The sequence below is a fragment of the Pimephales promelas genome, chromosome 14 (assembly GCF_988280905.1).
Source record: "Pimephales promelas chromosome 14, fPimPro1.hap1.1, whole genome shotgun sequence".
In the NCBI taxonomy this organism is placed as follows: Eukaryota; Metazoa; Chordata; class Actinopteri; order Cypriniformes; family Leuciscidae; genus Pimephales; species Pimephales promelas.
Window position 1 is genome coordinate 8,260,665 of NC_142782.1, and position 60,948 is coordinate 8,321,612.

Below are 60,948 nucleotides of genomic sequence, written 5' to 3' on the forward strand. Positions count from 1 at the left end.
GTTATTTATTTATTTTGTAGAAGGACTTCACATACTGTGGCTTTTGTCTTTCTGTCACTCATGGTGGGACCCTTGTCTGAAACTATGCGAGCGAGTTTAGAGGCCCTGTGGCTTATTTCAGTGGTTTTCCGCACTGTTTTGGATCCCGAAGCTGAATTGTATGGGATTTTGGATCCACACTAAGGTTGACACTGGGAGGATTTGAGATTTGGATTTGTGGACTTGAGCTTTCATGGACATTACTGTAGTGTGGTTTCAACGTGATTATCCTTGGCATCATCATCATCTTCGTCATTCAGAAGAAAACAGATAAGACTTCCATTAGTATGATGCTGGGTGTTGAGTGAAAAAATAAAGTAAGATCTTTTGTGTGACTAGGAAAGAGTTTTGAAAGATAAATAAAAATGCAACAAATGAGAAAAGTTTGTTGATTGTTTTTCTGCAGATCACAGATTTGTTAAGATTGCTAATAAATACTTCCAATGTACTTTAAACACCATATAGTTAGTGAATCCCACCCAAAATAAGACAAATCAGATTAATAACTAAGTTATTTTGTGAGGTTAAAGAAGGAGTTGTAGTATTGCTCCATAGACCTCCATTCATTCTGCACTCCGCCTGCGAGCGCCCCCGTATGGACAGAGGCGTGTTACTGCAGCCAGTCCAGAAACCGGAAGTAACGAGACAGTGCCAAGACTCGGAACATTTAGCGATAGCGAACATGATCGGGTCAAAAAAGCTTAAATATTTTTGGTTTTGGCCCCAACTTTATTCAACTTTTTTCAGAAGTTCAGGAAAACTTGATTTAAAGTTTGGAGAATTATGAGCATGGTTTGCTAAATTGGGAATGTTTTTTGGAGTTGCAATATTGAAAGGGGCTTATTATTCTGTTACAGTATGTCTTTTTAGTCAAAATGTCATTGCAGTACACATTTAATTGCAACTGGTCTCTGTCTGAAAGGAGTCATTTAACAATTTAAGCACAAACCTAATAAACTAGCATATAATCTTGCTCTGCATAAAGCAATATTGATTTTATATTGTTTCTTGATTTATATTGTTTTTCTTATACAGTTTTCAGCTTTAATTTGTATAATTTCCATTCAAATTGTGATACTAACATATCATTAATATTGTTCAGTTGAATATCAGCAAATGATTTAATTCATAATAATTTTCAATTACAGTTACATTACATTTAGACATTGTCTAAAATAACATTTAGTGTTAATTTAATGAAATTTAGTGATTCAATGTACTTCAATAATAAAAATTGTCTTTATAAATATATTGTTCAATTACATGCTTTTGTAAATTTGTTGTTCAAATAAATAATGTTCAGTGAAGGTCGCCTACATTAACCCTTACATTATTTATGAATATTGATGTTGAGTGATCAGTAAAATGGTTCAAGGTACTTTTCAGAACTAAATTAAACCTTAAACTAAGTTGTGCTGTTTTGATATTCATAAACATGGAAAAAAATGGTTTAACTGTATTTGTATACTTGGCAAATCTGGGAAGAAACCACACTGAGTTTGTGTGTAACAGTTCACACTGAAAACCACTTGTGTATTTCTTTAAAGTGGAGCCTAATTAATTTCATTGAAAAAAAAAACATTACATAACAAACATTCATTATTTATGAACATTATTGTGTGTAAGTTTTGTAAAAATGACAATTCATGTGATATCTCATATGTTTTCATATACCATATACCGTAAGTCAGACGGGATAACGCTGTTTTTTTTTTCCATTGAAATGCATAATTTCACTAAATGGAGTTGAGGAAACAATAATAACATGAAATCAAGTCCTGTTAAACTTTTTCAGACATTTTACATTTTAACTCACATTGCAGTGTTAAAATGTGTGTAAAGAACTTGAACAAGAAATACAAAAAAAATACAAAAAATTTTTTTTTCTGATCTCTAAATATTGTTTACTGCATCACTTTACATATTCATTAGCCTAAGTATTATTGATTTGAAAAGTTTTAATATCATAATATTTAGAAAATGCATTAACGTTATCCTGTAGGCCTTATGACATTTTGACTGGTGTGGTCACATGATTCTCAGTTAAACCACTTAAAATACATAGTTTAAAATTTAGATTTTAGTAACAAGTAAAAAAAAAAACATCCCCATAAAGATAATAACTACTTTGATGTAAAGTTTTAACCAATTTAATTTTTTTTTTTTTTTTTTTTTTATCAGTTGAAAACCTTATTTGTCATTGATGTAAGCTCACGCGCTCTGCTCACGCACGCGGCTTCGGATGCGCGTGCGAGCATATGAGTGATTCGAGTATGAGTTGCTATGGCGACGCGTCTTATGAATTTTGAATGAAAATATCAACACTTTGATCGCTGTTGGTTGGTTGAGAGTCGAGGCGATTTCAGAGACTTTTGCTGAAAATTTTCTTGTGCTGAACTTGAGATTTTGAAGCTGTTCGGAGGATTTCAGAGAGAGAGGAGACTTTTATTCCAGGAGATCGGATAATATATCCTAGCTAACGCTACATCGTTTTATTTATTTTTATTTAATATTATTTCTGAGGACGCTTTAATTTGATTGTTCTTTTCTTGTTTTTGAGGGAGTTTTGGAGTTTTATTTTATTTATTATTGTTTATTTTTATTTTATTTTTATTTTTTAATTTTTTTGGGGGGGGGGGGGGGGTTGGGGTATTTCTGAGTATTTTGGGTGGGGTATTACTGAGGTGGGGTATTTCATTGTATTGTATTGTATTTTGTATTGTATTGCTCTTGTTTGCAGGAGGATGCCAGGCCCGACCGGGACTCAGAGCCATGAGCTTATTCCTGGATATGTAACATCTCTGTCTTGTGAGTTTGTTTCTGTCTCCACAGGTCCGGCTGACAGGAAGAGAGAGTGGCAGAGAGACAGCCAGCAGAGCCCAGATGATGGACGTCCGTCCACTTCTTCTCAAGACTCTCGGAGAGCAAAGGCAAAGGTAGGGTGGCCAACAGTCCTGTTTTCACGTCCTGTCCTGGCCCTCCTGGCTGCTCTTTATAAAGTGATGAAAATGTCCTGGTTTTCAAAAAACTGCTGGGAAAGATCAGCTCTACAGCAAAATATAGATGGGCAACGAAGAAAAACAGGATAAAGAGGAAGAAAACTAAAGATATAAATATATTTTGTTAGTTCTTTTTGGCAAGTTTGTGAGAGATATATATTTGTTCAATTTGTAGGTATTTCTTTCAGTTATTTATTATTTATATATTTACTTTTGTAATACAGAAGAGACATTATTTCATTATTTTTGAAACCTGTCATAATAAAACGTTGAGTAACCTCTGAGAAGCCTATCTGAATTTGTGTCTTGTTAATGTAACAATTTTCTATTTATACAGAGGAGGAATAGCCTACTTTCAATGTATTGAAATTAATAAGGCATCTTTGAGTAAACTTTGAGTATCTGTTTGCTGGGCCGAGTGTCCTGGTTTTTGGTAATCAAAATATGGTCCCCCTAGGCAGAGGAAGAGGAGAAGCTTCATTCCCGTGACTGGAGCGGCATCACCCCAGACCAGAGGACTGTACCGATACCTGAGAGAAGAGCTGAGGGTAAATCAAATGACCATTGGAGAATATTATCACTGGAGTGTCATTAATTACCATATATGACCACACCATATTATATCAAAATACAACTGAAGCCAATAATCAGATTTAGTTTTTATTCCAAGACACATCATAACATATTTAAATAAGGATTGGGTACAAATTTCAAGAATAGCCATAATTTGAGTATCCAATGTTTAATAATTATGATTAGTTTGAAACATGCTTGTGTGTGCTATTCCCTGCTTTAGAGGATCATGGTCACACATGGTACACAACATTATAAGTTATTATTAATATTTGGTTGGTTCTCTTGTTTTTGCATGTGTTTTTAATTCAGCTTTATATAACAGCCTGGACAAAAATGATGTTGCCAAATTGTTTATGTTTTATTGAATTATTATCACAAATTAAACAATCGACTCCCAGCTTAACTGTGCAATATGACTACAAAATCTTACACACATTTATAATAACATTTAAATGCAAGACAAGAGTGCAGATGTCAGATTTCCTGGGCCGGACGTCACTTGTGTTCACTATTGTATATCGCTGTAATTGTAAATGTAAGGGAGGAAAGGAAAGCATGTGTGTGTGTGTGTGTGTGTGTGTAATCAGGCACTAGGATGATTGGGACGAACATATTTAACTGTTTTCATCCCATGTTGTTCTTTCTTCATGATGTCAAGCCTCAGTATTTACGGTTTCTTGTGTTAATGTTTTTACCTTTCTTCAAGGCATCTGTGCTTTCTTACGGAGAATCGGGAAGGCTGTAAAGCTGGACTGCAGTGAGGTCGATATACTTGTGTCCACATATCCCTCCTGCAATCCCACGGATGTCCAGCAGGATTCATCCGAGTTTTACTGGGCAACACCAGTGCATCCGTGTCCATCTGGAGTCCAGCTGCCGGTTAATGCCGATCCGGACGATCCCGAACACTCATGCACATCTGTCCTGGACCCAGAGCCGGCAGTGGCACGAGATCTAGAGCTGATGTCTTTCTCAGGATTGTCCAGTCTCTCTAGTATCGAGCTGACGCCGGACTCTATTCAGGACGATCCTGACGATGCATCGTCTGTCCCGGGTGAGTCTATGGTCATTATTATTACTGTCAGTACTTTCATTATAACCGAGTTGTGTTGTGTTCATCTTGTGTACCTAATTATTAAAGTCCCCCGCTGGTCAATCAATTCATCCCTTTAAACTCATCTTTGATCACCAAATAATTCCATATTTAAATGTTTTTTTCTTTGAAAAAACAATCCGTCACGCCTTAAAATAGTTTGAATGTAACTCGACACCCTTGCCTCATTTAGTATGCTCGGTTCTATGAATATGCAAATGAGCCCCGCCTCCACTCACTCACTCACTCAGCCCAGAGATCCACTGGTTGACGATCACACGTTGATCTGATTGGTTACAAGGTGGTTTGTGACGTCAGAAACACCAGCGATTTCACACCGTGTTTTTGAGACTGTCTTTGGTTCACTGCAGTTTTAAGGAGGAAATACTCTGAAAATACTTGAAAAATGTCCCACTTTTCCAGTTGTCTCACCTCACAATTGAATTCTTTCTTCATTATGTCTTCCCTCAGATTTTGCTGAGAGCCAAACAAAGAAGAAGAAGAAGAAAGATGTGGGTGCGTTTCTCCGTAGGAAATGGAGGGCTATGATAGCGCCGGCTGTTGGTAAGTCTATTATTAGTCTATTGTCATTCTTTTCGTTATAGTTGTAGACTTTTGCTCTAGTCTACGGTTTATGTTATTCTTGTTCCCCTTAAATTATTAGTGTTCAACATTCAGCATCTATTTTATTTTTCACTATAATCTAGCGGTGGGAATCTTTTGGTGCTTCGCGATTCGAAGCGATTCTCGATTTTGAATCAAATTTCGATTTGAAATGAGCATTTTGATTGTAGTTTACTGTTGTGTGTTACTTCTCTTATTTGACTGCGGTACACAGTTTAATAGCTCTAGAGAAAAAAAGAAAATCCGACTGAATTAAATGTGAACCTTGAAATGTATTTAGTTTTTTAGGAATGAGTGCATGAAAATAGTTACACATCCGGTTTTCTTCCATTTGAAAAGGCATTTTTGTGTGTGGGCTGTAGTCATATACGTTTACATAAGGGATTTATTAATATGAAAATGATTTTGTGATTCTCTACTGTAACCCATGACACAGTCACAAGCTGTTATAAGTCCATCACTTTTTTGCCGTTTTATTGCCTTTCCATGATTTGATTTGGTCGTCTTTGTTTTGTCCGAAGTTGGCGTGGCGTAATTGAATTTATTTTTCCATTTTTTCTTTTTTTTAGAAAAACAATCAAGAAGGAGGGTGAAGAAAGGCTCATTCATCCAACGAACATGGAAAACTCTAAAGGTTTCCGCTCTTGGTTGTTACGGGGACGACACAGTGGACCCAGATCCAGCAGATCTACAGCCACAAATATCTGTCCTCTCCAGGGACTTAACCGAGCCAGGTCCATCTCACCGCGAGATCAGTTCTGACCAGTTACCCTTCTCAGGTCCATCTCACCGCGAGATCAGTTTAGACACGTCACCCTTCTCAAGTCCATCTGGTTCCCAGTCAAGTTTCTTTTGCTCCGATTCATCGTCTGCTCCATGTCTGACCGATCTTCTCTCAGAGTTATCAATTTTAATGGGAGATTACGAGCCTGTTTCCAGTTAATCCAGTCTCAAGCTGATCCTGAGCTGAGTTGTAGGGCTGTGCACACGTTTCTTTTCTGTATTGACTAAGCCTGAATTGCGGAAGAATCATCAAACTGAAGCTGAAATTGGGCAACCTGATATACACGGACACTGTTGGTTGAGGACTAAATTGGACTTAGTGTGATTTCAATTTTCCATGTTGCTGTTGTTGTTGTTTTTTCTTGATTGTTTCAAGTCCTTTTGTATTTTATTTTCATTTTTTACATTTTTTATTCTGATTGAATATTGTATTGGTTTCTCTCATCTTTTCCTATTTTGTTTCTAAGGTGACGAGAGTTGAAAGGAGAATTTAAAGGGTAATTGGGTGAAAGAATTGTAGCTAGAATTAGATTCAAACGTAGCTAAAATTAGGTCAGACGCGTCTCAAGCCACTGTCGTTACCCACGTGACACCTGACACCTGGAGGGGCGTGATTGGGAGGAACGGCCCCCCCGACCTGAACCCGAGTGGTGTTCAGTTATTGGACTTCTGTGCTAGTTACAGTTTGTCCATAACGAACACCATGTTCAAGCATAAGGGTGTCCACCAGTGCACGTGGCACCAGGACACCCTAGGCCGTAGGTCGATGATCGACTTTGTGGTCGTTTCATCTGACCTGCGGCCGTATGTCTTGGACACTCGGGTGAAGAGAGGGGCGGAGCTGTCAACTGATCACCACCTGGTGGTGAGTTGGATCCGATGGCGGGGGAGGAGGCTGGACGGACTCGGCAGACCCAAGCGTACTGTAAGGGTTTGCTGGGAACGTTTGGCCGAATCTCCTGTCAGAAAGATCTTCAACTCTCACCTCCGGCAGAGCTACGACCAGATCCCGAAGGAGGCTGGAGATATTGAGTCTGAGTGGACCATGTTCTCCACCTCCATTGTCGAAGCGGCTGCTCGGAGCTGTGGCCGTAAGGTCTCCGGTGCCTGTCGAGGCGGCAATCCTCGAACCCGGTGGTGGACACCGGAAGTAAAGGATGCCGTCAAGCTGAAGAAGGAGTCCTATCGGGCCTGGTTGGCTCGTGGGACTCCGGAGGCAGCTGACAGGTACCGGCAGGCCAAGCGGACTGCAGCCCGGGTGGTCGTGGAGGCAAAAACTCGGGCCTGGGAGGAGTTCGGTGAGGCCATGGAGAAGGACTATCGGCTGGCCTCGAAGAAATTCTGGCAAACTGTCCGGCGCCTCAGGAAGGGGAAACAGTCCCCTACCAATGCTGTTTACAGTAGGGGTGGGCGGCTGTTGACCTCGACTGGGGATGTCGTCGGACGGTGGAAGGAATACTTCGAGGACCTCCTCAATCCCGCCGTCACGTCTTCCATTGAGGAAGCAGAGGCTGAGGGTTCGGAGGTGGACTCGTCCATCACCCTAGCTGAGGTCACCGAGGTAGTCAAGAAACTCCTCGGTGGCAAGGCACCGGGGGTGGATGAGATCCGCCCCGAATACCTTAAGTCTCTGGATGCTGTGGGGCTGTCTTGGTTGACACGCCTCTGCAGCATCGCGTGGCGGTCGGGGACAGTGCCTCTGGGATGGCAGACCGGGGTGGTGGTTCCTCTTTTTAAGAAGGGGGACCGGAGGGTGTGTTCCAACTATAGGGGGATCACACTTCTCAGCCTCCCTGGGAAAGTCTATGCCAGGGTACTGGAGAGGAGAATACGGCCGATAGTGGAACCTCGGATTCAGGAGGAACAGTGCGGTTTTCGTCCTGGCCGTGGAACACTGGACCAGCTCTATACTCTCTACAGGGTGCTGGAGGGTTCATGGGAGTTTGCCCAACCAGTCCACATGTGTTTTGTGGATTTGGAGAAGGCATTCGACTGTGTCCCCCGAGGCGGCCTGTGGAGGGTGCTCCGGGAATATGGGGTCCGGGGTCCTTTGCTAAGGGCTGTCCGATCCCTGTATGACCGAAGCAGGAGCTTGGTTCGCATTGCCAGTAGTAAGTCAGACTTCTTCCCGGTGCATGTTGGACTCCGGCAGGGCTGCCCTTTGTCGCCGGTTCTGTTCATAATTTTTATGGACAGAATTTCTAGGCGCAGCCAGGGGCCGGAGGGTGTCAGATTTGGGGACCACACGATTTCATCTCTGCTCTTCGCGGATGATGTTGTCGTGTTGGCCCCTTCATACCAGGACCTTCAGCATGCACTGGGACGGTTTGCAGCCGAGTGTGAAGCGGCTGGGATGAAAATAAGCACCTCCAAATCCGAGGCCATGGTCCTCAGCCGGAAAAGGGTGGCTTGCCCACTTCAGGTTGGTGGAGAGATCCTTCCTCAAGTGGAGGAGTTTAAGTATCTTGGGGTTTTGTTCACGAGTGAGGGAGGGATGGAACGGGAGATTGACAGACGGATCGGTGCAGCTTCAGCAGTAATGCGGTCGATGTACCGATCTGTTGTGGTGAAGAAGGAGCTGAGCCGTAAGGCAAAGCTCTCGATTTACCAGTCAATCTACGTTCCTACTCTCACCTATGGTCATGAGCTTTGGGTCATGACCGAAAGGACAAGATCCCGGATACAGGCGGCTGAAATGAGCTTTCTCCGCAGGGTGGCTGGGCGATCCCTTAGAGATAGGGTGAGAAGCTCGGTCACTCGGGAGGAGCTCAGAGTAGAGCCGCTGCTCCTCCACATCGAGAGGGGTCAGCTGAGGTGGCTCGGGCATCTGTTCCGGATGCCTCCTGGACGCCTTCCTGGGGAGGTGTTCCGGGCACGTCCCACTGGGCGGAGGCCCCGGGGAAGACCTAGGACACGCTGGAGAGACTATGTCTCCCGGCTGGCCTGGGAACGCCTCGGTATCCCCCCAGAAGAGCTGGAGGAAGTGTCTGGGGAGAGGGAAGTCTGGGCATCTCTGCTTAGACTGCTGCCCCCGCGACCCGGCCCCGGATGAGCGGAAGAAGATGTGTGATGTGTGTGTGCGTCTCAAGCCATTATATGGCTGGAACTGCAAATACGGCTGGAGCGTTTGGTTGTTGGTTGTAGAGCGAGACACTGCTTCACTGCTGCTCGCCCTGCGATCGATTGCCAAACTCACTTTCTTTACACTCACTTACAATCGAACATTTTCCTATACGTGACTCGTGCGTCTACACTACACCCGTACCACTAAAAAGACGGATTATACCCAAGTCTTGAGTCATAAATTAGTATAAATACTAATAGCATCACCTTTTTGTATTTTATTTATTTTTATTTATTTTCATTCCTAGAATATCCAGATCCACCATTTTCACATTTATTTCCATTTTCACATTTATCTCCCAGTTTAAAGCTAGACTAAAGATGCATTTATTTAGCCAGGCGTTCATATAAAATGTTTATCTTACAGTTACTGTAAATTTGGCCTCTAGTTCATAAACGCCAGAGGAGAACTGGCCCCCGACTGAGCCTGGGTTTCTTCCAAGGTTTTTTTTTTTTTCTCCATCGGGTCACTTGATGGAGTTTTTCGGTTCCTTGCCACTGTTGCCTTTGGCTCGCTCAGTTGGGGATATTCAAATTAAATGACCCATCATACCATTGATCAGCTCCACCAAACTTGGATGTCTTTTTTTTCCAGCAATAAACAAACACTGTTATGTTCTTTTGATTGATACTGTGAAGCAGATTTGATACAATCTGTAATGTAAAAAGTGCTTTTTAAATATATTTGACTTGACTATTCTACACACTTTGTATTCATGTATAATGTATGCTTGTATAATGTATTCTTGTATAATGGCTGTTATTGTTCATTAACTTTTATTGTTCAGTAAATAATATTTTGTAATAATAATAAATTGGCGTACCTGATTTTGAGAGATGTTGTGTGTGTTCGACCGCTTAACACTGTGATTGCTATCAGGATATGAGGAGAATTTCAACCCGCATAATAAAAAAATTAATTGTAGACAGTCACCTATTGCACCTCAGCATTTTCCACACACTTTTATCTTTATATGGAAAAAAATGATATTCTTCAGGAGGGCAGGTCCTCTATCCACCTTCTTTTTAATGTAATACCAAGGTATCAAAAATACAAGTACATATCAAAAATGTAAAACTTACATACAATTAAATGATAATAAAATCCATAATTTATGCATGGGCCTATACATAGAGATTTCATATAGCCTATATATACATGTAAAAACAAGAAAAACAGAACAGAAAACTTTAATGAAATGAGTTAAAAAGTTGAAACAAGGTTACTGAGCTTTAAGATTCTCAGATGATGAAATATTTGGATGTACTGTTGGACCTCTCTCCTAAAAACGGTGAATTTGAAAAGAGAATTTAATTGCAATAATAGAATAATAATAAAGTATTCATTCGTTTGAGCTTTCTGTATATTAAAAAAAATGCCAAACATTACATCCTTAAAAAAAGAGAGAGAAACCCGGAAGAACATGCAGTTAATGAAGCATCTCGTCTGACTGTTTACTGATAAACCTGCTCCCTTTCAGGTACATGAACCGTACATTTGCACTCATGTGAATATTAGTGACTAAATCTAATTTTGCTAGGTTAGGTATTGTGTTGTATTGTTGAGTGATACGGGGCGAATCCAATGTAAAATGCGAGAGTTTTCAGCTGGAGAGCACGCGGTTCGCGCGCAAATCGTTTATGTGTTTATCAGTAGAGTGATTTAATGAGTTGAAGGTCGATATATGATCTGTGTTTTCACGTGTGTGTGTGTGTGTGTGTGTGTGTGTGTGTGTGTGTGTTTTATGTCAGATTGAGGCTTGTGAATATAGACAGTGTCGCTGTTTTAGGATGCGCACTACTTTAAGTGCACTCATTTATTCACAGTGAACTTGGGATGCGTTGATTTAAAGGAGAAGTACATACTCATGCACTTGTGTATAACATTATAGAAATAATAGAGCTCATGCATTGTTGTGTAATAATTATTCATTTATTGCCAAGATTGATTCTAAGTAAAAACTCTGTTAATGAAGCATCTCGTCTGACTGTTTACTGATAAGCTGCTCCCTTTCAGGAGTGCTACATTAGCAGGGTTAAATTTGTGTAAAAATTTTAGTGAAATGTCTTTCAAACTCAAAGTCCATACTGGCAAAGTCAATATGGTCAATAAAGTTCATCCAATATGACGCCACATATGGAGTTGTTACAAGCTCCTTTTAAAAGAGATCTAATTCTAGAATTACGGGATGAAGGATGCGACAAACCGTTTTCCTACTGGGAGTTCACATGGGGTTTTGTTTTATCTGTGTGGCTGTTGTAATGATATAGAATCTGAATGTGATTTTATGATTATTTTGCTCTGTCCCTACAGCACTGTGGTCAACTGTGGTTGTATTAGTGTGTGTGTGTGTGTGTGTGTGTGTGTGTGTGTGTGTGTGTGTGTGTACTCTATAGTGTAGGCTTCTGTATTAACTGATCAGGTTGAATGGGCACACTGGCATTATATAGTTATCGTCTAAGTTCGTAAGGAGGATTTGAGACAGCAATTTCACTACAACTTGTGAAATGAAAAAAAGAAAATGCACTGAATTGGTACCAGTTCAAAGTTGATAAATCTACAATCAGTAGAGTGCCGAAGTGATGACGTCACTTTGTAGGACAACTCGGAAGCTAGCGGCGCATGGGTTCCCTCTGTCGAAAAGCTATGCATTTTCCCCCATAGACTTTTGGAAAATCGCAAAAAATAAGATCTGTGTTTAACAAACAGTTGTGAGTGTGACCCTTACACGTTTTGTCTATCAAGATAATCTTTACAAGTTATTAAGGCTAAATCGCCTTATTTCAGGCGATTTAGCAAAAACCCATTCAAAAATCCCATAGGCTTTAGAGCGAGGGAACCGTAGTGCTAAAATGCTAACTCACTTCCGCGTTTTGGCCTACAGAGTGACGTCGTAACTTCGGCACTCAAGAACTAAAACAAATACAAGCAAGCCTGCTTCATATGACAGAACAGAAGCAGAAGTAAACATGTGACAGAAGAAAGATTTACTAGCCAGGTAGTTTTAAACTCAGTTTCAGTGGAAGTAGGCTTTCTGAAGTGTACGGTGTGTATTGTAACTGGCAAGCAGCTTCCACCCTGCATTCAATGGCTGTCCTGCAGATCCTCCAAGCCGATCTCCTCCTCCGTGGGACGAGAAAGGCCGGGACCCAGCTGCCGATACGGACCTGAGGACCTTGAGGTTGTAATAATTGATGATCAGTTGAAATTCACAGACCACATTGCTAGAACTGCCCGGTCCTGCAGATTTGCCTTGCACAACATTAGGAGGATCAGGCCCTTCCTTACAGAGCATGCTACACAACTCCTTGTCCAAGCACTTGTTTTTATCCAGACTGGACTATTGTAATGCTCTCCTGGCTGGTCTTCCAGCTTGCTCTGTCAAACCTCTACACTGTGAAAAAAATATTGATGGTTTAACTTAAAAATGTAAGTAACCTGGTTGCCTTAAAATTTTAAGTTGATTGAACTGGAAAAAGTGAGTTAATACAATGAAGGAGATTAATATTGACATCCTCATCTGCTCTCCTGCCTGTGTTGAAGTAAAACAGAGCTGCTGAATCGAGTATTTCCCCCTGCTGTCATCCAGTCGTGTGAGTACAACACACAGAGTTAATATTGACATCCTCATCTGCTCTCCTGCCTGTGTTGAAGTAAAACAGAGCTGCTGAATCGAGTATTTCCCCCTGCTGTCATCCAGTCGTGTGAGTACAACACACAGAGTTAATACTGACATCAGGGCCTGAAATTAACTTTTTCGCCCACCGGCCACTGTGGCAGGTGGATTTAAAAATTCACCTGCCACTGAGACTTTTTACCAGCCACCTTTTTTTTTTTGCCTCATATTTTGCCTCAAAAATGGCTGGTAAAAAGAACAATATTGTGAAATTTCTGGGGGTTTTTTTCCTTCACCTTTATAGAAAGGTGAAAAAACCCCATGAATTTCACAATATTGTTCTTTCACTTTCACAAGAATACACATTTAAGTTCTCTCAAGTAATAATAATAACTCTAAGAACATACATTTTTTTAAATCTTTTTATTCATTGATTTTGACACTCACTCAACATATATAGTATAGGCTATATAGTATTCAACAGATAGACCTACCGCAGCTCGTATGTAAACAAATCACACGCGGCTGTGTTGATGGCTGATTTAGTCACGTAGACAGATCCTGACAGCTTTTAGTTACAGCGTTCAGGAACCGTTAACTATTAACTAAATTAATATTGTTATTACTGGTAAAGTTACCGGGTACCGGGTATTTTCTCACTGGTTCCCAACTCCCAACACACATCTGTGCAACTCTCATTGTACTGTCGGCTACATCAGCGTTACATTATCTCATCCCATCTCACCAACAGTTTAATACTCGCACATCCAAACATAGTCAGAAAAGGGCCTCGTCTTCTTCTGATCGCATGAACGTTACGAAAAAGTCGCTGTCATAAATCAGCCGCTCACGAACCTTGCCATTGCCGCCAATTGTCCACTTTGTATTCATCTTTTTGTTGGTTGTTTGTTTCAGCTGGCCTCTTTACCCCAGTAATGTGCCGCCACATTTTAGCTAAAGTCAAACGCAATGGCAGACTTAGTTGAAATGTAAAAATCCTTATGAATCACTCAATTCTCATTGGCTACCTGCCAATGTGGCAGGTAGATTGACAGTGTTACCCGCCAATAGAAAAATTCACCCGCATTTGGCAGGTGGTCGGGTGTTAATTTCAGGCCCTGACTGACATCCTCATCTGTCCTCCTGCCTGTGTTGAAGTGAAACAGAGCTGCTGAATCGAGTATTTCCCCCTGCTGTCATCCAGTCGTGTGAGTACAACACACAGAGTTAATATCGACATCCTCATCTGCTCTCCTGCCTGTGTTAAAGTAAAACAGAGCTGCTGAATCGAGTATTTCCACCTGCTGTCATCCAGTCGTGTGAGTACAACACACAGAGTTAATTTAACCATCAGAAACTCAAAATAATAAGTTATCTCAACTAAATAAATTATTATAAAGTTGATTTGACAAAAGAAAATATGTTGTGATAACAAATCTTGAAAATATTTTTTACAGTGTACAATTGATCCAGAATGCTGCAGCCAGAGTAGTCTTTAATGAGCCAAAGAGAGCACTCGTCGTCACTCCTCTCCTCTCAAAATTGCACTGATTGCCAGTTGCCGCTCGCATTAAATTTAAGGCACTGACGTTTGCCTACAGAACAACCACTGGCATTGCTCCCTCTTACCTAAACTCATTACTTCAGACTTATGTGCCATCCAGAAACTTGCACTCTGCTAGCGAATGTCGTCTTGTGGTACCATCTCAAAGAGGCACAAAATCTGTTTCTTGGACCTTTACCCATGACTGTTCCCTGCTGGTGGAATGATCTGCCTAACTCAACCAGAGCTTCTGAGTCAGTAGCCACTTTCAAGAAACTGCTGAAGACGTACAGTATCTTTTTCGGCAGATTCAGTAGTACTAACACTTTCTCTTCTCTTCTTTAAAACTGCACTAAAATTAAACTGAGAGGGGTTATAGCACTTGCGTATTGTTGTCCTACTGTTAGTTTAACTGCCTCTTTTGTTCTCATTTGTAAGTCGCTTGGATAAAAGCCTCTGCTAAATGAATAAATGTAAATAGTTTAGTCAATAAAATAAACAACACTGAGTGTTACATGTTTTCTTTTTTTTTTTTTTTGAGCTGTAGTAATTATACTACACACCTTGCGGGGGCATCAAGGAGTAATACTCTCAGGTATAAAACAGGTGTAGAGAGTACATGTAATGGAGGAGTAAGCTAAGCATGCATTAGAAATCCAAGAAATCAATGGTCCTGATTGGGAAACTGAAAGTTTGATGCTCAATCGAAAGTAAGCATTGTTTATTTTCTTATGTTGACTGGTTGATGTATGAGTATGTATTTTTTCTAATGTTATTTATTTATTTTGTAGAAGGACTTCACATACTGTGGCTTTTGTCTTTCTGTCACTCATGGTGGGACCCTTGTCTGAAACTATGCGAGCGAGTTTAGAGGCCCTGTGGCTTATTTCAGTGGTTTTCCGCACTGTTTTGGATCCCGAAGCTGAATTGTATGGGATTTTGGATCCACACTAAGGTTGACACTGGGAGGATTTGAGATTTGGATTTGTGGACTTGAGCTTTCATGGACATTACTGTAGTGTGGTTTCAACGTGATTATCCTTGGCATCATCATCATCTTCGTCATTCAGAAGAAAACAGATAAGACTTCCATTAGTATGATGCTGGGTGTTGAGTGAAAAAATAAAGTAAGATCTTTTGTGTGACTAGGAAAGAGTTTTGAAAGATAAATAAAAATGCAACAAATGAGAAAAGTTTGTTGATTGTTTTTCTGCAGATCACAGATTTGTTAAGATTGCTAATAAATACTTCCAATGTACTTTAAACACCATATAGTTAGTGAATCCCACCCAAAATAAGACAAATCAGATTAATAACTAAGTTATTTTGTGAGGTTAAAGAAGGAGTTGTAGTATTGCTCCATAGACCTCCATTCATTCTGCACTCCGCCTGCGAGCGCCCCCGTATGGACAGAGGCGTGTTACTGCAGCCAGTCCAGAAACCGGAAGTAACGAGACAGTGCCAAGACTCGGAACATTTAGCGATAGCGAACATGATCGGGTCAAAAAAGCTTAAATATTTTTGGTTTTGGCCCCAACTTTATTCAACTTTTTTCAGAAGTTCAGGAAAACTTGATTTAAAGTTTGGAGAATTATGAGCATGGTTTGCTAAATTGGGAATGTTTTTTGGAGTTGCAATATTGAAAGGGGCTTATTATTCTGTTACAGTATGTCTTTTTAGTCAAAATGTCATTGCAGTACACATTTAATTGCAACTGGTCTCTGTCTGAAAGGAGTCATTTAACAATTCAAGCACAAACCTAATAAACTAGCATATAATCTTGCTCTGCATAAAGCAATATTGATTTTATATTGTTTCTTGATTTATATTGTTTTTCTTATACAGTTTTCAGCTTTAATTTGTATAATTTCCATTCAAATTGTGATACTAACATATCATTAATATTGTTCAGTTGAATATCAGCAAATGATTTAATTCATAATAATTTTCAATTACAGTTACATTACATTTACTATAGACATTGTCTAAAATAACATTTAGTGTTAATTTAATGAAATTTAGTGATTCAATGTACTTCAATAATAAAAATTGTCTTTATAAATATATTGTTCAATTACATGCTTTTGTAAATTTGTTGTTCAAATAAATAATGTTCAGTGAAGGTCGCCTACATTAACCCTTACATTATTTATGAATATTGATGTTGAGTGATCAGTAAAATGGTTCAAGGTACTTTTCAGAACTAAATTAAACCTTAAACTAAGTTGTGCTGTTTTGATATTCATAAACATGGAAAAAAATGGTTTAACTGTATTTGTATACTTGGCAAATCTGGGAAGAAACCACACTGAGTTTGTGTGTAACAGTTCACACTGAAAACCACTTGTGTATTTCTTTAAAGTGGAGCCTAATTAATTTCATTGAAAAAAAAAACATTACATAACAAACATTCATTATTTATGAACATTATTGTGTGTAAGTTTTGTAAAAATGACAATTCATGTGATATCTCATATGTTTTCATATACCATATACCGTAAGTCAGACGGGATAACGCTGTTTTTTTTTTCCATTGAAATGCATAATTTCACTAAATGGAGTTGAGGAAACAATAATAACATGAAATCAAGTCCTGTTAAACTTTTTCAGACATTTTACATTTTAACTCACATTGCAGTGTTAAAATGTGTGTAAAGAACTTGAACAAGAAATACAAAAAAAATACAAAAAAAATTTTTTTCTGATCTCTAAATATTGTTTACTGCATCACTTTACATATTCATTAGCCTAAGTATTATTGATTTGAAAAGTTTTAATATCATAATATTTAGAAAATGCATTAACGTTATCCTGTAGGCCTTATGACATTTTGACTGGTGTGGTCACATGATTCTCAGTTAAACCACTTAAAATACATAGTTTAAAATTTAGATTTTAGTAACAAGTAAAAAAAAAAACATCCCCATAAAGATAATAACTACTTTGATGTAAAGTTTTAACCAATTTAATTTTTTTTTTTTTTTTTTTTTTTATCAGTTGAAAACCTTATTTGTCATTGATGTAAGCTCACGCGCTCTGCTCACGCACGCGGCTTCGGATGCGCGTGCGAGCATATGAGTGATTCGAGTATGAGTTGCTATGGCGACGCGTCTTATGAATTTTGAATGAAAATATCAACACTTTGATCGCTGTTGGTTGGTTGAGAGTCGAGGCGATTTCAGAGACTTTTGCTGAAAATTTTCTTGTGCTGAACTTGAGATTTTGAAGCTGTTCGGAGGATTTCAGAGAGAGAGGAGACTTTTATTCCAGGAGATCGGATAATATATCCTAGCTAACGCTACATCGTTTTATTTATTTTTATTTAATATTATTTCTGAGGACGCTTTAATTTGATTGTTCTTTTCTTGTTTTTGAGGGAGTTTTGGAGTTTTATTTTATTTATTATTGTTTATTTTTATTTTATTTTTATTTTTTAATTTTTTGGGGGGGGGGGGGGGGTTGGGGTATTTCTGAGTATTTTGGGTGGGGTATTACTGAGGTGGGGTATTTCATTGTATTGTATTGTATTTTGTATTGTATTGCTCTTGTTTGCAGGAGGATGCCAGGCCCGACCGGGACTCAGAGCCATGAGCTTATTCCTGGATATGTAACATCTCTGTCTTGTGAGTTTGTTTCTGTCTCCACAGGTCCGGCTGACAGGAAGAGAGAGTGGCAGAGAGACAGCCAGCAGAGCCCAGATGATGGACGTCCGTCCACTTCTTCTCAAGACTCTCGGAGAGCAAAGGCAAAGGTAGGGTGGCCAACAGTCCTGTTTTCACGTCCTGTCCTGGCCCTCCTGGCTGCTCTTTATAAAGTGATGAAAATGTCCTGGTTTTCAAAAAACTGCTGGGAAAGATCAGCTCTACAGCAAAATATAGATGGGCAACGAAGAAAAACAGGATAAAGAGGAAGAAAACTAAAGATATAAATATATTTTGTTAGTTCTTTTTGGCAAGTTTGTGAGAGATATATATTTGTTCAATTTGTAGGTATTTCTTTCAGTTATTTATTATTTATATATTTACTTTTGTAATACAGAAGAGACATTATTTCATTATTTTTGAAACCTGTCATAATAAAACGTTGAGTAACCTCTGAGAAGCCTATCTGAATTTGTGTCTTGTTAATGTAACAATTTTCTATTTATACAGAGGAGGAATAGCCTACTTTCAATGTATTGAAATTAATAAGGCATCTTTGAGTAAACTTTGAGTATCTGTTTGCTGGGCCGAGTGTCCTGGTTTTTGGTAATCAAAATATGGTCCCCCTAGGCAGAGGAAGAGGAGAAGCTTCATTCCCGTGACTGGAGCGGCATCACCCCAGACCAGAGGACTGTACCGATACCTGAGAGAAGAGCTGAGGGTAAATCAAATGACCATTGGAGAATATTATCACTGGAGTGTCATTAATTACCATATATGACCACACCATATTATATCAAAATACAACTGAAGCCAATAATCAGATTTAGTTTTTATTCCAAGACACATCATAACATATTTAAATAAGGATTGGGTACAAATTTCAAGAATAGCCATAATTTGAGTATCCGATGTTTAATAATTATGATTAGTTTGAAACATGCTTGTGTGTGCTATTCCCTGCTTTAGAGGATCATGGTCACACATGGTACACAACATTATAAGTTATTATTAATATTTGGTTGGTTCTCTTGTTTTTGCATGTGTTTTTAATTCAGCTTTATATAACAGCCTGGACAAAAATGATGTTGCCAAATTGTTTATGTTTTATTGAATTATTATCACAAATTAAACAATCGACTCCCAGCTTAACTGTGCAATATGACTACAAAATCTTACACACATTTATAATAACATTTAAATGCAAGACAAGAGTGCAGATGTCAGATTTCCTGGGCCGGACGTCACTTGTGTTCACTATTGTATATCGCTGTAATTGTAAATGTAAGGGAGGAAAGGAAAGCATGTGTGTGTGTGTGTGTGTGTGTGTGTGTGTGTGTGTGTAATCAGGCACTAGGATGATTGGGACGAACATATTTAACTGTTGTAATCCCATGTTGTTCTTTCTTCATGATGTCAAGCCTCAGTATTTACGGTTTCTTGTGTTAATGTTTTTACCTTTCTTCAAGGCATCTGTGCTTTCTTACGGAGAATCGGGAAGGCTGTAAAGCTGGACTGCAGTGAGGTCGATATACTTGTGTCCACATATCCCTCCTGCAATCCCACGGATGTCCAGCAGGATTCATCCGAGTTTTACTGGGCAACACCAGTGCATCCGTGTCCATCTGGAGTCCAGCTGCCGGTTAATGCCGATCCGGACGATCCCGAACACTCATGCACATCTGTCCTGGACCCAGAGCCGGCAGTGGCACGAGATCTAGAGCTGATGTCTTTCTCAGGATTGTCCAGTCTCTCTAGTATCGAGCTGACGCCGGACTCTATTCAGGACGATCCTGACGATGCATCGTCTGTCCCGGGTGAGTCTATGGTCATTATTATTACTGTCAGTACTTTCATTATAACCGAGTTGTGTTGTGTTCATCTTGTGTACCTAATTATTAAAGTCCCCCGCTGGTCAATCAATTCATCCCTTTAAACTCATCTTTGATCACCAAATAATTCCATATTTAAATGTTTTTTTCTTTGAAAAAACAATCCGTCACGCCTTAAAATAGTTTGAATGTAACTCGACACCCTTGCCTCATTTAGTATGCTCGGTTCTATGAATATGCAAATGAGCCCCGCCTCCACTCACTCACTCAGCCCAGAGATCCACTGGTTGACGATCACACGTTGATCTGATTGGTTACAAGGTGGTTTGTGACGTCAGAAACACCAGCGATTTCACACCGTGTTTTTGAGACTGTCTTTGGTTCACTGCAGTTTTAAGGAGGAAATACTCTGAAAATACTTGAAAAATGTCCCACTTTTCCAGTTGTCTCACCTCACAATTGAATTCTTTCTTCATTATGTCTTCCCTCAGATTTTGCTGAGAGCCAAACAAAGAAGAAGAAGAAGAAAGATGTGGGTGCGTTTCTCCGTAGGAAATGGAGGGCTATGATAGCGCCGGCTGTTGGTAAGTCTATTATTAGTCTATTGTCATTCTTTTCGTTATAGTTGTAGACTTTTGCTCTAGTCTACGGTTTATGTTATTCTTGTTCCCCTTAAATTATTAGTGTTCAACATTCAGCATCTATTTTATTTTTCACTATAATCTAGCGGTGGGAATCTTTTGGTGCTTCGCGATTCGAAGCGATTCTCGATTTTGAATCAAATTTCGATTTGAAATGAGCATTTTGATTGTAGTTTACTGTTGTGTGTTACTTCTCTTATTTGACTGCGGTACACAGTTTAATAGCTCTAGAGAAAAAAAGAAAATCCGACTGAATTAAATGTGAACCTTGAAATGTATTTAGTTTTTTAGGAATGAGTGCATGAAAATAGTTACACATCCGGTTTTCTTCCATTTGAAAAGGCATTTTTGTGTGTGGGCTGTAGTCATATACGTTTACATAAGGGATTTATTAATATGAAAATGATTTTGTGATTCTCTACTGTAACCCATGACACAGTCACAAGCTGTTATAAGTCCATCACTTTTTTGCCGTTTTATTGCCTTTCCATGATTTGATTTGGTCGTCTTTGTTTTGTCCGAAGTTGGCGTGGCGTAATTGAATTTATTTTTCCATTTTTTCTTTTTTTTAGAAAAACAATCAAGAAGGAGGGTGAAGAAAGGCTCATTCATCCAACGAACATGGAAAACTCTAAAGGTTTCCGCTCTTGGTTGTTACGGGGACGACACAGTGGACCCAGATCCAGCAGATCTACAGCCACAAATATCTGTCCTCTCCAGGGACTTAACCGAGCCAGGTCCATCTCACCGCGAGATCAGTTCTGACCAGTTACCCTTCTCAGGTCCATCTCACCGCGAGATCAGTTTAGACACGTCACCCTTCTCAAGTCCATCTGGTTCCCAGTCAAGTTTCTTTTGCTCCGATTCATCGTCTGCTCCATGTCTGACCGATCTTCTCTCAGAGTTATCAATTTTAATGGGAGATTACGAGCCTGTTTCCAGTTAATCCAGTCTCAAGCTGATCCTGAGCTGAGTTGTAGGGCTGTGCACACGTTTCTTTTCTGTATTGACTAAGCCTGAATTGCGGAAGAATCATCAAACTGAAGCTGAAATTGGGCAACCTGATATACACGGACACTGTTGGTTGAGGACTAAATTGGACTTAGTGTGATTTCAATTTTCCATGTTGCTGTTGTTGTTGTTTTTTCTTGATTGTTTCAAGTCCTTTTGTATTTTATTTTCATTTTTTACATTTTTTATTCTGATTGAATATTGTATTGGTTTCTCTCATCTTTTCCTATTTTGTTTCTAAGGTGACGAGAGTTGAAAGGAGAATTTAAAGGGTAATTGGGTGAAAGAATTGTAGCTAGAATTAGATTCAAACGTAGCTAAAATTAGGTCAGACGCGTCTCAAGCCACTGTCGTTACCCACGTGACACCTGACACCTGGAGGGGCGTGATTGGGAGGAACGGCCCCCCCGACCTGAACCCGAGTGGTGTTCAGTTATTGGACTTCTGTGCTAGTTACAGTTTGTCCATAACGAACACCATGTTCAAGCATAAGGGTGTCCACCAGTGCACGTGGCACCAGGACACCCTAGGCCGTAGGTCGATGATCGACTTTGTGGTCGTTTCATCTGACCTGCGGCCGTATGTCTTGGACACTCGGGTGAAGAGAGGGGCGGAGCTGTCAACTGATCACCACCTGGTGGTGAGTTGGATCCGATGGCGGGGGAGGAGGCTGGACGGACTCGGCAGACCCAAGCGTACTGTAAGGGTTTGCTGGGAACGTTTGGCCGAATCTCCTGTCAGAAAGATCTTCAACTCTCACCTCCGGCAGAGCTACGACCAGATCCCGAAGGAGGCTGGAGATATTGAGTCTGAGTGGACCATGTTCTCCACCTCCATTGTCGAAGCGGCTGCTCGGAGCTGTGGCCGTAAGGTCTCCGGTGCCTGTCGAGGCGGCAATCCTCGAACCCGGTGGTGGACACCGGAAGTAAAGGATGCCGTCAAGCTGAAGAAGGAGTCCTATCGGGCCTGGTTGGCTCGTGGGACTCCGGAGGCAGCTGACAGGTACCGGCAGGCCAAGCGGACTGCGGCCCGGGTGGTCGTGGAGGCAAAAACTCGGGCCTGGGAGGAGTTCGGTGAGGCCATGGAGAAGGACTATCGGCTGGCCTCGAAGAAATTCTGGCAAACTGTCCGGCGCCTCAGGAAGGGGAAACAGTCCCCTACCAATGCTGTTTACAGTAGGGGTGGGCGGCTGTTGACCTCGACTGGGGATGTCGTCGGACGGTGGAAGGAATACTTCGAGGACCTCCTCAATCCCGCCGTCACGTCTTCCATTGAGGAAGCAGAGGCTGAGGGTTCGGAGGTGGACTCGTCCATCACCCTAGCTGAGGTCACCGAGGTAGTCAAGAAACTCCTCGGTGGCAAGGCACCGGGGGTGGATGAGATCCGCCCCGAATACCTTAAGTCTCTGGATGCTGTGGGGCTGTCTTGGTTGACACGCCTCTGCAGCATCGCGTGGCGGTCGGGGACAGTGCCTCTGGGATGGCAGACCGGGGTGGTGGTTCCTCTTTTTAAGAAGGGGGACCGGAGGGTGTGTTCCAACTATAGGGGGATCACACTTCTCAGCCTCCCTGGGAAAGTCTATGCCAGGGTACTGGAGAGGAGAATACGGCCGATAGTGGAACCTCGGATTCAGGAGGAACAGTGCGGTTTTCGTCCTGGCCGTGGAACACTGGACCAGCTCTATACTCTCTACAGGGTGCTGGAGGGTTCATGGGAGTTTGCCCAACCAGTCCACATGTGTTTTGTGGATTTGGAGAAGGCATTCGACTGTGTCCCCCGAGGCGGCCTGTGGAGGGTGCTCCGGGAATATGGGGTCCGGGGTCCTTTGCTAAGGGCTGTCCGATCCCTGTATGACCGAAGCAGGAGCTTGGTTCGCATTGCCAGTAGTAAGTCAGACTTCTTCCCGGTGCATGTTGGACTCCGGCAGGGCTGCCCTTTGTCGCCGGTTCTGTTCATAATTTTTATGGACAGAATTTCTAGGCGCAGCCAGGGGCCGGAGGGTGTCAGATTTGGGGACCACACGATTTCATCTCTGCTCTTCGCGGATGATGTTGTCGTGTTGGCCCCTTCATACCAGGACCTTCAGCATGCACTGGGACGGTTTGCAGCCGAGTGTGAAGCGGCTGGGATGAAAATAAGCACCTCCAAATCCGAGGCCATGGTCCTCAGCCGGAAAAGGGTGGCTTGCCCACTTCAGGTTGGTGGAGAGATCCTTCCTCAAGTGGAGGAGTTTAAGTATCTTGGGGTTTTGTTCACGAGTGAGGGAGGGATGGAACGGGAGATTGACAGACGGATCGGTGCAGCTTCAGCAGTAATGCGGTCGATGTACCGATCTGTTGTGGTGAAGAAGGAGCTGAGCCGTAAGGCAAAGCTCTCGATTTACCAGTCAATCTACGTTCCTACTCTCACCTATGGTCATGAGCTTTGGGTCATGACCGAAAGGACAAGATCCCGGATACAGGCGGCTGAAATGAGCTTTCTCCGCAGGGTGGCTGGGCGATCCCTTAGAGATAGGGTGAGAAGCTCGGTCACTCGGGAGGAGCTCAGAGTAGAGCCGCTGCTCCTCCACATCGAGAGGGGTCAGCTGAGGTGGCTCGGGCATCTGTTCCGGATGCCTCCTGGACGCCTTCCTGGGGAGGTGTTCCGGGCACGTCCCACTGGGCGGAGGCCCCGGGGAAGACCTAGGACACGCTGGAGAGACTATGTCTCCCGGCTGGCCTGGGAACGCCTCGGTATCCCCCCAGAAGAGCTGGAGGAAGTGTCTGGGGAGAGGGAAGTCTGGGCATCTCTGCTTAGACTGCTGCCCCCGCGACCCGGCCCCGGATGAGCGGAAGAAGATGTGTGATGTGTGTGTGCGTCTCAAGCCATTATATGGCTGGAACTGCAAATACGGCTGGAGCGTTTGGTTGTTGGTTGTAGAGCGAGACACTGCTTCACTGCTGCTCGCCCTGCGATCGATTGCCAAACTCACTTTCTTTACACTCACTTACAATCGAACATTTTCCTATACGTGACTCGTGCGTCTACACTACACCCGTACCACTAAAAAGACGGATTATACCCAAGTCTTGAGTCATAAATTAGTATAAATACTAATAGCATCACCTTTTTGTATTTTATTTATTTTTATTTATTTTCATTCCTAGAATATCCAGATCCACCATTTTCACATTTATTTCCATTTTCACATTTATCTCCCAGTTTAAAGCTAGACTAAAGATGCATTTATTTAGCCAGGCGTTCATATAAAATGTTTATCTTACAGTTACTGTAAATTTGGCCTCTAGTTCATAAACGCCAGAGGAGAACTGGCCCCCGACTGAGCCTGGGTTTCTTCCAAGGTTTTTTTTTTTTTCTCCATCGGGTCACTTGATGGAGTTTTTCGGTTCCTTGCCACTGTTGCCTTTGGCTCGCTCAGTTGGGGATATTCAAATTAAATGACCCATCATACCATTGATCAGCTCCACCAAACTTGGATGTCTTTTTTTTCCAGCAATAAACAAACACTGTTATGTTCTTTTGATTGATACTGTGAAGCAGATTTGATACAATCTGTAATGTAAAAAGTGCTTTTTAAATATATTTGACTTGACTATTCTACACACTTTGTATTCATGTATAATGTATGCTTGTATAATGTATTCTTGTATAATGGCTGTTATTGTTCATTAACTTTTATTGTTCAGTAAATAATATTTTGTAATAATAATAAATTGGCGTACCTGATTTTGAGAGATGTTGTGTGTGTTCGACCGCTTAACACTGTGATTGCTATCAGGATATGAGGAGAATTTCAACCCGCATAATAAAAAAATTAATTGTAGACAGTCACCTATTGCACCTCAGCATTTTCCACACACTTTTATCTTTATATGGAAAAAAATGATATTCTTCAGGAGGGCAGGTCCTCTATCCACCTTCTTTTTAATGTAATACCAAGGTATCAAAAATACAAGTACATATCAAAAATGTAAAACTTACATACAATTAAATGATAATAAAATCCATAATTTATGCATGGGCCTATACATAGAGATTTCATATAGCCTATATATACATGTAAAAACAAGAAAAACAGAACAGAAAACTTTAATGAAATGAGTTAAAAAGTTGAAACAAGGTTACTGAGCTTTAAGATTCTCAGATGATGAAATATTTGGATGTACTGTTGGACCTCTCTCCTAAAAACGGTGAATTTGAAAAGAGAATTTAATTGCAATAATAGAATAATAATAAAGTATTCATTCGTTTGAGCTTTCTGTATATTAAAAAAAATGCCAAACATTACATCCTTAAAAAAAGAGAGAGAAACCCGGAAGAACATGCAGTTAATGAAGCATCTCGTCTGACTGTTTACTGATAAACCTGCTCCCTTTCAGGTACATGAACCGTACATTTGCACTCATGTGAATATTAGTGACTAAATCTAATTTTGCTAGGTTAGGTATTGTGTTGTATTGTTGAGTGATACGGGGCGAATCCAATGTAAAATGCGAGAGTTTTCAGCTGGAGAGCACGCGGTTCGCGCGCAAATCGTTTATGTGTTTATCAGTAGAGTGATTTAATGAGTTGAAGGTCGATATATGATCTGTGTTTTCACGTGTGTGTGTGTGTGTGTGTGTGTGTGTGTGTGTGTTTTATGTCAGATTGAGGCTTGTGAATATAGACAGTGTCGCTGTTTTAGGATGCGCACTACTTTAAGTGCACTCATTTATTCACAGTGAACTTGGGATGCGTTGATTTAAAGGAGAAGTACATACTCATGCACTTGTGTATAACATTATAGAAATAATAGAGCTCATGCATTGTTGTGTAATAATTATTCATTTATTGCCAAGATTGATTCTAAGTAAAAACTCTGTTAATGAAGCATCTCGTCTGACTGTTTACTGATAAGCTGCTCCCTTTCAGGAGTGCTACATTAGCAGGGTTAAATTTGTGTAAAAATTTTAGTGAAATGTCTTTCAAACTCAAAGTCCATACTGGCAAAGTCAATATGGTCAATAAAGTTCATCCAATATGACGCCACATATGGAGTTGTTACAAGCTCCTTTTAAAAGAGATCTAATTCTAGAATTACGGGATGAAGGATGCGACAAACCGTTTTCCTACTGGGAGTTCACATGGGGTTTTGTTTTATCTGTGTGGCTGTTGTAATGATATAGAATCTGAATGTGATTTTATGATTATTTTGCTCTGTCCCTACAGCACTGTGGTCAACTGTGGTTGTATTAGTGTGTGTGTGTGTGTGTGTGTGTGTGTGTGTGTGTGTGTGTGTGTGTGTACTCTATAGTGTAGGCTTCTGTATTAACTGATCAGGTTGAATGGGCACACTGGCATTATATAGTTATCGTCTAAGTTCGTAAGGAGGATTTGAGACAGCAATTTCACTACAACTTGTGAAATGAAAAAAAGAAAATGCACTGAATTGGTACCAGTTCAAAGTTGATAAATCTACAATCAGTAGAGTGCCGAAGTGATGACGTCACTTTGTAGGACAACTCGGAAGCTAGCGGCGCATGGGTTCCCTCTGTCGAAAAGCTATGCATTTTCCCCCATAGACTTTTGGAAAATCGCAAAAAATAAGATCTGTGTTTAACAAACAGTTGTGAGTGTGACCCTTACACGTTTTGTCTATCAAGATAATCTTTACAAGTTATTAAGGCTAAATCGCCTTATTTCAGGCGATTTAGCAAAAACCCATTCAAAAATCCCATAGGCTTTAGAGCGAGGGAACCGTAGTGCTAAAATGCTAACTCACTTCCGCGTTTTGGCCTACAGAGTGACGTCGTAACTTCGGCACTCAAGAACTAAAACAAATACAAGCAAGCCTGCTTCATATGACAGAACAGAAGCAGAAGTAAACATGTGACAGAAGAAAGATTTACTAGCCAGGTAGTTTTAAACTCAGTTTCAGTGGAAGTAGGCTTTCTGAAGTGTACGGTGTGTATTGTAACTGGCAAGCAGCTTCCACCCTGCATTCAATGGCTGTCCTGCAGATCCTCCAAGCCGATCTCCTCCTCCGTGGGACGAGAAAGGCCGGGACCCAGCTGCCGATACGGACCTGAGGACCTTGAGGTTGTAATAATTGATGATCAGTTGAAATTCACAGACCACATTGCTAGAACTGCCCGGTCCTGCAGATTTGCCTTGCACAACATTAGGAGGATCAGGCCCTTCCTTACAGAGCATGCTACACAACTCCTTGTCCAAGCACTTGTTTTTATCCAGACTGGACTATTGTAATGCTCTCCTGGCTGGTCTTCCAGCTTGCTCTGTCAAACCTCTACACTGTGAAAAAAATATTGATGGTTTAACTTAAAAATGTAAGTAACCTGGTTGCCTTAAAATTTTAAGTTGATTGAACTGGAAAAAGTGAGTTAATACAATGAAGGAGATTAATATTGACATCCTCATCTGCTCTCCTGCCTGTGTTGAAGTAAAACAGAGCTGCTGAATCGAGTATTTCCCCCTGCTGTCATCCAGTCGTGTGAGTACAACACACAGAGTTAATATTGACATCCTCATCTGCTCTCCTGCCTGTGTTGAAGTAAAACAGAGCTGCTGAATCGAGTATTTCCCCCTGCTGTCATCCAGTCGTGTGAGTACAACACACAGAGTTAATACTGACATCAGGGCCTGAAATTAACTTTTTCGCCCACCGGCCACTGTGGCAGGTGGATTTAAAAATTCACCTGCCACTGAGACTTTTTACCAGCCACCTTTTTTTTTTTGCCTCATATTTTGCCTCAAAAATGGCTGGTAAAAAGAACAATATTGTGAAATTTCTGGGGGTTTTTTTCCTTCACCTTTATAGAAAGGTGAAAAAACCCCATGAATTTCACAATATTGTTCTTTCACTTTCACAAGAATACACATTTAAGTTCTCTCAAGTAATAATAATAACTCTAAGAACATACATTTTTTTAAATCTTTTTATTCATTGATTTTGACACTCACTCAACATATATAGTATAGGCTATATAGTATTCAACAGATAGACCTACCGCAGCTCGTATGTAAACAAATCACACGCGGCTGTGTTGATGGCTGATTTAGTCACGTAGACAGATCCTGACAGCTTTTAGTTACAGCGTTCAGGAACCGTTAACTATTAACTAAATTAATATTGTTATTACTGGTAAAGTTACCGGGTACCGGGTATTTTCTCACTGGTTCCCAACTCCCAACACACATCTGTGCAACTCTCATTGTACTGTCGGCTACATCAGCGTTACATTATCTCATCCCATCTCACCAACAGTTTAATACTCGCACATCCAAACATAGTCAGAAAAGGGCCTCGTCTTCTTCTGATCGCATGAACGTTACGAAAAAGTCGCTGTCATAAATCAGCCGCTCACGAACCTTGCCATTGCCGCCAATTGTCCACTTTGTATTCATCTTTTTGTTGGTTGTTTGTTTCAGCTGGCCTCTTTACCCCAGTAATGTGCCGCCACATTTTAGCTAAAGTCAAACGCAATGGCAGACTTAGTTGAAATGTAAAAATCCTTATGAATCACTCAATTCTCATTGGCTACCTGCCAATGTGGCAGGTAGATTGACAGTGTTACCCGCCAATAGAAAAATTCACCCGCATTTGGCAGGTGGTCGGGTGTTAATTTCAGGCCCTGACTGACATCCTCATCTGTCCTCCTGCCTGTGTTGAAGTGAAACAGAGCTGCTGAATCGAGTATTTCCCCCTGCTGTCATCCAGTCGTGTGAGTACAACACACAGAGTTAATATCGACATCCTCATCTGCTCTCCTGCCTGTGTTAAAGTAAAACAGAGCTGCTGAATCGAGTATTTCCACCTGCTGTCATCCAGTCGTGTGAGTACAACACACAGAGTTAATTTAACCATCAGAAACTCAAAATAATAAGTTATCTCAACTAAATAAATTATTATAAAGTTGATTTGACAAAAGAAAATATGTTGTGATAACAAATCTTGAAAATATTTTTTACAGTGTACAATTGATCCAGAATGCTGCAGCCAGAGTAGTCTTTAATGAGCCAAAGAGAGCACTCGTCGTCACTCCTCTCCTCTCAAAATTGCACTGATTGCCAGTTGCCGCTCGCATTAAATTTAAGGCACTGACGTTTGCCTACAGAACAACCACTGGCATTGCTCCCTCTTACCTAAACTCATTACTTCAGACTTATGTGCCATCCAGAAACTTGCACTCTGCTAGCGAATGTCGTCTTGTGGTACCATCTCAAAGAGGCACAAAATCTGTTTCTTGGACCTTTACCCATGACTGTTCCCTGCTGGTGGAATGATCTGCCTAACTCAACCAGAGCTTCTGAGTCAGTAGCCACTTTCAAGAAACTGCTGAAGACGTACAGTATCTTTTTCGGCAGATTCAGTAGTACTAACACTTTCTCTTCTCTTCTTTAAAACTGCACTAAAATTAAACTGAGAGGGGTTATAGCACTTGCGTATTGTTGTCCTACTGTTAGTTTAACTGCCTCTTTTGTTCTCATTTGTAAGTCGCTTGGATAAAAGCCTCTGCTAAATGAATAAATGTAAATAGTTTAGTCAATAAAATAAACAACACTGAGTGTTACATGTTTTCTTTTTTTTTTTTTTTGAGCTGTAGTAATTATACTACACACCTTGCGGGGGCATCAAGGAGTAATACTCTCAGGTATAAAACAGGTGTAGAGAGTACATGTAATGGAGGAGTAAGCTAAGCATGCATTAGAAATCCAAGAAATCAATGGTCCTGATTGGGAAACTGAAAGTTTGATGCTCAATCGAAAGTAAGCATTGTTTATTTTCTTATGTTGACTGGTTGATGTATGAGTATGTATTTTTTCTAATGTTATTTATTTATTTTGTAGAAGGACTTCACATACTGTGGCTTTTGTCTTTCTGTCACTCATGGTGGGACCCTTGTCTGAAACTATGCGAGCGAGTTTAGAGGCCCTGTGGCTTATTTCAGTGGTTTTCCGCACTGTTTTGGATCCCGAAGCTGAATTGTATGGGATTTTGGATCCACACTAAGGTTGACACTGGGAGGATTTGAGATTTGGATTTGTGGACTTGAGCTTTCATGGACATTACTGTAGTGTGGTTTCAACGTGATTATCCTTGGCATCATCATCATCTTCGTCATTCAGAAGAAAACAGATAAGACTTCCATTAGTATGATGCTGGGTGTTGAGTGAAAAAATAAAGTAAGATCTTTTGTGTGACTAGGAAAGAGTTTTGAAAGATAAATAAAAATGCAACAAATGAGAAAAGTTTGTTGATTGTTTTTCTGCAGATCACAGATTTGTTAAGATTGCTAATAAATACTTCCAATGTACTTTAAACACCATATAGTTAGTGAATCCCACCCAAAATAAGACAAATCAGATTAATAACTAAGTTATTTTGTGAGGTTAAAGAAGGAGTTGTAGTATTGCTCCATAGACCTCCATTCATTCTGCACTCCGCCTGCGAGCGCCCCCGTATGGACAGAGGCGTGTTACTGCAGCCAGTCCAGAAACCGGAAGTAACGAGACAGTGCCAAGACTCGGAACATTTAGCGATAGCGAACATGATCGGGTCAAAAAAGCTTAAATATTTTTGGTTTTGGCCCCAACTTTATTCAACTTTTTTCAGAAGTTCAGGAAAACTTGATTTAAAGTTTGGAGAATTATGAGCATGGTTTGCTAAATTGGGAATGTTTTTTGGAGTTGCAATATTGAAAGGGGCTTATTATTCTGTTACAGTATGTCTTTTTAGTCAAAATGTCATTGCAGTACACATTTAATTGCAACTGGTCTCTGTCTGAAAGGAGTCATTTAACAATTCAAGCACAAACCTAATAAACTAGCATATAATCTTGCTCTGCATAAAGCAATATTGATTTTATATTGTTTCTTGATTTATATTGTTTTTCTTATACAGTTTTCAGCTTTAATTTGTATAATTTCCATTCAAATTGTGATACTAACATATCATTAATATTGTTCAGTTGAATATCAGCAAATGATTTAATTCATAATAATTTTCAATTACAGTTACATTACATTTACTATAGACATTGTCTAAAATAACATTTAGTGTTAATTTAATGAAATTTAGTGATTCAATGTACTTCAATAATAAAAATTGTCTTTATAAATATATTGTTCAATTACATGCTTTTGTAAATTTGTTGTTCAAATAAATAATGTTCAGTGAAGGTCGCCTACATTAACCCTTACATTATTTATGAATATTGATGTTGAGTGATCAGTAAAATGGTTCAAGGTACTTTTCAGAACTAAATTAAACCTTAAACTAAGTTGTGCTGTTTTGATATTCATAAACATGGAAAAAAATGGTTTAACTGTATTTGTATACTTGGCAAATCTGGGAAGAAACCACACTGAGTTTGTGTGTAACAGTTCACACTGAAAACCACTTGTGTATTTCTTTAAAGTGGAGCCTAATTAATTTCATTGAAAAAAAAAACATTACATAACAAACATTCATTATTTATGAACATTATTGTGTGTAAGTTTTGTAAAAATGACAATTCATGTGATATCTCATATGTTTTCATATACCATATACCGTAAGTCAGACGGGATAACGCTGTTTTTTTTTTCCATTGAAATGCATAATTTCACTAAATGGAGTTGAGGAAACAATAATAACATGAAATCAAGTCCTGTTAAACTTTTTCAGACATTTTACATTTTAACTCACATTGCAGTGTTAAAATGTGTGTAAAGAACTTGAACAAGAAATACAAAAAAAATACAAAAAAAATTTTTTTCTGATCTCTAAATATTGTTTACTGCATCACTTTACATATTCATTAGCCTAAGTATTATTGATTTGAAAAGTTTTAATATCATAATATTTAGAAAATGCATTAACGTTATCCTGTAGGCCTTATGACATTTTGACTGGTGTGGTCACATGATTCTCAGTTAAACCACTTAAAATACATAGTTTAAAATTTAGATTTTAGTAACAAGTAAAAAAAAAAACATCCCCATAAAGATAATAACTACTTTGATGTAAAGTTTTAACCAATTTAATTTTTTTTTTTTTTTTTTTTTTTATCAGTTGAAAACCTTATTTGTCATTGATGTAAGCTCACGCGCTCTGCTCACGCACGCGGCTTCGGATGCGCGTGCGAGCATATGAGTGATTCGAGTATGAGTTGCTATGGCGACGCGTCTTATGAATTTTGAATGAAAATATCAACACTTTGATCGCTGTTGGTTGGTTGAGAGTCGAGGCGATTTCAGAGACTTTTGCTGAAAATTTTCTTGTGCTGAACTTGAGATTTTGAAGCTGTTCGGAGGATTTCAGAGAGAGAGGAGACTTTTATTCCAGGAGATCGGATAATATATCCTAGCTAACGCTACATCGTTTTATTTATTTTTATTTAATATTATTTCTGAGGACGCTTTAATTTGATTGTTCTTTTCTTGTTTTTGAGGGAGTTTTGGAGTTTTATTTTATTTATTATTGTTTATTTTTATTTTATTTTTATTTTTTAATTTTTTTTGGGGGGGGGGGGGTTGGGGTATTTCTGAGTATTTTGGGTGGGGTATTACTGAGGTGGGGTATTTCATTGTATTGTATTGTATTTTGTATTGTATTGCTCTTGTTTGCAGGAGGATGCCAGGCCCGACCGGGACTCAGAGCCATGAGCTTATTCCTGGATATGTAACATCTCTGTCTTGTGAGTTTGTTTCTGTCTCCACAGGTCCGGCTGACAGGAAGAGAGAGTGGCAGAGAGACAGCCAGCAGAGCCCAGATGATGGACGTCCGTCCACTTCTTCTCAAGACTCTCGGAGAGCAAAGGCAAAGGTAGGGTGGCCAACAGTCCTGTTTTCACGTCCTGTCCTGGCCCTCCTGGCTGCTCTTTATAAAGTGATGAAAATGTCCTGGTTTTCAAAAAACTGCTGGGAAAGATCAGCTCTACAGCAAAATATAGATGGGCAACGAAGAAAAACAGGATAAAGAGGAAGAAAACTAAAGATATAAATATATTTTGTTAGTTCTTTTTGGCAAGTTTGTGAGAGATATATATTTGTTCAATTTGTAGGTATTTCTTTCAGTTATTTATTATTTATATATTTACTTTTGTAATACAGAAGAGACATTATTTCATTATTTTTGAAACCTGTCATAATAAAACGTTGAGTAACCTCTGAGAAGCCTATCTGAATTTGTGTCTTGTTAATGTAACAATTTTCTATTTATACAGAGGAGGAATAGCCTACTTTCAATGTATTGAAATTAATAAGGCATCTTTGAGTAAACTTTGAGTATCTGTTTGCTGGGCCGAGTGTCCTGGTTTTTGGTAATCAAAATATGGTCCCCCTAGGCAGAGGAAGAGGAGAAGCTTCATTCCCGTGACTGGAGCGGCATCACCCCAGACCAGAGGACTGTACCGATACCTGAGAGAAGAGCTGAGGGTAAATCAAATGACCATTGGAGAATATTATCACTGGAGTGTCATTAATTACCATATATGACCACACCATATTATATCAAAATACAACTGAAGCCAATAATCAGATTTAGTTTTTATTCCAAGACACATCATAACATATTTAAATAAGGATTGGGTACAAATTTCAAGAATAGCCATAATTTGAGTATCCGATGTTTAATAATTATGATTAGTTTGAAACATGCTTGTGTGTGCTATTCCCTGCTTTAGAGGATCATGGTCACACATGGTACACAACATTATAAGTTATTATTAATATTTGGTTGGTTCTCTTGTTTTTGCATGTGTTTTTAATTCAGCTTTATATAACAGCCTGGACAAAAATGATGTTGCCAAATTGTTTATGTTTTATTGAATTATTATCACAAATTAAACAATCGACTCCCAGCTTAACTGTGCAATATGACTACAAAATCTTACACACATTTATAATAACATTTAAATGCAAGACAAGAGTGCAGATGTCAGATTTCCTGGGCCGGACGTCACTTGTGTTCACTATTGTATATCGCTGTAATTGTAAATGTAAGGGAGGAAAGGAAAGCATGTGTGTGTGTGTGTGTGTGTGTGTGTGTGTGTGTGTGTAATCAGGCACTAGGATGATTGGGACGAACATATTTAACTGTTGTAATCCCATGTTGTTCTTTCTTCATGATGTCAAGCCTCAGTATTTACGGTTTCTTGTGTTAATGTTTTTACCTTTCTTCAAGGCATCTGTGCTTTCTTACGGAGAATCGGGAAGGCTGTAAAGCTGGACTGCAGTGAGGTCGATATACTTGTGTCCACATATCCCTCCTGCAATCCCACGGATGTCCAGCAGGATTCATCCGAGTTTTACTGGGCAACACCAGTGCATCCGTGTCCATCTGGAGTCCAGCTGCCGGTTAATGCCGATCCGGACGATCCCGAACACTCATGCACATCTGTCCTGGACCCAGAGCCGGCAGTGGCACGAGATCTAGAGCTGATGTCTTTCTCAGGATTGTCCAGTCTCTCTAGTATCGAGCTGACGCCGGACTCTATTCAGGACGATCCTGACGATGCATCGTCTGTCCCGGGTGAGTCTATGGTCATTATTATTACTGTCAGTACTTTCATTATAACCGAGTTGTGTTGTGTTCATCTTGTGTACCTAATTATTAAAGTCCCCCGCTGGTCAATCAATTCATCCCTTTAAACTCATCTTTGATCACCAAATAATTCCATATTTAAATGTTTTTTTCTTTGAAAAAACAATCCGTCACGCCTTAAAATAGTTTGAATGTAACTCGACACCCTTGCCTCATTTAGTATGCTCGGTTCTATGAATATGCAAATGAGCCCCGCCTCCACTCACTCACTCAGCCCAGAGATCCACTGGTTGACGATCACACGTTGATCTGATTGGTTACAAGGTGGTTTGTGACGTCAGAAACACCAGCGATTTCACACCGTGTTTTTGAGACTGTCTTTGGTTCACTGCAGTTTTAAGGAGGAAATACTCTGAAAATACTTGAAAAATTTCCCACTTTTCCAGTTGTCTCACCTCACAATTGAATTCTTTCTTCATTATGTCTTCCCTCAGATTTTGCTGAGAGCCAAACAAAGAAGAAGAAGAAGAAAGATGTGGGTGCGTTTCTCCGTAGGAAATGGAGGGCTATGATAGCGCCGGCTGTTGGTAAGTCTATTATTAGTCTATTGTCATTCTTTTCGTTATAGTTGTAGACTTTTGCTCTAGTCTACGGTTTATGTTATTCTTGTTCCCCTTAAATTATTAGTGTTCAACATTCAGCATCTATTTTATTTTTCACTATAATCTAGCGGTGGGAATCTTTTGGTGCTTCGCGATTCGAAGCGATTCTCGATTTTGAATCAAATTTCGATTTGAAATGAGCATTTTGATTGTAGTTTACTGTTGTGTGTTACTTCTCTTATTTGACTGCGGTACACAGTTTAATAGCTCTAGAGAAAAAAAGAAAATCCGACTGAATTAAATTTGAACCTTGAAATGTATTTAGTTTTTTAGGAATGAGTGCATGAAAATAGTTACACATCCGGTTTTCTTCCATTTGAAAAGACATTTTTGTGTGTGGGCTGTAGTCATATACGTTTACATAAGGGATTTATTAATATGAAAATGATTTTGTGATTCTCTACTGTAACCCATGACACAGTCACAAGCTGTTATAAGTCCATCACTTTTTTGCCGTTTTATTGCCTTTCCATGATTTGATTTGGTCGTCTTTGTTTTGTCCGAAGTTGGCGTGGCGTAATTGAATTTATTTTTCCATTTTTTCTTTTTTTTAGAAAAACAATCAAGAAGGAGGGTGAAGAAAGGCTCATTCATCCAACGAACATGGAAAACTCTAAAGGTTTCCGCTCTTGGTTGTTACGGGGACGACACAGTGGACCCAGATCCAGCAGATCTACAGCCACAAATATCTGTCCTCTCCAGGGACTTAACCGAGCCAGGTCCATCTCACCGCGAGATCAGTTCTGACCAGTTACCCTTCTCAGGTCCATCTCACCGCGAGATCAGTTTAGACACGTCACCCTTCTCAAGTCCATCTGGTTCCCAGTCAAGTTTCTTTTGCTCCGATTCATCGTCTGCTCCATGTCTGACCGATCTTCTCTCAGAGTTATCAATTTTAATGGGAGATTACGAGCCTGTTTCCAGTTAATCCAGTCTCAAGCTGATCCTGAGCTGAGTTGTAGGGCTGTGCACACGTTTCTTTTCTGTATTGACTAAGCCTGAATTGCGGAAGAATCATCAAACTGAAGCTGAAATTGGGCAACCTGATATACACGGACACTGTTGGTTGAGGACTAAATTGGACTTAGTGTGATTTCAATTTTCCATGTTGCTGTTGTTGTTGTTTTTTCTTGATTGTTTCAAGTCCTTTTGTATTTTATTTTCATTTTTTACATTTTTTATTCTGATTGAATATTGTATTGGTTTCTCTCATCTTTTCCTATTTTGTTTCTAAGGTGACGAGAGTTGAAAGGAGAATTTAAAGGGTAATTGGGTGAAAGAATTGTAGCTAGAATTAGATTCAAACGTAGCTAAAATTAGGTCAGACGCGTCTCAAGCCACTGTCGTTACCCACGTGACACCTGACACCTGGAGGGGCGTGATTGGGAGGAACGGCCCCCCCGACCTGAACCCGAGTGGTGTTCAGTTATTGGACTTCTGTGCTAGTTACAGTTTGTCCATAACGAACACCATGTTCAAGCATAAGGGTGTCCACCAGTGCACGTGGCACCAGGACACCCTAGGCCGTAGGTCGATGATCGACTTTGTGGTCGTTTCATCTGACCTGCGGCCGTATGTCTTGGACACTCGGGTGAAGAGAGGGGCGGAGCTGTCAACTGATCACCACCTGGTGGTGAGTTGGATCCGATGGCGGGGGAGGAGGCTGGACGGACTCGGCAGACCCAAGCGTACTGTAAGGGTTTGCTGGGAACGTTTGGCCGAATCTCCTGTCAGAAAGATCTTCAACTCTCACCTCCGGCAGAGCTACGACCAGATCCCGAAGGAGGCTGGAGATATTGAGTCTGAGTGGACCATGTTCTCCACCTCCATTGTCGAAGCGGCTGCTCGGAGCTGTGGCCGTAAGGTCTCCGGTGCCTGTCGAGGCGGCAATCCTCGAACCCGGTGGTGGACACCGGAAGTAAAGGATGCCGTCAAGCTGAAGAAGGAGTCCTATCGGGCCTGGTTGGCTCGTGGGACTCCGGAGGCAGCTGACAGGTACCGGCAGGCCAAGCGGACTGCGGCCCGGGTGGTCGTGGAGGCAAAAACTCGGGCCTGGGAGGAGTTCGGTGAGGCCATGGAGAAGGACTATCGGCTGGCCTCGAAGAAATTCTGGCAAACTGTCCGGCGCCTCAGGAAGGGGAAACAGTCCCCTACCAATGCTGTTTACAGTAGGGGTGGGCGGCTGTTGACCTCGACTGGGGATGTCGTCGGACGGTGGAAGGAATACTTCGAGGACCTCCTCAATCCCGCCGTCACGTCTTCCATTGAGGAAGCAGAGGCTGAGGGTTCGGAGGTGGACTCGTCCATCACCCTAGCTGAGGTCACCGAGGTAGTCAAGAAACTCCTCGGTGGCAAGGCACCGGGGGTGGATGAGATCCGCCCCGAATACCTTAAGTCTCTGGATGCTGTGGGGCTGTCTTGGTTGACACGCCTCTGCAGCATCGCGTGGCGGTCGGGGACAGTGCCTCTGGGATGGCAGACCGGGGTGGTGGTTCCTCTTTTTAAGAAGGGGGACCGGAGGGTGTGTTCCAACTATAGGGGGATCACACTTCTCAGCCTCCCTGGGAAAGTCTATGCCAGGGTACTGGAGAGGAGAATACGGCCGATAGTGGAACCTCGGATTCAGGAGGAACAGTGCGGTTTTCGTCCTGGCCGTGGAACACTGGACCAGCTCTATACTCTCTACAGGGTGCTGGAGGGTTCATGGGAGTTTGCCCAACCAGTCCACATGTGTTTTGTGGATTTGGAGAAGGCATTCGACTGTGTCCCCCGAGGCGGCCTGTGGAGGGTGCTCCGGGAATATGGGGTCCGGGGTCCTTTGCTAAGGGCTGTCCGATCCCTGTATGACCGAAGCAGGAGCTTGGTTCGCATTGCCAGTAGTAAGTCAGACTTCTTCCCGGTGCATGTTGGACTCCGGCAGGGCTGCCCTTTGTCGCCGGTTCTGTTCATAATTTTTATGGACAGAATTTCTAGGCGCAGCCAGGGGCCGGAGGGTGTCAGATTTGGGGACCACACGATTTCATCTCTGCTCTTCGCGGATGATGTTGTCGTGTTGGCCCCTTCATACCAGGACCTTCAGCATGCACTGGGACGGTTTGCAGCCGAGTGTGAAGCGGCTGGGATGAAAATAAGCACCTCCAAATCCGAGGCCATGGTCCTCAGCCGGAAAAGGGTGGCTTGCCCACTTCAGGTTGGTGGAGAGATCCTTCCTCAAGTGGAGGAGTTTAAGTATCTTGGGGTTTTGTTCACGAGTGAGGGAGGGATGGAACGGGAGATTGACAGACGGATCGGTGCAGCTTCAGCAGTAATGCGGTCGATGTACCGATCTGTTGTGGTGAAGAAGGAGCTGAGCCGTAAGGCAAAGCTCTCGATTTACCAGTCAATCTACGTTCCTACTCTCACCTATGGTCATGAGCTTTGGGTCATGACCGAAAGGACAAGATCCCGGATACAGGCGGCTGAAATGAGCTTTCTCCGCAGGGTGGCTGGGCGATCCCTTAGAGATAGGGTGAGAAGCTCGGTCACTCGGGAGGAGCTCAGAGTAGAGCCGCTGCTCCTCCACATCGAGAGGGGTCAGCTGAGGTGGCTCGGGCATCTGTTCCGGATGCCTCCTGGACGCCTTCCTGGGGAGGTGTTCCGGGCACGTCCCACTGGGCGGAGGCCCCGGGGAAGACCTAGGACACGCTGGAGAGACTATGTCTCCCGGCTGGCCTGGGAACGCCTCGGTATCCCCCCAGAAGAGCTGGAGGAAGTGTCTGGGGAGAGGGAAGTCTGGGCATCTCTGCTTAGACTGCTGCCCCCGCGACCCGGCCCCGGATGAGCGGAAGAAGATGTGTGATGTGTGTGTGCGTCTCAAGCCATTATATGGCTGGAACTGCAAATACGGCTGGAGCGTTTGGTTGTTGGTTGTAGAGCGAGACACTGCTTCACTGCTGCTCGCCCTGCGATCGATTGCCAAACTCACTTTCTTTACACTCACTTACAATCGAACATTTTCCTATACGTGACTCGTGCGTCTACACTACACCCGTACCACTAAAAAGACGGATTATACCCAAGTCTTGAGTCATAAATTAGTATAAATACTAATAGCATCACCTTTTTGTATTTTATTTATTTTTATTTATTTTCATTCCTAGAATATCCAGATCCACCATTTTCACATTTATTTCCATTTTCACATTTATCTCCCAGTTTAAAGCTAGACTAAAGATGCATTTATTTAGCCAGGCGTTCATATAAAATGTTTATCTTACAGTTACTGTAAATTTGGCCTCTAGTTCATAAACGCCAGAGGAGAACTGGCCCCCGACTGAGCCTGGGTTTCTTCCAAGGTTTTTTTTTTTTTCTCCATCGGGTCACTTGATGGAGTTTTTCGGTTCCTTGCCACTGTTGCCTTTGGCTCGCTCAGTTGGGGATATTCAAATTAAATGACCCATCATACCATTGATCAGCTCCACCAAACTTGGATGTCTTTTTTTTCCAGCAATAAACAAACACTGTTATGTTCTTTTGATTGATACTGTGAAGCAGATTTGATACAATCTGTAATGTAAAAAGTGCTTTTTAAATATATTTGACTTGACTATTCTACACACTTTGTATTCATGTATAATGTATGCTTGTATAATGTATTCTTGTATAATGGCTGTTATTGTTCATTAACTTTTATTGTTCAGTAAATAATATTTTGTAATAATAATAAATTGGCGTACCTGATTTTGAGAGATGTTGTGTGTGTTCGACCGCTTAACACTGTGATTGCTATCAGGATATGAGGAGAATTTCAACCCGCATAATAAAAAAATTAATTGTAGACAGTCACCTATTGCACCTCAGCATTTTCCACACACTTTTATCTTTATATGGAAAAAAATGATATTCTTCAGGAGGGCAGGTCCTCTATCCACCTTCTTTTTAATGTAATACCAAGGTATCAAAAATACAAGTACATATCAAAAATGTAAAACTTACATACAATTAAATGATAATAAAATCCATAATTTATGCATGGTAGAGATTTCATATAGCCTATATATACATGTAAAAACAAGAAAAACAGAACAGAAAACTTTAATGAAATGAGTTAAAAAGTTGAAACAAGGTTACTGAGCTTTAAGATTCTCAGATGATGAAATATTTGGATGTACTGTTGGACCTCTCTCCTAAAAACGGTGAATTTGAAAAGAGAATTTAATTGCAATAATAGAATAATAATAAAGTATTCATTCGTTTGAGCTTTCTGTATATTAAAAAAAATGCCAAACATTACATCCTTAAAAAAAGAGAGAGAAACCCGGAAGAACATTGCAGTTAATGAAGCATCTCGTCTGACTGTTTACTGATAAACCTGCTCCCTTTCAGGTACATGAACCGTACATTTGCACTCATGTGAATATTAGTGACTAAATCTAATTTTGCTAGGTTAGGTGTTGTATTGTTGAGTGATACGGGGCGAATCCAATGTAAAATGCGAGAGTTTTCAGCTGGAGAGCACGCGGTTCGCGCGCAAATCGTTTATGTGTTTATCAGTAGAGTGATTTAATGAGTTGAAGGTCGATATATGATCTGTGTTTTCACGTGTGTGTGTGTGTGTGTGTGTGTGTGTGTGTGTGTGTGTGTGTGTGTGTGTGTGTGTGTGTGTGTGTGTGTGTGTGTGTGTGTGTTTTATGTCAGATTGAGGCTTGTGAATATAGACAGTGTCGCTGTTTTAGGATGCACACTACTTTAAGTGCACTCATTTATTCACAGTGAACTTGGGATGCGTTGATTTAAAGGAGAAGTACATACTCATGCACTTGTGTATAACATTATAGAAATAATAGAGCTCATGCATTGTTGTGTAATAATTATTCATTTATTGCCAAGATTGATTCTAAGTAAAAACTCTGTTAATGAAGCATCTCGTCTGACTGTTTACTGATAAGCTGCTCCCTTTCAGGAGTGCTACATTAGCAGGGTTAAATTTGTGTAAAAATTTTAGTGTCTTTCAAACTCAAAGTCCATACTGGCAAAGTCAATATGGTCAATAAAGTTCATCCAATATGACGCCACATATGGAGTTGTTACAAGCTCCTTTTAAAAGAGATCTAATTCTAGAATTACGGGATGAAGGATGCGACAAACCGTTTTCCTACTGGGAGTTCACATGGGGTTTTGTTTTATCTGTGTGGCTGTTGTAATGATATAGAATCTGAATGTGATTTTATGATTATTTTGCTCTGTCCCTACAGCACTGTGGTCAACTGTGGTTGTATTAGTGTGTGTGTGTGTGTGTGTGTGTGTGTGTGTGTGTGTGTGTGTGTGTGTGTGTGTGTGTGTGTGTGTGTGTGTGTGTGTGTGTGTGTACTCTATAGTGTAGGCTTCTGTATTAACTGATCAGGTTGAATGGGCACACTGGCATTATATAGTTATCGTCTAAGTTCGTAAGGAGGATTTGAGACAGCAATTTCACTACAACTTGTGAAATGAAAAAAAGAAAATGCACTGAATTGGTACCAGTTCAAAGTTGATAAATCTACAATCAGTAGAGTGCCGAAGTGATGACGTCACTTTGTAGGACAACTCGGAAGCTAGCGGCGCATGGGTTCCCTCTGTCGAAAAGCTATGCATTTTCCCCCATAGACTTTTGGAAAATCGCAAAAAATAAGATCTGTGTTTAACAAACAGTTGTGAGTGTGACCCTTACACGTTTTGTCTATCAAGATAATCTTTACAAGTTATTAAGGCTAAATCGCCTTATTTCAGGCGATTTAGCAAAAACCCATTCAAAAATCCCATAGGCTTTAGAGCGAGGGAACCGTAGTGCTAAAATGCTAACTCACTTCCGCGTTTTGGCCTACAGAGTGACGTCGTAACTTCGGCACTCTAGAACTAAAACAAATACAAGCAAGCCTGCTTCATATGACAGAACAGAAGCAGAAGTAAACATGTGACAGAAGAAAGATTTACTAGCCAGGTAGTTTTAAACTCAGTTTCAGTGGAAGTAGGCTTTCTGAAGTGTACGGTGTGTATTGTAACTGGCAAGCAGCTTCCACCCTGCATTCAATGGCTGTCCTGCAGATCCTCCAAGCCGATCTCCTCCTCCGTGGGACGAGAAAGGCCGGGACCCAGCTGCCGATACGGACCTGAGGACCTTGAGGTTGTAATAATTGATGATCAGTTGAAATTCACAGACCACATTGCTAGAACTGCCCGGTCCTGCAGATTTGCCTTGCACAACATTAGGAGGATCAGGCCCTTCCTTACAGAGCATGCTACACAACTCCTTGTCCAAGCACTTGTTTTTATCCAGACTGGACTATTGTAATGCTCTCCTGGCTGGTCTTCCAGCTTGCTCTGTCAAACCTCTACACTGTGAAAAAAATATTGATGGTTTAACTTAAAAATGTAAGTAACCTGGTTGCCTTAAAATTTTAAGTTGATTGAACTAGAAAAAGTGAGTTAATACAATGAAGGAGATTAATATTGACATCCTCATCTGCTCTCCTGCCTGTGTTGAAGTAAAACAGAGCTGCTGAATCGAGTATTTCCCCCTGCTGTCATCCAGTCGTGTGAGTACAACACACAGAGTTAATATTGACATCCTCATCTGCTCTCCTGCCTGTGTTGAAGTAAAACAGAGCTGCTGAATCGAGTATTTCCCCCTGCTGTCATCCAGTCGTGTGAGTACAACACAGAGTTAATACTGACATCAGGGCCTGAAATTAACTTTTTCGCCCACCGGCCACTGTGGCAGGTGGATTTAAAAATTCACCTGCCACTGAGACTTTTTACCAGCCACCTTTTTTTTTGCCTCATATTTTGCCTCAAAAATGGCTGGTAAAAAGAACAATATTGTGAAATTTCTGGGGTTTTTTTTCCTTCACCTTTATAGAAAGGTGAAAAAACCCCATGAATTTCACAATATTGTTCTTTCACTTTCACAAGAATACACATTTAAGTTCTCTCAAGTAATAATAATAACTCTAAGAACATACATTTTTTTTAAATCTTTTTATTCATTGATTTTGACACTCACTCAACATATATAGTATAGGCTATATAGTATATACTCAACAGATAGACCTACCGCAGCTCGTATGTAAACAAATCACACGCGGCTGTGTTGATTGCTGATTTAGTCACGTAGACAGATCCTGACAGCTTTTAGTTACAGCGTTCAGGAACCGTTAACTATTAACTAAATTAATATTGTTATTACTGGTAAAGTTACCGGGTACCGGGTATTTTCTCACTGGTTCCCAACTCCCAACACACATCTGTGCAACTCTCATTGTACTGTCGGCTACATCAGCGTTACATTATCTCATCCCATCTCACCAACAGTTTAATACTCGCACATCCAAACATAGTCAGAAAAGGGCCTCGTCTTCTTCTGATCGCATGAACGTTACGAAAAAGTCGCTGTCATAAATCAGCCGCTCACGAACCTTGCCATTGCCGCCAATTGTCCACTTTGTATTCATCTTTTTGTTGGTTGTTTGTTTCAGCTGGCCTCTTTACCCCAGTAATGTGCCGCCACATTTTAGCTAAAGTCAAACGCAATGGCAGACTTAGTTGAAATGTAAAAATCCTTATGAATCACTCAATTCTCATTGGCTACCTGCCAATGTGGCAGGTAGATTGACAGTGTTACCCGCCAATAGAAAAATTCACCCGCATTTGGCAGGTGGTCGGGTGTTAATTTCAGGCATCCTCATCTGTCCTCCTGCCTGTGTTGAAGTGAAACAGAGCTGCTGAATCGAGTATTTCCCCCTGCTGTCATCCAGTCGTGTGAGTACAACACAGAGTTAATATCGACATCCTCATCTGCTCTCCTGCCTGTGTTAAAGTAAAACAGAGCTGCTGAATCGAGTATTTCCACCTGCTGTCATCCAGTCGTGTGAGTACAACACACAGAGTTAATTTAACCATCAGAAACTCAAAATAATAAGTTATCTCAACTAAATAAATTATTATAAAGTTGATTTGACAAAAGAAAATATGTTGTGATAACAAATCTTGAAAATATTTTTTACAGTGTACAATTGATCCAGAATGCTGCAGCCAGAGTAGTCTTTAATGAGCCAAAGAGAGCACTCGTCGTCACTCCTCTCCTCTCAAAATTGCACTGATTGCCAGTTGCCGCTCGCATTAAATTTAAGGCACTGACGTTTGCCTACAGAATAACCACTGGCATTGCTCCCTCTTACCTAAACTCATTACTTCAGACTTATGTGCCATCCAGAAACTTGCACTCTGCTAGCGAATGTCGTCTTGTGGTACCATCTCAAAGAGGCACAAAATCTGTTTCTTGGACCTTTACCCATGACTGTTCCCTGCTGGTGGAATGATCTGCCTAACTCAACCAGAGCTTCTGAGTCAGTAGCCACTTTCAAGAAACTGCTGAAGACGTACAGTATCTTTTTCGGCAGATTCAGTAGTACTAACACTTTCTCTTCTCTTCTCTTCTTTAAAACTGCACTAAAATTAAACTGAGAGGGGTTATAGCACTTGCGTATTGTTGTCCTACTGTTAGTTTAACTGCCTCTTTTGTTCTCATTTGTAAGTCGCTTGGATAAAAGCCTCTGCTAAATGAATAAATGTAAATAGTTTAGTCAATAAAATAAACAACACTGAGTGTTACATGTTTTCTTTTTTTTTTTTTTTGAGCTGTAGTAATTATACTACACACCTTGCGGGGGCATCAAGGAGTAATACTCTCAGGTATAAAACAGGTGTAGAGAGTACATGTAATGGAGGAGTAAGCTAAGCATGCATTAGAAATCCAAGAAATCAATGGTCCTGATTGGGAAACTGAAAGTTTGATGCTCAATCGAAAGTAAGCATTGTTTATTTTCTTATGTTGACTTTGACTGGTTGATGTATGAGTATGTATTTTTTCTAATGTTATTTATTTATTTTGTAGAAGGACTTCACATACTGTGGCTTTTGTCTTTCTGTCACTCATGGTGGGACCCTTGTCTGAAACTATGCGAGCGAGTTTAGAGGCCCTGTGGCTTATTTCAGTGGTTTTCCGCACTGTTTTGGATCCCGAAGCTGAATTGTATGGGATTTTGGATCCACACTAAGGTTGACACTGGGAGGATTTGAGATTTGGATTTGTGGACTTGAGCTTTCATGGACATTACTGTAGTGTGGTTTCAACGTGATTACCCTTGGCATCATCATCATCTTCGTCATTCAGAAGAAAACAGATAAGACTTCCATTAGTATGATGCTGGGTGTTGAGTGAAAAAATAAAGTAAGATCTTTTGTGTGACTAGGAAAGAGTTTTGAAAGATAAATAAAAATGCAACAAATGAGAAAAGTTTGTTGATTGTTTTTCTGCAGATCACAGATTTGTTAAGATTGCTAATAAATACTTCCAATGTACTTTAAACACCATATAGTTAGTGAATCCCACCCAAAATAAGACAAATCAGATTAATAACTAAGTTATTTTGTGAGGTTAAAGAAGGAGTTGTAGTATTGCTCCATAGACCTCCATTCATTCTGCACTCCGCCTGCGAGCGCCCCCGTATGGACAGAGGCGTGTTACTGCAGCCAGTCCAGAAACCGGAAGTAACGAGACAGTGCCAAGACTCGGAACATTTAGCGATAGCGAACATGATCGGGTCAAAAAAGCTTAAATATTTTTGGTTTTGGCCCCAACTTTATTCAACTTTTTTCAGAAGTTCAGGAAAACTTGATTTAAAGTTTGGAGAATTATGAGCATGGTTTGCTAAATTGGGAATGTTTTTTGGAGTTGCAATATTGAAAGGGGCTTATTATTCTGTTACAGTATGTCTTTTTAGTCAAAATGTCATTGCAGTACACATTTAATTGCAACTGGTCTCTGTCTGAAAGGAGTCATTTAACAATTCAAGCACAAACCTAATAAACTAGCATATAATCTTGCTCTGCATAAAGCAATATTGATTTTATATTGTTTCTTGATTTATATTGTTTTTCTTATACAGTTTTCAGCTTTAATTTGTATAATTTCCATTCAAATTGTGATACTAACATATCATTAATATTGTTCAGTTGAATATCAGCAAATGATTTAATTCATAATAATTTTCAATTACAGTTACATTACATTTACTATAGACATTGTCTAAAATAACATTTAGTGTTAATTTAATGAAATTTAGTGATTCAATGTACTTCAATAATAAAAATTGTCTTTATAAATATATTGTTCAATTACATGCTTTTGTAAATTTGTTGTTCAAATAAATAATGTTCAGTGAAATCAGTGAAGGTCGCCTACATTAACCCTTACATTATTTATGAATATTGATGTTGAGTGATCAGTAAAATGGTTCAAGGTACTTTTCAGAACTAAATTAAACCTTAAACTAAGTTGTGCTGTTTTGATATTCATAAACATGGAAAAAAATGGTTTAACTGTATTTGTATACTTGGCAAATCTGGGAAGAAACCACACTGAGTTTGTGTGTAACAGTTCACACTGAAAACCACTTGTGTATTTCTTTAAAGTGGAGCCTAATTAATTTCATTGGAAAAAAAAACATTACATAACAAACATTCATTATTTATGAACATTATTGTGTGTAAGTTTTGTAAAAATGACAATTCATGTGATATCTCATATGTTTTCATATACCATATACCGTAAGTCAGACGGGATAACGCTGTTTTTTTTTTTCCATTGAAATGCATAATTTCACTAAATGGAGTTGAGGAAACAATAATAACATGAAATCAAGTCCTGTTAAACTTTTTCAGACATTTTACATTTTAACTCACATTGCAGTGTTAAAATGTGTGTAAAGAACTTGAACAAGAAATACAAAAAAAATACAAAAAAATTTTTTTTCTGATCTCTAAATATTGTTTACTGCATCACTTTACATATTCATTAGCCTAAGTATTATTGATTTGAAAAGTTTTAATATCATAATATTTAGAAAATGCATTAACGTTATCCTGTAGGCCTTATGACATTTTGACTGGTGTGGTCACATGATTCTCAGTTAAACCACTTAAAATACATAGTTTAAAATTTAGATTTTAGTAACAAGTAAAAAAAAAAACATCCCCATAAAGATAATAACTACTTTGATGTAAAGTTTTAACCAATTTAATTTTTTTTTTTTTTTTTTTTTTTATCAGTTGAAAACCTTATTTGTCATTGATGTAAGCTCACGCGCTCTGCTCACGCACGCGGCTTCGGATGCGCGTGCGAGCATATGAGTGATTCGAGTATGAGTTGCTATGGCGACGCGTCTTATGAATTTTGAATGAAAATATCAACACTTTGATCGCTGTTGGTTGGTTGAGAGTCGAGGCGATTTCAGAGACTTTTGCTGAAAATTTTCTTGTGCTGAACTTGAGATTTTGAAGCTGTTCGGAGGATTTCAGAGAGAGAGAGGAGACTTTTATTCCAGAAGGAGATCGGATAATATATCCTAGCTAACGCTACATCGTTTTATTTATTTTTATTTAATATTATTTCTGAGGACGCTTTAATTTGATTGTTCTTTTCTTGTTTTTGAGGGAGTTTTGGAGTTTTATTTTATTTATTATTGTTTATTTTTATTTTATTTTTATTTTTTAATTTTTTTGGGGGGGGGTTGGGGTATTTCTGAGTATTTTGGGTGGGGTATTACTGAGGTGGGGTATTTCATTGTATTGTATTGTATTTTGTATTGTATTGCTCTTGTTTGCAGGAGGATGCCAGGCCCGACCGGGACTCAGAGCCATGAGCTTATTCCTGGATATGTAACATCTCTGTCTTGTGAGTTTGTTTCTGTCTCCACAGGTCCGGCTGACAGGAAGAGAGAGTGGCAGAGAGACAGCCAGCAGAGCCCAGATGATGGACGTCCGTCCACTTCTTCTCAAGACTCTCGGAGAGCAAAGGCAAAGGTAGGGTGGCCAACAGTCCTGTTTTCACGTCCTGTCCTGGCCCTCCTGGCTGCTCTTTATAAAGTGATGAAAATGTCCTGGTTTTCAAAAAACTGCTGGGAAAGATCAGCTCTACAGCAAAATATAGATGGGCAAGGAAGAAAAACAGGATAAAGAGGAAGAAAACTAAAGATATAAATATATTTTGTTAGTTCTTTTTGGCAAGTTTGTGAGAGATATATATTTGTTCAATTTGTAGGTATTTCTTTCAGTTATTTATTATTTATATATTTACTTTTGTAATACAGAAGAGACATTATTTCATTATTTTTGAAACCTGTCATAATAAAACGTTGAGTAACCTCTGAGAAGCCTATCTGAATTTGTGTCTTGTTAATGTAACAATTTTCTATTTATACAGAGGAGGAATAGCCTACTTTCAATGTATTGAAATTAATAAGGCATCTTTGAGTAAACTTTGAGTATCTGTTTGCTGGGCCGAGTGTCCTGGTTTTTGGTAATCAAAATATGGTCCCCCTAGGCAGAGGAAGAGGAGAAGCTTCATTCCCGTGACTGGAGCGGCATCACCCCAGACCAGAGGACTGTACCGATACCTGAGAGAAGAGCTGAGGGTAAATCAAATGACCATTGGAGAATATTATCACTGGAGTGTCATTAATTACCATATATGACCACACCATATTATATCAAAATACAACTGAAGCCAATAATCAGATTTAGTTTTTATTCCAAGACACATCATAACATATTTAAATAAGGATTGGGTACAAATTTCAAGAATAGCCATAATTTGAGTATCCAATGTTTAATAATTATGATTAGTTTGAAACATGCTTGTGTGTGCTATTCCCTGCTTTAGAGGATCATGGTCACACATGGTACACAACATTATAAGTTATTATTAATATTTGGTTGGTTCTCTTGTTTTTGCATGTGTTTTTAATTCAGCTTTATATAACAGCCTGGACAAAAATGATGTTGCCAAATTGTTTATGTTTTATTGAATTATTATCACAAATTAAACAATCGACTCCCAGCTTAACTGTGCAATATGACTACAAAATCTTACACACATTTATAATAACATTTAAATGCAAGACAAGAGTGCAGATGTCAGATTTCCTGGGCCGGACGTCACTTGTGTTCACTATTGTATATCGCTGTAATTGTAAATGTAAGGGAGGAAAGGAAAGCATGTGTGTGTGTGTGTGTGTGTGTGTGTGTGTGTGTGTGTGTGTGTGTGTGTGTGTAATCAGGCACTAGGATGATTGGGACGAACATATTTAACTGTTGTAATCCCATGTTGTTCTTTCTTCATGATGTCAAGCCTCAGTATTTACGGTTTCTTGTGTTAATGTTTTTACCTTTCTTCAAGGCATCTGTGCTTTCTTACGGAGAATCGGGAAGGCTGTAAAGCTGGACTGCAGTGAGGTCGATATACTTGTGTCCACATATCCCTCCTGCAATCCCACGGATGTCCAGCAGGATTCATCCGAGTTTTACTGGGCAACACCAGTGCATCCGTGTCCATCTGGAGTCCAGCTGCCGGTTAATGCCGATCCGGACGATCCCGAACACTCATGCACATCTGTCCTGGACCCAGAGCCGGCAGTGGCACGAGATCTAGAGCTGATGTCTTTCTCAGGATTGTCCAGTCTCTCTAGTATCGAGCTGACGCCGGACTCTATTCAGGACGATCCTGACGATGCATCGTCTGTCCCGGGTGAGTCTATGGTCATTATTATTACTGTCAGTACTTTCATTATAACCGAGTTGTGTTGTGTTCATCTTGTGTACCTAATTATTAAAGTCCCCCGCTGGTCAATCAATTCATCCCTTTAAACTCATCTTTGATCACCAAATAATTCCATATTTAAATGTTTTTTTCTTTGAAAAAACAATCCGTCACGCCTTAAAATAGTTTGAATGTAACTCGACACCCTTGCCTCATTTAGTATGCTCGGTTCTATGAATATGCAAATGAGCCCCGCCTCCACTCACTCACTCAGCCCAGAGATCCACTGGTTGACGATCACACGTTGATCTGATTGGTTACAAGGTGGTTTGTGACGTCAGAAACACCAGCGATTTCACACCGTGTTTTTGAGACTGTCTTTGGTTCACTGCAGTTTTAAGGAGGAAATACTCTGAAAATACTTGAAAAATGTCCCACTTTTCCAGTTGTCTCACCTCACAATTGAATTCTTTCTTCATTATGTCTTCCCTCAGATTTTGCTGAGAGCCAAACAAAGAAGAAGAAGAAGAAAGATGTGGGTGCGTTTCTCCGTAGGAAATGGAGGGCTATGATAGCGCCGGCTGTTGGTAAGTCTATTATTAGTCTATTGTCATTCTTTTCGTTATAGTTGTAGACTTTTGCTCTAGTCTACGGTTTATGTTATTCTTGTTCCCCTTAAATTATTAGTGTTCAACATTCAGCATCTATTTTATTTTTCACTATAATCTAGCGGTGGGAATCTTTTGGTGCTTCGCGATTCGAAGCGATTCTCGATTTTGAATCAAATTTCGATTTGAAATGAGCATTTTGATTGTAGTTTACTGTTGTGTGTTACTTCTCTTATTTGACTGCGGTACACAGTTTAATAGCTCTAGAGAAAAAAAGAAAATCCGACTGAATTAAATGTGAACCTTGAAATGTATTTAGTTTTTTAGGAATGAGTGCATGAAAATAGTTACACATCCGGTTTTCTTCCATTTGAAAAGGCATTTTTGTGTGTGGGCTGTAGTCATATACGTTTACATAAGGGATTTATTAATATGAAAATGATTTTGTGATTCTCTACTGTAACCCATGACACAGTCACAAGCTGTTATAAGTCCATCACTTTTTTGCCGTTTTATTGCCTTTCCATGATTTGATTTGGTCGTCTTTGTTTTGTCCGAAGTTGGCGTGGCGTAATTGAATTTATTTTTCCATTTTTTCTTTTTTTTAGAAAAACAATCAAGAAGGAGGGTGAAGAAAGGCTCATTCATCCAACGAACATGGAAAACTCTAAAGGTTTCCGCTCTTGGTTGTTACGGGGACGACACAGTGGACCCAGATCCAGCAGATCTACAGCCACAAATATCTGTCCTCTCCAGGGACTTAACCGAGCCAGGTCCATCTCACCGCGAGATCAGTTCTGACCAGTTACCCTTCTCAGGTCCATCTCACCGCGAGATCAGTTTAGACACGTCACCCTTCTCAAGTCCATCTGGTTCCCAGTCAAGTTTCTTTTGCTCCGATTCATCGTCTGCTCCATGTCTGACCGATCTTCTCTCAGAGTTATCAATTTTAATGGGAGATTACGAGCCTGTTTCCAGTTAATCCAGTCTCAAGCTGATCCTGAGCTGAGTTGTAGGGCTGTGCACACGTTTCTTTTCTGTATTGACTAAGCCTGAATTGCGGAAGAATCATCAAACTGAAGCTGAAATTGGGCAACCTGATATACACGGACACTGTTGGTTGAGGACTAAATTGGACTTAGTGTGATTTCAATTTTCCATGTTGCTGTTGTTGTTGTTTTTTCTTGATTGTTTCAAGTCCTTTTGTATTTTATTTTCATTTTTTACATTTTTTATTCTGATTGAATATTGTATTGGTTTCTCTCATCTTTTCCTATTTTGTTTCTAAGGTGACGAGAGTTGAAAGGAGAATTTAAAGGGTAATTGGGTGAAAGAATTGTAGCTAGAATTAGATTCAAACGTAGCTAAAATTAGGTCAGACGCGTCTCAAGCCACTGTCGTTACCCACGTGACACCTGACACCTGGAGGGGCGTGATTGGGAGGAACGGCCCCCCCGACCTGAACCCGAGTGGTGTTCAGTTATTGGACTTCTGTGCTAGTTACAGTTTGTCCATAACGAACACCATGTTCAAGCATAAGGGTGTCCACCAGTGCACGTGGCACCAGGACACCCTAGGCCGTAGGTCGATGATCGACTTTGTGGTCGTTTCATCTGACCTGCGGCCGTATGTCTTGGACACTCGGGTGAAGAGAGGGGCGGAGCTGTCAACTGATCACCACCTGGTGGTGAGTTGGATCCGATGGCGGGGGAGGAGGCTGGACGGACTCGGCAGACCCAAGCGTACTGTAAGGGTTTGCTGGGAACGTTTGGCCGAATCTCCTGTCAGAAAGATCTTCAACTCTCACCTCCGGCAGAGCTACGACCAGATCCCGAAGGAGGCTGGAGATATTGAGTCTGAGTGGACCATGTTCTCCACCTCCATTGTCGAAGCGGCTGCTCGGAGCTGTGGCCGTAAGGTCTCCGGTGCCTGTCGAGGCGGCAATCCTCGAACCCGGTGGTGGACACCGGAAGTAAAGGATGCCGTCAAGCTGAAGAAGGAGTCCTATCGGGCCTGGTTGGCTCGTGGGACTCCGGAGGCAGCTGACAGGTACCGGCAGGCCAAGCGGACTGCGGCCCGGGTGGTCGTGGAGGCAAAAACTCGGGCCTGGGAGGAGTTCGGTGAGGCCATGGAGAAGGACTATCGGCTGGCCTCGAAGAAATTCTGGCAAACTGTCCGGCGCCTCAGGAAGGGGAAACAGTCCCCTACCAATGCTGTTTACAGTAGGGGTGGGCGGCTGTTGACCTCGACTGGGGATGTCGTCGGACGGTGGAAGGAATACTTCGAGGACCTCCTCAATCCCGCCGTCACGTCTTCCATTGAGGAAGCAGAGGCTGAGGGTTCGGAGGTGGACTCGTCCATCACCCTAGCTGAGGTCACCGAGGTAGTCAAGAAACTCCTCGGTGGCAAGGCACCGGGGGTGGATGAGATCCGCCCCGAATACCTTAAGTCTCTGGATGCTGTGGGGCTGTCTTGGTTGACACGCCTCTGCAGCATCGCGTGGCGGTCGGGGACAGTGCCTCTGGGATGGCAGACCGGGGTGGTGGTTCCTCTTTTTAAGAAGGGGGACCGGAGGGTGTGTTCCAACTATAGGGGGATCACACTTCTCAGCCTCCCTGGGAAAGTCTATGCCAGGGTACTGGAGAGGAGAATACGGCCGATAGTGGAACCTCGGATTCAGGAGGAACAGTGCGGTTTTCGTCCTGGCCGTGGAACACTGGACCAGCTCTATACTCTCTACAGGGTGCTGGAGGGTTCATGGGAGTTTGCCCAACCAGTCCACATGTGTTTTGTGGATTTGGAGAAGGCATTCGACTGTGTCCCCCGAGGCGGCCTGTGGAGGGTGCTCCGGGAATATGGGGTCCGGGGTCCTTTGCTAAGGGCTGTCCGATCCCTGTATGACCGAAGCAGGAGCTTGGTTCGCATTGCCAGTAGTAAGTCAGACTTCTTCCCGGTGCATGTTGGACTCCGGCAGGGCTGCCCTTTGTCGCCGGTTCTGTTCATAATTTTTATGGACAGAATTTCTAGGCGCAGCCAGGGGCCGGAGGGTGTCAGATTTGGGGACCACACGATTTCATCTCTGCTCTTCGCGGATGATGTTGTCGTGTTGGCCCCTTCATACCAGGACCTTCAGCATGCACTGGGACGGTTTGCAGCCGAGTGTGAAGCGGCTGGGATGAAAATAAGCACCTCCAAATCCGAGGCCATGGTCCTCAGCCGGAAAAGGGTGGCTTGCCCACTTCAGGTTGGTGGAGAGATCCTTCCTCAAGTGGAGGAGTTTAAGTATCTTGGGGTTTTGTTCACGAGTGAGGGAGGGATGGAACGGGAGATTGACAGACGGATCGGTGCAGCTTCAGCAGTAATGCGGTCGATGTACCGATCTGTTGTGGTGAAGAAGGAGCTGAGCCGTAAGGCAAAGCTCTCGATTTACCAGTCAATCTACGTTCCTACTCTCACCTATGGTCATGAGCTTTGGGTCATGACCGAAAGGACAAGATCCCGGATACAGGCGGCTGAAATGAGCTTTCTCCGCAGGGTGGCTGGGCGATCCCTTAGAGATAGGGTGAGAAGCTCGGTCACTCGGGAGGAGCTCAGAGTAGAGCCGCTGCTCCTCCACATCGAGAGGGGTCAGCTGAGGTGGCTCGGGCATCTGTTCCGGATGCCTCCTGGACGCCTTCCTGGGGAGGTGTTCCGGGCACGTCCCACTGGGCGGAGGCCCCGGGGAAGACCTAGGACACGCTGGAGAGACTATGTCTCCCGGCTGGCCTGGGAACGCCTCGGTATCCCCCCAGAAGAGCTGGAGGAAGTGTCTGGGGAGAGGGAAGTCTGGGCATCTCTGCTTAGACTGCTGCCCCCGCGACCCGGCCCCGGATGAGCGGAAGAAGATGTGTGATGTGTGTGTGCGTCTCAAGCCATTATATGGCTGGAACTGCAAATACGGCTGGAGCGTTTGGTTGTTGGTTGTAGAGCGAGACACTGCTTCACTGCTGCTCGCCCTGCGATCGATTGCCAAACTCACTTTCTTTACACTCACTTACAATCGAACATTTTCCTATACGTGACTCGTGCGTCTACACTACACCCGTACCACTAAAAAGACGGATTATACCCAAGTCTTGAGTCATAAATTAGTATAAATACTAATAGCATCACCTTTTTGTATTTTATTTATTTTTATTTATTTTCATTCCTAGAATATCCAGATCCACCATTTTCACATTTATTTCCATTTTCACATTTATCTCCCAGTTTAAAGCTAGACTAAAGATGCATTTATTTAGCCAGGCGTTCATATAAAATGTTTATCTTACAGTTACTGTAAATTTGGCCTCTAGTTCATAAACGCCAGAGGAGAACTGGCCCCCGACTGAGCCTGGGTTTCTTCCAAGGTTTTTTTTTTTTTCTCCATCGGGTCACTTGATGGAGTTTTTCGGTTCCTTGCCACTGTTGCCTTTGGCTCGCTCAGTTGGGGATATTCAAATTAAATGACCCATCATACCATTGATCAGCTCCACCAAACTTGGATGTCTTTTTTTTCCAGCAATAAACAAACACTGTTATGTTCTTTTGATTGATACTGTGAAGCAGATTTGATACAATCTGTAATGTAAAAAGTGCTTTTTAAATATATTTGACTTGACTATTCTACACACTTTGTATTCATGTATAATGTATGCTTGTATAATGTATTCTTGTATAATGGCTGTTATTGTTCATTAACTTTTATTGTTCAGTAAATAATATTTTGTAATAATAATAAATTGGCGTACCTGATTTTGAGAGATGTTGTGTGTGTTCGACCGCTTAACACTGTGATTGCTATCAGGATATGAGGAGAATTTCAACCCGCATAATAAAAAAATTAATTGTAGACAGTCACCTATTGCACCTCAGCATTTTCCACACACTTTTATCTTTATATGGAAAAAAATGATATTCTTCAGGAGGGCAGGTCCTCTATCCACCTTCTTTTTAATGTAATACCAAGGTATCAAAAATACAAGTACATATCAAAAATGTAAAACTTACATACAATTAAATGATAATAAAATCCATAATTTATGCATGGGCCTATACATAGAGATTTCATATAGCCTATATATACATGTAAAAACAAGAAAAACAGAACAGAAAACTTTAATGAAATGAGTTAAAAAGTTGAAACAAGGTTACTGAGCTTTAAGATTCTCAGATGATGAAATATTTGGATGTACTGTTGGACCTCTCTCCTAAAAACGGTGAATTTGAAAAGAGAATTTAATTGCAATAATAGAATAATAATAAAGTATTCATTCGTTTGAGCTTTCTGTATATTAAAAAAAATGCCAAACATTACATCCTTAAAAAAAGAGAGAGAAACCCGGAAGAACATGCAGTTAATGAAGCATCTCGTCTGACTGTTTACTGATAAACCTGCTCCCTTTCAGGTACATGAACCGTACATTTGCACTCATGTGAATATTAGTGACTAAATCTAATTTTGCTAGGTTAGGTATTGTGTTGTATTGTTGAGTGATACGGGGCGAATCCAATGTAAAATGCGAGAGTTTTCAGCTGGAGAGCACGCGGTTCGCGCGCAAATCGTTTATGTGTTTATCAGTAGAGTGATTTAATGAGTTGAAGGTCGATATATGATCTGTGTTTTCACGTGTGTGTGTGTGTGTGTGTGTGTGTGTGTGTGTGTGTGTTTTATGTCAGATTGAGGCTTGTGAATATAGACAGTGTCGCTGTTTTAGGATGCGCACTACTTTAAGTGCACTCATTTATTCACAGTGAACTTGGGATGCGTTGATTTAAAGGAGAAGTACATACTCATGCACTTGTGTATAACATTATAGAAATAATAGAGCTCATGCATTGTTGTGTAATAATTATTCATTTATTGCCAAGATTGATTCTAAGTAAAAACTCTGTTAATGAAGCATCTCGTCTGACTGTTTACTGATAAGCTGCTCCCTTTCAGGAGTGCTACATTAGCAGGGTTAAATTTGTGTAAAAATTTTAGTGAAATGTCTTTCAAACTCAAAGTCCATACTGGCAAAGTCAATATGGTCAATAAAGTTCATCCAATATGACGCCACATATGGAGTTGTTACAAGCTCCTTTTAAAAGAGATCTAATTCTAGAATTACGGGATGAAGGATGCGACAAACCGTTTTCCTACTGGGAGTTCACATGGGGTTTTGTTTTATCTGTGTGGCTGTTGTAATGATATAGAATCTGAATGTGATTTTATGATTATTTTGCTCTGTCCCTACAGCACTGTGGTCAACTGTGGTTGTATTAGTGTGTGTGTGTGTGTGTGTGTGTGTGTGTGTGTGTGTGTGTGTGTGTGTACTCTATAGTGTAGGCTTCTGTATTAACTGATCAGGTTGAATGGGCACACTGGCATTATATAGTTATCGTCTAAGTTCGTAAGGAGGATTTGAGACAGCAATTTCACTACAACTTGTGAAATGAAAAAAAGAAAATGCACTGAATTGGTACCAGTTCAAAGTTGATAAATCTACAATCAGTAGAGTGCCGAAGTGATGACGTCACTTTGTAGGACAACTCGGAAGCTAGCGGCGCATGGGTTCCCTCTGTCGAAAAGCTATGCATTTTCCCCCATAGACTTTTGGAAAATCGCAAAAAATAAGATCTGTGTTTAACAAACAGTTGTGAGTGTGACCCTTACACGTTTTGTCTATCAAGATAATCTTTACAAGTTATTAAGGCTAAATCGCCTTATTTCAGGCGATTTAGCAAAAACCCATTCAAAAATCCCATAGGCTTTAGAGCGAGGGAACCGTAGTGCTAAAATGCTAACTCACTTCCGCGTTTTGGCCTACAGAGTGACGTCGTAACTTCGGCACTCAAGAACTAAAACAAATACAAGCAAGCCTGCTTCATATGACAGAACAGAAGCAGAAGTAAACATGTGACAGAAGAAAGATTTACTAGCCAGGTAGTTTTAAACTCAGTTTCAGTGGAAGTAGGCTTTCTGAAGTGTACGGTGTGTATTGTAACTGGCAAGCAGCTTCCACCCTGCATTCAATGGCTGTCCTGCAGATCCTCCAAGCCGATCTCCTCCTCCGTGGGACGAGAAAGGCCGGGACCCAGCTGCCGATACGGACCTGAGGACCTTGAGGTTGTAATAATTGATGATCAGTTGAAATTCACAGACCACATTGCTAGAACTGCCCGGTCCTGCAGATTTGCCTTGCACAACATTAGGAGGATCAGGCCCTTCCTTACAGAGCATGCTACACAACTCCTTGTCCAAGCACTTGTTTTTATCCAGACTGGACTATTGTAATGCTCTCCTGGCTGGTCTTCCAGCTTGCTCTGTCAAACCTCTACACTGTGAAAAAAATATTGATGGTTTAACTTAAAAATGTAAGTAACCTGGTTGCCTTAAAATTTTAAGTTGATTGAACTGGAAAAAGTGAGTTAATACAATGAAGGAGATTAATATTGACATCCTCATCTGCTCTCCTGCCTGTGTTGAAGTAAAACAGAGCTGCTGAATCGAGTATTTCCCCCTGCTGTCATCCAGTCGTGTGAGTACAACACACAGAGTTAATATTGACATCCTCATCTGCTCTCCTGCCTGTGTTGAAGTAAAACAGAGCTGCTGAATCGAGTATTTCCCCCTGCTGTCATCCAGTCGTGTGAGTACAACACACAGAGTTAATACTGACATCAGGGCCTGAAATTAACTTTTTCGCCCACCGGCCACTGTGGCAGGTGGATTTAAAAATTCACCTGCCACTGAGACTTTTTACCAGCCACCTTTTTTTTTTTGCCTCATATTTTGCCTCAAAAATGGCTGGTAAAAAGAACAATATTGTGAAATTTCTGGGGGTTTTTTTCCTTCACCTTTATAGAAAGGTGAAAAAACCCCATGAATTTCACAATATTGTTCTTTCACTTTCACAAGAATACACATTTAAGTTCTCTCAAGTAATAATAATAACTCTAAGAACATACATTTTTTTAAATCTTTTTATTCATTGATTTTGACACTCACTCAACATATATAGTATAGGCTATATAGTATTCAACAGATAGACCTACCGCAGCTCGTATGTAAACAAATCACACGCGGCTGTGTTGATGGCTGATTTAGTCACGTAGACAGATCCTGACAGCTTTTAGTTACAGCGTTCAGGAACCGTTAACTATTAACTAAATTAATATTGTTATTACTGGTAAAGTTACCGGGTACCGGGTATTTTCTCACTGGTTCCCAACTCCCAACACACATCTGTGCAACTCTCATTGTACTGTCGGCTACATCAGCGTTACATTATCTCATCCCATCTCACCAACAGTTTAATACTCGCACATCCAAACATAGTCAGAAAAGGGCCTCGTCTTCTTCTGATCGCATGAACGTTACGAAAAAGTCGCTGTCATAAATCAGCCGCTCACGAACCTTGCCATTGCCGCCAATTGTCCACTTTGTATTCATCTTTTTGTTGGTTGTTTGTTTCAGCTGGCCTCTTTACCCCAGTAATGTGCCGCCACATTTTAGCTAAAGTCAAACGCAATGGCAGACTTAGTTGAAATGTAAAAATCCTTATGAATCACTCAATTCTCATTGGCTACCTGCCAATGTGGCAGGTAGATTGACAGTGTTACCCGCCAATAGAAAAATTCACCCGCATTTGGCAGGTGGTCGGGTGTTAATTTCAGGCCCTGACTGACATCCTCATCTGTCCTCCTGCCTGTGTTGAAGTGAAACAGAGCTGCTGAATCGAGTATTTCCCCCTGCTGTCATCCAGTCGTGTGAGTACAACACACAGAGTTAATATCGACATCCTCATCTGCTCTCCTGCCTGTGTTAAAGTAAAACAGAGCTGCTGAATCGAGTATTTCCACCTGCTGTCATCCAGTCGTGTGAGTACAACACACAGAGTTAATTTAACCATCAGAAACTCAAAATAATAAGTTATCTCAACTAAATAAATTATTATAAAGTTGATTTGACAAAAGAAAATATGTTGTGATAACAAATCTTGAAAATATTTTTTACAGTGTACAATTGATCCAGAATGCTGCAGCCAGAGTAGTCTTTAATGAGCCAAAGAGAGCACTCGTCGTCACTCCTCTCCTCTCAAAATTGCACTGATTGCCAGTTGCCGCTCGCATTAAATTTAAGGCACTGACGTTTGCCTACAGAACAACCACTGGCATTGCTCCCTCTTACCTAAACTCATTACTTCAGACTTATGTGCCATCCAGAAACTTGCACTCTGCTAGCGAATGTCGTCTTGTGGTACCATCTCAAAGAGGCACAAAATCTGTTTCTTGGACCTTTACCCATGACTGTTCCCTGCTGGTGGAATGATCTGCCTAACTCAACCAGAGCTTCTGAGTCAGTAGCCACTTTCAAGAAACTGCTGAAGACGTACAGTATCTTTTTCGGCAGATTCAGTAGTACTAACACTTTCTCTTCTCTTCTTTAAAACTGCACTAAAATTAAACTGAGAGGGGTTATAGCACTTGCGTATTGTTGTCCTACTGTTAGTTTAACTGCCTCTTTTGTTCTCATTTGTAAGTCGCTTGGATAAAAGCCTCTGCTAAATGAATAAATGTAAATAGTTTAGTCAATAAAATAAACAACACTGAGTGTTACATGTTTTCTTTTTTTTTTTTTTTGAGCTGTAGTAATTATACTACACACCTTGCGGGGGCATCAAGGAGTAATACTCTCAGGTATAAAACAGGTGTAGAGAGTACATGTAATGGAGGAGTAAGCTAAGCATGCATTAGAAATCCAAGAAATCAATGGTCCTGATTGGGAAACTGAAAGTTTGATGCTCAATCGAAAGTAAGCATTGTTTATTTTCTTATGTTGACTGGTTGATGTATGAGTATGTATTTTTTCTAATGTTATTTATTTATTTTGTAGAAGGACTTCACATACTGTGGCTTTTGTCTTTCTGTCACTCATGGTGGGACCCTTGTCTGAAACTATGCGAGCGAGTTTAGAGGCCCTGTGGCTTATTTCAGTGGTTTTCCGCACTGTTT

At 40.8% G+C, this 60,948-nt stretch overlaps 4 protein-coding genes across 4 annotated transcripts; all 4 read left to right on the plus strand.

Moving 5' to 3' along the window:
• Window positions 1-2,724: 2,724 nt before the first annotated feature.
• LOC148973655 (uncharacterized) lies at window positions 2,725-6,680 on the plus strand. Its single transcript, XM_089119364.1, has 5 exons — window positions 2,725-2,975; window positions 3,496-3,586; window positions 4,321-4,668; window positions 5,179-5,271; window positions 5,901-6,680. The coding sequence occupies exons 1-5, from the start codon at window positions 2,784-2,786 to the stop codon at window positions 6,272-6,274; spliced, it is 1,098 nt and encodes a 365-aa protein (XP_088975490.1). The 5' UTR covers window positions 2,725-2,783; the 3' UTR covers window positions 6,275-6,680.
• Window positions 6,681-17,898: 11,218 nt separating this feature from the next.
• Window positions 17,899-21,863, plus strand: LOC148973656 (uncharacterized). The gene is made up of 5 exons (XM_089119365.1): window positions 17,899-18,148; window positions 18,669-18,759; window positions 19,508-19,855; window positions 20,362-20,454; window positions 21,084-21,863. The coding sequence occupies exons 1-5, from the start codon at window positions 17,957-17,959 to the stop codon at window positions 21,455-21,457; spliced, it is 1,098 nt and encodes a 365-aa protein (XP_088975491.1). The 5' UTR covers window positions 17,899-17,956; the 3' UTR covers window positions 21,458-21,863.
• An 11,215-nt stretch (window positions 21,864-33,078) lies between these two features.
• On the plus strand, window positions 33,079-37,043 carry LOC148973657 (uncharacterized). Its single transcript, XM_089119366.1, has 5 exons — window positions 33,079-33,328; window positions 33,849-33,939; window positions 34,688-35,035; window positions 35,542-35,634; window positions 36,264-37,043. Exons 1-5 carry the CDS (start codon window positions 33,137-33,139, stop codon window positions 36,635-36,637), a joined length of 1,098 nt encoding a protein of 365 aa, XP_088975492.1. The 5' UTR covers window positions 33,079-33,136; the 3' UTR covers window positions 36,638-37,043.
• An 11,295-nt stretch (window positions 37,044-48,338) lies between these two features.
• LOC148973658 (uncharacterized) lies at window positions 48,339-52,319 on the plus strand. The gene is made up of 5 exons (XM_089119367.1): window positions 48,339-48,588; window positions 49,109-49,199; window positions 49,964-50,311; window positions 50,818-50,910; window positions 51,540-52,319. The coding sequence occupies exons 1-5, from the start codon at window positions 48,397-48,399 to the stop codon at window positions 51,911-51,913; spliced, it is 1,098 nt and encodes a 365-aa protein (XP_088975493.1). The 5' UTR covers window positions 48,339-48,396; the 3' UTR covers window positions 51,914-52,319.
• The last annotated feature ends 8,629 nt before the right edge of the window (window positions 52,320-60,948 follow it).

Excerpts from the sequence above, each read along its gene's own strand:
- LOC148973656 (XM_089119365.1), top strand. The coding sequence starts at position 17,957 with ATGCCAGGCCCGACCGGGACTCAGAGCCATGAGCTTATTCCTGGATAT. Across the intron at positions 19,856-20,361 it reads CGATGCATCGTCTGTCCCGG|ATTTTGCTGAGAGCCAAACA; the intron begins GTGAGTCTATGG and ends GTCTTCCCTCAG. Across the intron at positions 20,455-21,083 it reads TATGATAGCGCCGGCTGTTG|AAAAACAATCAAGAAGGAGG; the intron begins GTAAGTCTATTA and ends TCTTTTTTTTAG.
- LOC148973657 (XM_089119366.1), top strand. The coding sequence starts at position 33,137 with ATGCCAGGCCCGACCGGGACTCAGAGCCATGAGCTTATTCCTGGATAT. Across the intron at positions 33,940-34,687 it reads ACCTGAGAGAAGAGCTGAGG|GCATCTGTGCTTTCTTACGG; the intron begins GTAAATCAAATG and ends CCTTTCTTCAAG. Across the intron at positions 35,036-35,541 it reads CGATGCATCGTCTGTCCCGG|ATTTTGCTGAGAGCCAAACA; the intron begins GTGAGTCTATGG and ends GTCTTCCCTCAG.
- LOC148973655 (XM_089119364.1), top strand. The coding sequence starts at position 2,784 with ATGCCAGGCCCGACCGGGACTCAGAGCCATGAGCTTATTCCTGGATAT. Across the intron at positions 4,669-5,178 it reads CGATGCATCGTCTGTCCCGG|ATTTTGCTGAGAGCCAAACA; the intron begins GTGAGTCTATGG and ends GTCTTCCCTCAG. Across the intron at positions 5,272-5,900 it reads TATGATAGCGCCGGCTGTTG|AAAAACAATCAAGAAGGAGG; the intron begins GTAAGTCTATTA and ends TCTTTTTTTTAG.
- LOC148973658 (XM_089119367.1), top strand. The coding sequence starts at position 48,397 with ATGCCAGGCCCGACCGGGACTCAGAGCCATGAGCTTATTCCTGGATAT. Across the intron at positions 48,589-49,108 it reads CTCGGAGAGCAAAGGCAAAG|GCAGAGGAAGAGGAGAAGCT; the intron begins GTAGGGTGGCCA and ends TGGTCCCCCTAG. Across the intron at positions 50,911-51,539 it reads TATGATAGCGCCGGCTGTTG|AAAAACAATCAAGAAGGAGG; the intron begins GTAAGTCTATTA and ends TCTTTTTTTTAG.